The following is a 61,975-nucleotide window of genomic DNA, read 5'->3' as shown; positions in this document are numbered from 1 at the left end:
CAGCATGTATATTCATTGGTTCCAATTGATGGTGGATAGTATGTATTTACTGTGAAAAGGAGAAGTACAGTAACGCTAATACAGAAGTGTCTTGGCCGATGAACTGTGTCCAGTATATGAAGTGGAGTGCAGATGTATTATAACATTCATCCCGACGCTGTTCCTATGCTAGGTGGTCACCTACAACCAACAGATCTATTGACTTCAGTGAAAGCTTTAGAGGTGTCTTGGCTGCCTTATGGTGGAAAAGTAACTTAATCTGAAGGTAAACTACAAAGAGCTGTTTGTAAATCTGCTAATCTGTCCATACATTTGTACAGAACTCTGAAGAAAGAGGAGAAGTTGTAGCTTATGGGTTTTTTTCCTGCTTCTTCTGTCTGTCTTGGATTGTGCGAGTGGTCAAGAAAATAAGGGAAAACATTGCCTAGAACACTCCAATCTCTGTATTTAGGCCAGGAAAAAAGCTATTAAGCCACTAGTTAATGCCAGCATCTGCACCAATTCCCAAAAATCCCAAAATATAAGAGCTATTTTGGAGGTTAGTGCTGCCCATAATTACCCTTCTCTGCTTGTAAGGAAGCGTTGCACTGCTCAACGTCCATCTCAGCCTCTTCCAACTAATATCAGTTTCCTTCACTTTATGCTTTGGCTGACTGTTCTAAGGCCTGATTTTTAGAAATGCTGAGTACCCACAATGCTATTTAAAGTTAATAGGAGCACAGGCTTCTCAGTACAATTTAAAATCAAGCCTCTTGTGCTCAACAAGAGATTTTAGTTTAGCAGTCACAAGACTGTTAAAATGGTCAGTCTGAATTCTAGGTACCATGTGGAACTGATTTTTTTTCTTTACAAAGCATATTGCCAATACTTGATTGATTCCTGGGATGTTGAAGTATGTCCCATTATTTCTCTTGATTTTTATTAATTGTTACTACTCTCTTAGTTAATATACAGGTAGTGTAGAACACCTCACACATATGAATGAAGAGAATTCAGTTATAATAGATTTGCTTCTCTGTGATGTTTTATGGCAATAATCTTTTTTTTTTATTGAATGGCAAGGAATAAACTTCTTCTGACATGTTTAAGGGTTAGAATAAGAAAAAAACCAATGTTCCTTTACTGTTTTATTATCTTTACATATCTCTGGTGGATTTTTCAAGGTACTGAACTGTAGCGTTTTGGTCATGTAGGTCAAAGTCTTTTTTTAAACATGCTATAGCTCCCCCTGTTCTGTTGATGAGTGTTATGTTCCCCCCTTGAAATCAATAATCCTCTATTCTTGTCTATTGAAACTTTTATAGTAATCTAAGATTCAGTTAAAAATATATCCTCCTTGGATAAAAGGTACATCCTCTTTCATTCCCTGCCTTAATCAGTTTTGTTTGTTCACTCCCTTGATATTTTTGCTCACAATTGTGAGCTGAGAAGTCTGTTAGGGCTCCTGTAATAAGTACATCCAGTGGAAGATGGAAAGTGATCCACTGAATTCATTCAGTGACTTCTTGTTAGTCTTAAAACAAATATACTTCTTTGACATGAGTCTGGATTCTATGCGGAATTCTGATTCTCTGTGACTCACTTTGGACTGAAGCAGCAACGTAAGTAATTTGCTGTGTGCAGCCAGTAGTTCAGCGCCTGATTTTCAACTTGCAGATCAGCACTATCAGTATTCATGGCTGAAGAGAAAAGAATCACAATCAGTTGTATAATCGTTGTTACTCCAGGAGTTAGGAGTTACTCCTTTGGAGCTTATGTTTGGGTTTTCACTAAGCAGCAGATTGAAACCAGTTCAGGAACAGCAGGAATATTAGTATTCATTGTAGCAAGATGCCTTACCCAATTAGGAAAACCTTCACTCTTCCCTTCTTAAGGCAGCCTTCCTTTTATTTTAGAACACAGTAGAAACGTTATGTTATTAATTATATTTTACCAAATGAACTTCTCTTAAAGCTTAATTAAAACTGTGGGAGCTGAATTATACTGATTTAGTCTTGCAAACACAGCAGGATTAGAAGTTGTGGTGAGTAGCTTGTCACAGAATTGAAAATCTCTGTCCCTATTTGGTTCCATTAAGAATATTTGAGGAATTTGTGCATTGGGTTTGGTTCAGCTCTGTCTATACCACAATGGCCATGCAGCGTCGTCATTTCTAATTATGTATCCACTTAGACCTCTTTTACCCTCAGAGCTGATATTCCTAAATTGGGAGCAATTATCTGGCTGGCTGAGAGACCTGAGAAAACACGGAAAGAAATGAATTCTTACATCTTATCAAATGCCAGTATTCATTGTTAATTATCCCTATTTTCTGTGGTCAGATGCCTGCCTATCTTTCCCCCATGGCTAGTTACACTCTGGACTTAGCATGAGAGGATGATTGGAATTGCTGAGTGTGATTAAAAGGTCATGTCTGAATTATAGCAAAAATCCAATAAGCCAGACATAGTAAAGCTGGGGCATTTTACATACATCAGTTAAAATACATATTTTTGTCTCATTGTCTCGGAAAGAATGAGAAAGAGCAAGTTAAATCCAGACATCTGCAGAATGGCCATCAGGTGGCTCTAGGTCTCAGCAGTATCATGCACAGAGTTTTAATTCAGACATATTTTCATACCCCAGACTCTAAGTTCCGATTATCTGTATCGGTAAAAATGCAATTTTTCTGGTGCAGGACCAGCTATTATGTTTTACACTCACGGAATTACACTTGGAGCTTTGTTTATATACCTTTCTCATAATATGTAACTGGCAAACCTTTTATGCTCTATTGATATATATTTAAAACAGATTGCACAGATGTGGTGTTTTTATCTGCAGTGTTACTAACTCAGAAGAAAAGCTGAATGTTAAGCCTATTAAATGTTTCCTGACAATCATAAAACCCTACTTTGGAGATCATAAAAACCCTGTGGCAAAAAATCTGCCATCTGCTGGCCAAGGATAAATGTACTTGACGTGCTCTGGATAGAGCCTTTCGGCATGATTCCAGCAGTAGGAGAAAGCAGCAGATTTTCAGAGCTCTTCAGCAGCAGATCTGAAACAAGCCTGGTCAGTAGCTTTCTGACAGCATATTTTTCCATCAGAAAGTGCTGTTTTATTATAACTAAAATTTTCTGTGGGAACACGTCAAGGAGAAATTGAAATGTTCCGTTCTAAAAACAGCAGAATGTTCTGTTTCTAATTTTTTTTGACTGGATCACTGTAATTTTTATTCCAGAATGATTTTTTTTAAAAGTAATTATTCTTTTTTAATTATAAAAGCAAGAAGTCAAAATTGTCATCTTTGTATTAAACGTTAATGAAACCTCACATCATCACTATAGCACATGGTAAATTCAAGGCAGTCAAGAATCTAGGAATCTCGGTTTTTGTTATCCTGCTCTGACCACTTAGTGTATGTCTCACTACTTGTAGTCACATATGTATGTTCTGTAGGGAGAATATGTCAAGGGTGTGACTATCTTTTTATCCAGATGCGGGAGATCAGAGATAGGAAGAAATCTTCATTTTTCTTGTCTTTGTTTCTTTATTTTTTAATGTAATTTTGCATGAATTACTTACATTGCTACTGTAATTTAAAGAAAAACTGTTTTGAGCTTATGCTTCTTTTAAGAATACAGCGTATGCAAAGAATTCCTAGTTTTAGCCAAAATCACACCAACCAAGACTCAGAAAAAAGAAGAGAGGCAAACAATTAGAGGTAACTTTCAGGGCTTAGCTTTGCCTGTCTTTGTAAGTTTAGTACTTGTAATGTGCTAAGAAGAAAAGATAGACTTTGCATTTTACCCTGCAAGGAAAGGAATGAAAGAAAAAAGTACAGGATTTAATCAGTGATAGACCCAGGATTTACTATTTTTATGTATTTCCTTAAAATGGGACTCCAGCTGAGTTGCACGATTTCTTAAAGATTGGTGGCTGTTTTCAGAAAGAAAGCAAGGCAGTGCTTCTAATTATACATCACCCATCATGACAGATAATTATCTTATCTATCCATCTAAGTAATAAATACCTATATGGCGGTCAACTACACTGTGTTAAGAAAATGTTTAGACGCACATAACTAGGCTGAATTCATACTCACAGGGGCATTTTCGAATTTTGGGCTTCAAGACTTTTAGGATATCATTTTAATGCAGCTTTTCATGCAATTAGTAAAAAATGAAGAAAAAGAAGTTACATGTACAGTATCATAGCGATTCTCTCCCAGCGTGGGTTATGAGATGGGCTGAGTTCTTTTGATCAGGATGCGATCACCTCTCATGTGAGCTGGGGAAGTAATGGAGTGCAGAAGGTTGTTTACATCTATAGGAACCAGGCCCTGGAGAGGGGAATTGTCTCTGTGCTCTCAGGGAATGTTTAGATTCAGGAAGTATGAATTCCACTCTGTGACGTGTGGGAGACTGTCCTGTCAGGACTGGAGACACTCTCCTGCGCAGGCCTTCTGCAGAGGGTAAGAAGTTTTAATGTTCAGTTCACAATCGCCTTTTTTCCTGGACACCTGTTTTGCACTTTTTAAAGGTCTTGAATGAATGGCATAGAAACAGAAGAAAAGGGGCAAAACGAATTCAAGGCACCCAGATGGATTGTGGGTTACTTGCAGTATCATGCAATTAAATTTAGAGGCCAGGGATATAATTCGCTGCTGAAATTCAGCTCTGTGCTGTCATAAGTTATTATTTCAGAGCAGAAGCTGAAATGGCTGGAGAAGAGCAAGTGTACTAGCAGAAGTATAAGTGGACTTCAATATTTCATACTGATACCCTGAGAATTCCGCTGCTAAGCACTGTTTCAGAGTCTGTCTGGAGTAACACTATAGTGAACAGATGTTAAGTTCTCCCATATTCAGACCATTAGATTATTCCATTTTTCCTGCAGGCATTGTAAATCAAAAGCAAGAGGCACCCCATTATGTGCCATGAGACAGTTTTGTTGGCCTTTCTTTCCAAACACAAAGTATTTCTTTATTGCTGGATTGTGGTTTTTTTTTTTTTTCATAGAATCATAGTACAGTTTGGGTTGGAAGGGACCTTAAAGCCCACCCAGTTCCAACCCTCCTGCCGTGGGCAGGGACATCCCACTGGATCAGGCTGCCCAAGGCCCCATCCAGCCTGGCCTTGAACACTTCCAGGGATGGGGCAGCCACAACCTCCCTGGGCAACCTGTGCCAGGGCCTCACCACTCTCATGGTACAGGAATTCTTCCTTATGTCTAGTCCAAATCTGCCCCTCTCCAGTTTATACCCATTCCCCCTCATCCTATCACCACAAGCCTTTGTGAACAGTCCCTCCCCAGCTTTCCTGTAGCCCTTTCAGGTACTGGACGGTCGCTATAAGGTCTCCTTGGAGCCTTCTCTTCTCCAGGCTGAACAAGCCCAACTCTCTCAGCCTGTCCTCATAGGGAAGGTGGTCCAGCCATCTGATCATCCTTGTAGCCCTCCTCTGGACCTGTTCCAGCAACTCCATATCCTTCTTACCTTGAGGATTCCAGAACTGGACACAGTACTCCAGATGAGGTCTCACAAGAGAGGAATAGAGTCACCGAATCAATTCCCTCGGCCTGCCGGCCACGCTTCTTTTGATGCAGCCCGGGATACGGTTGGCCTTCTGGGCTGCAGGTGCATATTGCCGGCTCAGGTCGAGCTTCTCATCAACCACCACGCTCAAGTCCTTCTCCTCAGGGCTGCTCTTAATATTCAGCTGAATGAGTTATTGGATTCATACAGAGGGTAAACATATTTTAATTTGCCAGGAATATTTGGTGCTTTCTAGCTACTCAAACTTTGGTAGATACTCAGAAAAGAAAATTCAGTTCAATCTTTAATGATGCACAACCTGATAGTGGAAGAAGGCAGACAAATTTTAGGTAACCCAAGTATTTGCAATTTTGTCATCTGATCTGTAATATTTATGCATTTTTGCCACATGAAACTGTCAATCACAGTGCCTTTACTATGTAGTTAACATATAACTTACAGGGAATGATAAAACCATTTTATTTAGGATTCTCTCAGCTGTTCCTGTTATCTCATTCAACAGAACAGCCTGCTAGTGATAGACTGGTAGTAATAGTAGTCTATTCAAAGAAATTGACAGGTAAAACAGATTCCTTTGTTTTATTTTGTTCTTTAAATGATTCTGAATCATTGGTGCCATTGTGTGATTTACATCTTTGCAAATATATGCAAATACAGAGTATTGCCATATGGTCTAAGGTCCCCAATGTACTAGTGCTCTACTTGAGTATCTTAGCTAACAGAATAGGAGCCTTTGCCTCTTAACGTTTTATAAATTTCAAAAGACACCATTTTTATTATTTTTCTATGTATAATTTCTGAAAGCGATCTACAATGTTTGAATTATATTAAAGCATCTGAGAGGTCAAAGTCTTTGTTTTGGGAAGGTGTTGAGCTCTCTGTTGCTGGGTTGACATTTTCTTCTCTGGAAGGCAAGAGATCCTCATTTGTGAATTCTCTGGAAAAGCTAGGAGGAGCTGGAAGGTCCATAGTTTGTTTCCATGGTTTTCCAGGACATCTTGGGGGCGGAGATTCTGCACGATCTGTGAGCCCATTAAATAAAGATGTATCAGGAAGAATAAGCGCTTCTGCAGGTGTACTAGATTCTTTACTTGCAACCCCTGGGTTAACTAGCTCTGATGGTCTTTCAGCACTGAATAATGGGAAGGTTTCATTTTGATTAAAAACCCTTTCATCAGACTCCTCAGAAGATTTGAGGTTTGGATGTTTATGTTTACCATTTTTACTGTGTTTTTTATGCCCACACCTATGCCCTATTCTGTGCCCACAACCAACTTCATGCCTATGCCTTTTGTCAGACTCATGATCCTTTGTGTGTCCATGCCTGTGTTTATGCCCATGTTTATGCCTGTGTTTATGCTCAGGTTCACCTTCACTCTTTGGTTCCTGTCCACCGTCTTTTCTTGTTTCTTTGCCAGGCCTTTGACTTTCTTTTTCATTTTTATCAGAACATAAAATTTCTGGCTGTTGTAGTGCAGCAAAGCTTCGGAAAGGTGTGAATCCAGGAGGCCTCCGTACTAATACAGCCTACAAAACATTGCGATAATAGGCATATTTATTGGCATGAGCAAGAACAATAGCTTCAGATTTGGGAAATTCAGAGGTTGGCTCATTGTAATGGCACAGGAGTCATTTAGCTAAAAGATGTTATCAAAGTTTTAAAGTAAAGTAAATAATAAACTTTTCTATCTACAATAAGCTTGGAAACATAAATATCATCCTAAATAACTCTGAAGTATTTTAGCAGTTATATGTTAAAAGAACAATTTATGTATCACTGAAGTTCTGCCAGTTTAATATGGGAATTATACTATAGAGAGGAAAAAGTGTACTGGTTTTAATTCCTGAACAATACAGTTGATTTCTAGGACTATATGTCCCTGCACTTGTTAGTACTTTATACACTCTGATGTATGAAACCAATTTATGCTAAAGGCTAACACATCTTTGAGTTTTCTCAATATCAGAATATACAAAAAATCTGGGTCGTTTTATTATATGAAATATAACTACTTGCAATTATCAGAATTTAAAAACTTCTGATAATGAAAAGATTTCTATTTCATTTTGAAATTTTCAAACTTACCCACTTTCAGGGCTAGTTAATAGTGGAGCTGGGCAGGAAAGAAACTGAAAGGTCTTCCTGCAGAGACTGACAACTCGCAGCAGGAGATCTGGTACTTTACTGATATGAAAGATTCACAGATGGTTTTGAAATCTGTGGGGTTTAATTATTGCATTGCCAAATACATTTTTTACCCTATTTTTAAACCTAGTATGAATCGTAATTCAAGGGGAGCTGATGGAGCTTGATATTTAGAGCTTAACTGATAATGCAAAGGAGTAGTAAACAGGCAGAATATTTTCTTTGTCCTGTTGCCTTTGTGTTTCTCTAATCCCTGTGTTGTCCATTCACTACCTCACCTTGAGGCAAAAGTGACTTTGATATAACAAGTCGCTAAGGTTAGAGGGTGAGAGGGAACATAGTGTGACTGAGCTTGTTAAAAGAACTATGTGTTCCTTTATTTTTGGTACAAAATATGGGATAATTTTGAATGGATAAATAAATTGATTGCCTTTTTTCTGTGTTCTACCTATGATGTTCAGTAATGAAGAGAAATCATACCATTGACCGTTCTGTAGAGCAGTTAACTTGAGGAAGGATTTTATTCTCCCATGGGATCACATGAATACGTGCTTCACATGACAGTGCTGCCTGTTGACAAAAAAAATTGACACATTAAAGCAACAAAACATCAGACACAGAGGAAGAGAGTTGTGCATGAAAAAATCATAATTTTGTAATAATACTTTAAAACACAAATATATTTGGAACTTTACCCAAAAACTTATAAAAGCCATCTTGGTGATGGAGAGAGTCTTCTGCATTGGAATATCCTTTTTGAGGTTAGATTATGCTTACGAGAACAATATAATTCAACTGAATTAGAGTTTTATTCTTGAAAAACTGGATTTGTCATCTCCAGCACTTTTTGAGCACTAACTATTTAATCTTCATTACATTCCTAATATTGTTTGTCGATGGTATTTCTCCTACTAAAACCTGGGAAATGGAGACAGAGAAAAAGGCAATTTTTTTCTATTTGGTGCCTGCTACACTAACAGATTTTAAAACCTCACAGGTAAGTACTGTTCCTATGGTGGGAAAAGAGAGGGGAAATAAAGCCTTTCTTTCCCAGCCAGTTTCCTTGCCAATGGTTTCTAGCCCTATCAGCATGACTTTCTAGTGTATGGAGCACATTTTCCCAGCATCAACAGCGTGCACTCCAAAATTATCATTCCTTTGCATATTGGTATCACTCCAGTCTCATGTTTTCCTTAGCTGCAAGCCTATAGAGTCAGGAGTATTGCAGCTATTTTACTTCACAGCGGCCTCCTTCCCTCCTTTCTTTGATTCATTATTATTGGAGAAAGTTCCTTTTCCTTTGCAGTGATCACTGATCCTACAGCTGGAGTGACTTAGTTTAAGCTTCACGTTTTACCGCCATTGTAACTGGCTTAGGTTGCAAACAGTGAAAGGTGTCCTCCTTGTTGAAACTAAAGTGTACTGAAAGAGATAACGGCACTTGGGATGTGATTTTACTGAAGTGTTTACAATTTCTAGTACAAATGAGTTTGTCTGTTAGGAACATTACTGTTGGCAACAGCACCATTACTTACACTGTCTAACGTGGCTTCACAGTCTTCATTAAGTTGGTCAGACTCTGTCTTTGAGCAGTTTGTCTTCCGGATTGTAAATGTTAAATGGTAGTTTTGTCCTGCGACCACCTGAAAAATAAGTAAGAAGATTCTGTGATAAAGGCATTTTATTGCGAAGGGTTCACAAGAAAGATGTTTTGTTACAAGCTTCTGCTGTTTACATTCTACAGGTCTTGGCCACTGGGATAAGAACATTATTAATGTATTTGGCAGCAAACCTATCTGCTTCTAATCAACTTACTTACTCACTCCAGTTCCTAGTCTCAAAAATTCCAGCACTGAAACTGAAGGAAACAGAAAGGTCAGAATAATATCAGGCCCACAGTTTTAGCTTTCTTTTATTGGATGCCTGTAGTAATTTCATTAATAACAAATGAAATCATTAGAGACACCGCTGTAGAGAGCCAAATATGATGCAAGAAAAGTGGAATGTCAGTAAAATGAAGTGTGTCATGAACAGGCTCAGTTGAAAATGAGCATATTTGCCAAATGTATTAAGGAGAGAAACTGCATGGGTTCAAGAATGTGCCTGGTACGAGTTCACTTACTATTTTTTACAAAGCCCAAGATAATGTATCTTGCTGCAAAGACAGGAGGCAAAACATGAAATTCTGTCTGTCTTAAATCTATTTAAAAAATGTATGCCTGCTAATATCAATCATAATAGTAAAAGTGAGAAAGAAGAAAAATGTTTGAAAGAAATAAAAAGGTTTAAAAAAAGAAAAAGCACAGATCTTAGTAAGATAACATGAGCTATTTAGAAAAACTCTCGTGTACTTTTAGTGCCTTCTCCTGTGGTGTCCCTCATGCTCAGGAGAGGCTGTTGACAATGCATTTTCTGAACTACTTCACTGTCTTATTTTAAATTCTGCCCTAAACTCAGTGTTGACATGTTGGGGCATTAAACAAAGCAAGTGCAAATGCTGACCAATATTATCCTGTGATTTCTTGTTCTTCTTTATCCAGATTTATTTATCTGTATATCTGAAGTTACGCACAGCTGTTCTTTTGTGAACCTAGCTGGTGCATTATTAGCAGCAGAATCAGTATATAAATTAACAGATTTCTAAGGGAAATCGGGAAGCCCCATTTCTTGGAGCTTACAGCTGTTGCAGGGTGGACAGTGCCTAAAATAACAGAGTGTTGGTGTGGCGGATCGAGTGGGTAGTTTTTACTTCTCTGCTTTAAAAGTCTAAGGTACGTTACAAAGACTGGTAAGAAGTGGGGTAGGTATCCAGAAATCAGATATCCCAAGTAAACCTTCTTCCCATGCTTTTAAAATCATGTTATTTAAAGAAAAATTTAAAAAAATCAAGAGGTGAGAGACTTTTATATAAGTTATGAAGGCAAGCCAAGATGGATAAAATTTTGCAAGAAAAATTGCATGGATATTTCAGTTACTACGTGTATCAACACTTAGAGAAAAAGTAATATTTCAAACTTGAATGCAAAGTTTAGCTAACACTTAGCTCAGACCAGTAATACCACCATGTCTATTCCTCATCACTGGTATATCCCAACCTGAACTGTCGCTGTCTCGATTTCTCCGCTTTTATAGTAGAAATCATCGTTGCTCTCCGAATTATACTTCTCCATAGAAGCCTTCAGTAGTTCCTTCAGTTCTGGACTGTCTTTTGGGATAATCTTCAAACAACCAGTGAGAATGGCAGGATTTACCGATTCTTCAACTGAAAGAAACCAACAGATTTCAGATCTAAGGAACAAAAGATTTGGCAGAGATATAGGCTGGGAAAAAAACACTTATAAAGCCCTGTCTTGAGTCTTATCAAATGAAACCAAAATATCTGAGTTTTATATCATCAGCATTATCATATCTTGGTTATCTAAAAGAGCACTACCTCAGCATCTACTGCCACATTGGATGCTTAACCACCATTTTCTCACAGAAACAAGAATTTTGTGTACCAATTATGGGTAGCTAGCAACTAAAGAGAGGGAATATCCACATATATGGGAGGATCTGAATCAGGTGAAATGAGGTATGTCTTATTTGCCATGAATGAGTGTGTTGAAGAATCTAATTATAATTTCTTGAAGAAAAACAAGCCTGAATGGGTGAGAATACAGCACTTACTACATGGAGTAGTGCTGGACTCCCTGTTCTAAAGCTCTGGAGCTGTCATCATCTGTGTCCGCATAGACAGCTGGAGAAAAGAAGTAACCATTTGGGATTTGACTGCAAAAAGTTCTAAGTAATTTATTTATTGGGGGAAAAAATAAGCCACTAACACATCAAATGTAAATATAACCGCGGAATATGAAATGAACAATGAGAGTATCAGTAGGTGAATTACCCATTTTGGACAAAATCTTAAAGCCCCCAATTCCTTTGCATTTCAAAAGCATAGGTTGGAGCTCCTTGGAAACTTAGAAGTCACTACTTCTTTACACAACATGGTAGTAACTCACTTGTGATTGTGAAGGAATTAATTTTTGTAGGACAGTTATAGTCTTTGCTTTTGTATCTGTTAATCTCCAAATGAGAGTTAGCAACCAGCTCCATGCTATAGGAATAGGACATTTTACAAATGATGAAATATACATTTCATTTGTGTGTGAAATACTTGTCACAGAAGAGTTACTTTCTCTAGTTATTATCTGTTTTCATTTCTTGCAATTTTTTTTGTCTTCTTTTTTTTGTTATAGTGGTTAAAAAACATTGACAATAGCTGAACTTTTAAAATTGATAGTGCTTATTACATACCTGGAAGCTTGCACTGGCTTTGAATATCTACAATCTGCTCCTGAAGATTTTCATATGCTTTGGCCTCACATTTAGCTACACGCTGGAGTGAAAAACCCAAAACATCTACTTATTATTTAGAAATAATTAACAAGCTCACATCCTAATACCTTCATACTAACAGAATAAGTCAAGTATACTACTAATAATTCCTTCCTGTCTTCAATATACTGGGAGCAACAAGCCTGACAGACAATCTGCAGAGTCTATAAATGATCAGGGTTCAAAAGGACAACTCAGAGAAAATAAAACCATAAAAGAGAAGCTAAGTGAACTATTTATATGTGTTCATTACAGAAGGAAATGGGGAACTTTACAAACCAGAATCTTATTTTACGGAGAATTCACTGGAATGTCTGTCTCAAACTGTAAAGACCAATAAGATTATGCAATTAACAAATCAAACATTACTGGGTTTCTTGTATTTACTCAGGTGTCCTAAAGGAGCTATGGTAGATGACTTGCTTAAAATTGCCTTGATATATTGGGGCTGAAGAAAGCAGATGTTGATTCTGTTCTTTTTAAAGAAATGTTAGAGACCCATAAAACTGATGGCTGTACCATTCAAGTGACTGGAAATGGTAGTAAGGAGAGAAATGGGGTGCATGAATACATCGAGACTGAGGTTTTTGTTGTAAACACAAGTTGGATTTTGCAGATTTGTCAGCGTTCTTCAAAAACATCAACGAAAGTGGGTGAAGTTGATAAAGTATACAGAGATTTAAAAAAAGTACAGCCCTTTATCAAAGACTTTAAAGGAAACCGGTCAGCTGTAGAATAAGAAACCTGCTAAAATTCAGGATCGAGATCTTAGGGCTATGACAGATACTTAAAAGTGTCACCCATCAAGACATCTGCCTAACAGTGTTTTAGAAAAAATAATGTAAAAATAATGTCAAGGCTTCTTATTCAAGGTTAGAGCAGGTGATATCATGCCCTGAATACAGGGTGCAATTCTGGTCATCCCATTTCAAAATGAATAGTACAGAGCTGAATAAAGGTATGGAATGACTTTCATGGAATTTGGTCATTCCAAGGTATGGAATATTCTTGGAGTATCATATTTTTAGAATATCTGTCAATGATCTATTAACAGGGTTGCTTAACAGTTCAGGAGGTACATGATAAAGATCCGCTCCCACAAACAAAAGCAGTACTTGAAGGAAGTAGCATTCCCCTGTTATGTGCGTGGACAGAAGTTGCTGCCTCTCGGTGACAGGTTGGGAAACTCAGACTAAGCAGGTTAAGTAACTTGCTTAAGGTTTGAGGGCAAGTGTGGGTAATGGAGAGATTTGCTTCAATTAGTCTGATTCTCACTCTCCTGTTGTTTACCACAGTGTAGTCATTCTTTGCTTTTTTGATCAAAGCTTCTGAAACATTCTTGAGACATCCAAGGAGTAATTTCAAAAAAGGAGAGGCTCTTGAACGTAACACTCAACAGTGCAACTTCCACAACGGCTGAAACAGATGAGTCAGAACGCTTGTGGTTCCTCCCCTCCCATTTACCACCATTATTCATCATGACTCTACCTTGTATTTGCAGGCACATTTGTGTGATCCTGCAGTGAGCTGGTTCAGGGAGGCTGGTTGAAACAGCAACTCATTGGTTGTGGTACAGTTAATTCTCTTCCAGGTAGAGAAGCAGAGGAAGTACCCGCTTTTGCAGGACTATGTAGCTAGAGCATGTATGTTTGTTAATAAATTTCTTTTGAAGCTCTATTCTTTGGTATATGGCAGAGGTTAAGTAAGAATTCAGCTACTTATTTTTCTCCGGAAATATGTCTTAAGCTGGAAAAATGGTGCTAATTTTAATTATTGCCTTTTGGTTTATACCCGAGTAACTCCTTGAATATCTGGATAGGACCTTCCCAAGAGATTTATTATTTGGGTGAAACTGTTTAGATTCCATAGAGTAATCTCTCAAAATTTCAGTGATCATCTTAGTCACTAATTCAGGAGAAGGCATGGATGTTCTAGTTGCATAAACACACAGTTATCTATAAGCCTGGATTTAAACTTCATTCACAAAATGAAGCAAGACTATAAATATTTTCTTAAGTTAGATCTCAATGATTATTTGTTAATATGATATTTTCTTGATAAACAGATTTTGAAGATTACTTACACCACTAGGAATGACTTTGCACTCTGGAGTTAAGTCTTGAAACTGGTCTTTGGAGCAATTAGTCTCCTTGATTTCGTATTTAATTATGTAATTCCATCCAGCTACCACCTGGAACAGATATTTAGGAAACACATTATGTGAACCAATACAAACTTGGAAGTTAAACTATTAAATGCGATTGGCAAAGAAAGCAAAACTACTTTTGTAGTGCATTCCATCCATCAAGTCACTTTGCAGTCATTGAGCCATGGACTATTCATGGATAGAAAAAAAATCTTGTAAGTGTGATACAGAAAGTAAACTAAGTCATGCGATATTTTAAGTCCACTTTGTATTTGGATTCCACTTCTCCTGGCGAGCCTGAGCCTCATAATGCTTGGTTTCTTGCACTTTTCTCCCAAGTATCTGTTACTTATTACTCCCAGTGACAGGAAGCTGGTCTAGATAGATGACCACACTAATACAGCTTGGCAAGTTCTGTGTTCCTGACCGTGGGACATATTTAAACAGTATCTGAATAATGTAACTTTATACTGCTGGCATCATTTGTTACTGAGTGTCCTGCATTAATCATCTACCTATAATTGTCTCTGTCTTGGGCTTAACCTTCCCCTGTCTGCTGTTTTGTCCAGATTTGTGACCCTTCTTTTCATTTGCTCTCCAGGAAGCCTTTCAGTTTTCCTCACTGTAACTACTGCTTCTCACCCATGAAATCTCTCCGTGTCAGCATTGGGTCCGGTAGCATTGAATTAAAAAGGGGAAATAAGAATCAAACATGGGAACTTTCCATCTGAGATCAATTAAAGCGGAGGGCTCTGACTCGTCTCTGTTGGCCAGAAGTGACATGATGGTTCTCTTTCCAGTTTCTCTATTGCAGCCTGTCTGTGACATTTTGCCATGTGGCTTGAATGTTGTGCCAGCTTGTCTCTCAGCTAAGAGGATCATTGCCATCAGTAAATAGAAAGTAGACAGTCTGAATTAAATCATGGGTCAGCTTGTCATGAGACCAGAAGATGCTTTTTGGCTAAGTAAATACATACACACTCTAAGACAAAGGGCCTGTATTTGGTGTTGAGTTATATACCAGTTAAAAACTAAATAAAAAATTTTACTTTCTAGCAGCATCACACTAATCCATAGGAGAGCCTTTCACGCAAATAATTGTTACGTGGAATACCAGACAACATGGAATTTCTGTGACCTGAGCAATTATTTCTTGTAAAGCAGCTATTCCTGTGTGCAGCAATCTTTCAGCAAGTGACACGCTGGCTTTTTGGTTTTCTTATCCATTTTGCCTATATGGGGCTCACTCATCCTATAGCATATAGCAGCTGCTGACATATGGGTCTCATTGCATTGCAATAGCATAGATGCCTGCTGCTGTTTGAGAGGCTGTGGAGTGTTTGGGACATCTGTGCAGGCTGGCAGTTTTGGCACAGAACCTAGTAGAGATCCGCTCCTGCTGGAGTTTCACAGAGAAGCCAAGTGGAATATCCAAGAGCATCTGTGATGACACAAGATGCCCGTGTCAGCACTGAATGCAAATAAACTGGTGCTAAACACTGGTTAAATGCAACTGCAGATAAAGAAAAAAAATATGTTTAATATCAGTTTGTAAAGCTGACAGCTCTGAAAATCCAGTAGGTAATGGTTTATGATTCCTTATAAATGAAGGCAATTATTTACAGAGTCTAGTATGTTTTCATTATGAAATATAAACCACCTTAAGACCAGAAACATACATAAAACAACCAAGGTGCCTTGTTTGGGGTTTTTTGTGGTAAAATTTAGAGAAAAACCATGTACAAACCTGTCTTCTAGCTTCCTTTATTTCCACAAGCTTAAAAAGGATGGGTTCAGCACTGTGCCTGTTAAACTTTTCAACGGCTTGTTTCAGAATGTCTGACACTTCTAAACCATCACTCGATATAGGATGGAAGCATCCGAGACACATAGCCTGAGCAATTCTTATCTTTGGCGTAGCTGGAAAAGAAGCAAATCAAAATATATAGGGCTTCATGTGAAACAGCCTCAGGTTTTAATGTTTCCTATCTGGGAATGAGAGAAAAGTTTTGATGAGTAAGAACCTTTCCTGCTTTTAATCGGAGTCATCACCAAAACTCACATTTCAGTTTCAGGGCCTGCAAAGACATTCATTGTATAGAAACATGCTTTGGTGTGTGGTGCTAAGGGCCATCCATGACATTAGGACCCAGGCATGGTTTCAGCAGTGAACTTGATCCAAAGGAGTGAGTTCAGGAGTTATTGAACCTCTGAAACATCTTGTGTGTAGTTTTGACACCATTAAGGAAGGGTCATCCCTCATTCAGTCAGGGAAGAGCCAGTGGAGGCTACAACTAAGATATTCTTCAGGTCCTTCAGCTCACCCACTGTGCACAGCTGCTTACGATCCTCACCATGTTTCAGGATGGGAAATTTGACAGGAGTGTTTTGGCTCACCCATATGAACTGCTCTGACTGTGAGCTCCTTAGGGACTGTAGTGGAACTATTCTACTGCTGTGCTGTTTGAACTCCCCCTGCCAGTCGTTGTGGCTGCCAGTTACCACTTGGTGGTACCTTCCGGCTTAACCAACCAGATTGGCTGTGGATAGACAAGCTTGACGGGGATGCTCAAACTTCTGTTTTCTTCTACTAATCCTATTAACTCTCTTTCCTTTCTAGTAATCATGGATTGGATTTTCATAAATTAATTTTATAGTTCAGTACATAAATTAATTTCATGATTCAGTGAGCTTGAGAATGAAAGTGGGACAATATGTGGTCTCTGTGGAATTGAAGTAAAATTTCTGTGCCTGATCCTCAGCTGCCATAGACTGGCTTTAATGGAGTTATGCCAACTTGCCCCAGCCAGGAAACCAGTCCACGGCCGATATGATCAAACAGTTCCACCAAGAAGGCTGAACTGTGTAGTACCTAGCATGGTGGGGAAATCGCTCCCCAGTTAGGGTCTATTGTTTCAGTCTTTGTTTCAGTTCTTTGGATTTGATTTGGCTCCTCTGTGCACGTGGAAAATCTCAGTGTAAGCAACACTGTTTAGTCTTAGCTCTCAACGGGTACTTGAGCAAAGTCTGGCCCTTTGTATTTCTAGCATCACTTATTTTGACTCAGTAATGATAAATATATACCTATTACAGAAAAATGTGACCATGTTTTCAGGGAGTGAGATGATAAAACAACAGTACACCCAGTTCTAAGTTGACTATGATCTCAGCATTTTCATAAGTGCTGAACAAATGTGTATTCTTTTTTTCAGAATTACTGTAACTTGGTAATAAGAGATGAGCTGCTTAGGCTGAATACACGGTTCATTTAATTTACATATTTTATTTTTTTTTTAGCTTTCTGAGCCGAGATTCAAACACAATTTTCCCCTGCACTCTCCGTGGCATCCACACACCTTTTCCGGGCCGCTAGATGTCAACATTGCCCTACGAATATGTCTGAACTCAGCGGCGTTCATCCCGCAGCAGAGCACGGAGGTTGTGCTCACTGCAGTTCCTAGAAGGACACTGGCTGTAGGCATAGCCATTTAGGCTTTAAACAAGATAACTAGGAATAAAACCCGAAGATAAGTTGCCAAACCTCTCAGAACTCGTAGTAAATATTTCTGTAGTTCATATGCACTTAACTGCACCAAAGTTAATATCCTCCCTGCTACCAACGAGATGGATATTTTTAAAACCATCTTGGATATCTTACATAAACTCCAGGCACAGGCACATGGAGGTCTCAGTTGCAAAGCTTTAAAACCATGCAATCTCTTTCTAATAAAGGAAATTACGATGTGAACATAATAGTCACACATGAATATCTTATAGGCAAGAAATGTAGTACTGCTTATTGCTCAGATAGAAAAGATATTACAGTCTCTTACGCATTTACATCACTGCTAGATTTTTATTTTGTAGATGAAATTGTTTTTCTCTTTTATGTTTGGGGGTAAATATTTGTCTTGATAAACTGTAACAAAAATAATTTAGTACTTTTTACTTTGGAGAACATTATGGTACAACTTTGTCATATAACTTTTTTTTCTAATATTTTCTGGTACAATTTTATACTTGAAGTAGGAACAGAAAATTTAAGTGTAACAAGTTGTATCTAGTCTCTAAGTTACTGATATGCTTTTGGTCTTAAGCAAATTTATTTTAACTTGGTATAATTCCAGTGTTTGAAGAAACTACAGACACATGTGGCAGCTTCCACTACCCTGGAGAGAAACTGTCAGTGCTTCCCCGACTTAGACTATATATGTATAACAGTGAAGTGAAATTTTATCTTTAGCAAGTAGTTGCCTACAGAAGATTATTTATAAATGTTTGAATGGAATGATAAGGAGTTTCCTACCTTTAAAATTTCCTGGAAGTCTCAGTATTATATTTTTCGCATTCTTATGTGTCAACGTACATGTTAAATGCTGCCCCAAACAGTTACTTACCTGGAAAAATTTTGCAGTCTTGTGAAATGTTACTTGTTTTTTCAGCATCGTTCATGTAAACTCGGGCAGTGCATTCTCCTCTTTTCTGCAAGAACACACGACCACGTTTGTATTAAACTTGCTGAAGAAAAATATGGTGCTGTATGTTCCTGTGGCTATTGAACAAAGCTGACAGTTTCAAGTTGAGTTTAGGGAAGAAGTTCAAGTGTACATTTGCAGTAATGCCTAATTTGCTATTTTGTTACTGGAAAAGGAATGGTTTTGTTGATTTTGAGTAGAGTAGGTGATGAACTGAACAGATAATTCGAAAGATTGCTTTGTATCATGATTGATGCCTATTTATTAACTGTAATATTTACAGTCAGAATAACAGAAATGAACATAAAGTCTGTATAAATTGTGTATTTACCTAATTTCCTCTCTGACAGTACAAGATATGTAGCAATGACCATGGTATTCCACATTGATTCAAATGATACCATCTCCATGACTCCTTTCTTTGCATTGTCTACTGTGTGAAATAACAGTCACTGCCACTAGAAATGCGCAGTGTTCCTGCACACTGTGTGTGCCCAACGGTACCTCCTCTAGCTGCTCTTTAGGAGCACGAGCCAGACACGCTTTGCACTGCTAAGAACCCTCTGGTAAATTTTCTGCCATAGTGGATTCCACGTCAGTATTTTTGTTGGTGCAGATCTGAAGTCAATTTGGTTATGCAAGCTTCCGTTATGTATAATTAATAGAAAGTTCTACAGCCTTCACACTCACAGTATATCTTACGTTGAATTTATTGTGAGCCTTCATTTTGAAGTGCTAAATTGTTCACTTCTGTACATGCTCAGGATTATAGTGGTAAACTCATGATTATAATGGTTAACTACAGAGTGTTAAACATTTCTGTACTGTACTTTAGTCCTATAAGGTCTCAAAAGAAACACAGCTAAACACTTAAATTCTCTACTCTATTTTTCCGCAGGCAACCACAGTCCTGGTCATTATGCTGATGCTTCTGTACAGAGGACGTTTAAAGAGGACAGGTACTTACTGCTTCTGCAGGTACTTTGTAATCACAGTCTTGCCAGATTTTGTTTTCCTCAGTGGTACAAGTAGTTTCTTGTATTCGATATTTCACGTAGAATTGTGCGTCAGGACCTGCCTGGATAAAAATAACGTGCATGTCATCATTTGCATAGTAATAAATCAAGTGAAAAGATAAGAGCTTCAAAAGGTAAATACTGTCCATTTGTTACCTTATATTTTATAGTATGGTTTCAGATTAGCTGCTGGTCTCCACACAAAGTCTTCCAAATCTTGGTAGTTTAATAATTAACTTCTCTAATTATATTACTGAGCTCTTACCTACAATTACAATATGTTGACACAATAGATGTAATATGCTCAACTACCTTCATTTTAACTTGCGGTACCGAGGGTTTTAGGACCAGAAAGAAGTGATTAGGTTTTATGCTCATATTCGAGTGTACTCCAAACAAGCAAATCTGGGTTGCTGCTTAGATAGCATAATTACCAGCTTGAACTGTTCTCCTGTCTGACTCCCTCGCTCTCACTCTTGGCCTCCTCCCAGATCTGTCTACTTTCCTTCTGTACAACTCTATGGGAAGCCCCAAACCAGCAGCCCGTAGCCCCCAGGCAGCCTGGCAGTGCCCAGACTGGTAACAGGGTACTTAAGCTGCTTTGCCTACTGAGAGAAGGGGTCGAGGAGGGCATATGCTCTGGAGGCAGCCTTTGGCAGTGCCTGCTGTTTTCCTGTAGGCATTGGGCTGAGCTGCCCATGAGGGCAGCCTCAGGAATGCTGTAAGGTGAAACACAGGCAAAGAATTAAGCAAAGTTTGGCCTGGCTGGTGGAAATGTTTCTGATGCTGGTAAATCAGTAGAGGGCATTTTCTCCTTGCCGTAAACTGAGAAGTGAGCCTGTGCCTACAGGTAACATTAACACACTGCACGGTTTGTGTTTCATCCTTTAGAGGAGATACAAAGCCAGAATTGCTGACCTTTTACTGCTACTAAAAACACTCTGCCAGTGTGCCTTTTCAAATATCTGTTGCTGTACTTCAACATTGCTTATCCTCAAACAATACTGCTGGGGGAATTAAATGATAATTCTTGCCTTAGTGGTACCAAGAAAGTGAAGCTGAGCTGATGTGGGTGGAATAGACTGTATTTACACTGGTGTAGGTAAAAGCAGAATTATATATTGTGTTCTCTCAGTTCCTGTTGTGTATTGCTGCAACTACAGAGAGGTATATGGCCTGATGTAATGGCTGCAGGCTGTAAAACAGGATGAAAAGGCCTCTAAAAAGATAATAGACTTAATCCTCAACAGGTATAAATTGACACTTATGGAACTGCATCAGATTATACTGTCTGGATATGGACTACAGCAGAGCCAAATTCCATTCTCTTTTATAGTGTTCTAAACCTGCAGTAAATCAGCTTAGTGAGTAAATGAAATATGTGAGAAAAGACATTTTTTCCGTATTTGTTGTTGGTCAATTTCATTATTGTTATTATGAACAGCTATGTCTTTAACTGGGGCTGGTTCAGTCTTTCACCAGTCAGCTTTTATGTTTTATTACCTTATCAATAATGGATGTACATGAATATGTAATGACCAGTATTTTAATTAATGCATTCCAAATTGTGAGACTGGCGATGAGTAAAATCTATACTCTTTTCAGAAAAAGAATGTAGAATATCGGGAAATCTCTATTGCAGATTTCTTTTCTCTGTTTTTTTTACTTAACATCATAGTCAGATCAATGATTCAAAGTAACAATTGATTTCCACCTCAGATCATTTAAGAAAAGGAAAGATGGATATCTAGAGAAGGAAAGATGAATAATAATTGAAATAAATATGTATTCTTTAAAATTAAAACATTGTTCAAGATAAAATACCGAAATTAATGTATTTCCCTTGGGAACATTCAGCAAAAGGAAGGTTGTGTTACAGCTCTGACATGAGGACCTCTGCGTTTGGCTATTCATTTGTTTGGCGTTAGTTATAAAAAGGCTTTTCCAGATTTTAGTCTTTGTCACTACATGCTAAAATCTCCCCAGTCTGAAAACAGGAAAACCAGAGGGAAGTTGCCAAGAGACGTGGGTAGTTTGCTTTAAAGTGTTTGGAAATCCATGTCTCTGAGGTAAATTTCTATCTGGATGAAAGTGTCTTGTGATTTTGGAGTGCAAAACATTCTCTCTGACACCGGGTATCTTGTGTTTTACATCTGAAAATCCAATCCAGTAGAAAAAATGCTAATGTTGTTTTCAAGTAAAGTAATGCTTGTCATTATTATGGTAATATCATCTTTATATGCCTCTCGGAAGTAAATACTCTTTTGTTACATTACCTATACAGAAGGACTCCAGGCAAAGGATCATGTTTCATTCTTTTTCTTCTATAATTTTAGCTGTCACCCTGTTTGACTGAAATACCACCGAGTGCTTTTAGATAGATCTGTGACTCAGGACTAGTGTCAATCAAATAATTCACAAGCAATTTACTCAGAGTATTGTCAAATTGTATCAGGTCATTTTTTCTCATGTTTGGTACCAGTTCTTCCCAAATCAAAAGAATATTTAGAGTTTTTAGTAAGTGCATTTTTTTGCCGTTGGTCTGAAAACCTTATTGATGATGGAAAGGTGTAGAATTCCCAATAGGGAAAGGAAAAATACTGTATGGACTACTAAGACAAATTGTACTAGTGATAGAAATTTTCTGTTCTTTAGTCCTTGCATCAATAAGCAATTCACCAGCACACATAGTTCCATTTGTAAGAACACAGTATACATCCCTGCTTGTCATGGTAATGAGTATCTTACTGTGCAAGCCATTTCTTTGATTTTTTTAAAGCGTTTTTGGAAGACACTTTGCTATCATGCTTGCTCTTTTATGAACGAGATGGAGATAATCTGATTCAGGGCACATAAACAATTCCAACATTATTTTTTTTTTTTTTAAAAAAAAAGTCTACTTACAGTTCTCTTGGCTTCCATCACCATGTGTAGAGCAAATTGATTACCACTTTCTCTGTCACCATTGTATTTCTTCAATGCTGCATCGACAGCTTTAAAAACATCAGGGTCATCGCAGTCTGAAAACTCAAATGGAAGAGGGGTGGCTCTGATAGAGAAAAAACTACAGCAGAGCAATAGTACAATGAAAGGCTTCATAATTAGACAAAAAAAGGCTCCCTGAATTAGAAAGCTCGTTAAAAGCAAAATGGAAAAAGAATGCCTGACAAGGTTTTAGTCAACTCTTCTGTTTTTCAGGAGCAGTAGTTAAGTAAACAGAATGAGTGAGTTGCTGGGGTTGGTTGGTTCTCATCATACCCTGTTTATACTGCAAATAAACTTCTGAGTTTATCTAAATAAACTTTGTGTGGTCACCAGAATGACACTAAGGTTATCCACCTGCCATCAAGATAACAGGCTAAATGCCTGCAGCTGGGTTTAGACTAAGCAATATAGCCCCCGAGCGAGGGAGAAAGCAGTGTTTGTAGCTTTCTGGCTTCTTAATGTCTAAACAGCTCTTGAGAATGAATGTTAGAAGCCTTAACTAAAACACCCAAGAAGGTCACAGTAGCAATGAAGTTCTGGTTCTGGACAACAGCCCTGTAAGTGTTATAGTTCTGTTTAGCATTCAGACTGCAATAGTTCTGAGAAGTCAGAACGTGTTTGAAAGAAGTCTTTGAACGGGTGCATGTCATTGAATGCTGTGTAACTGTTCAGTAATGCTTGATAATCCTTATCCTTCCTGCTACTATTGGAAACGTTGAGCTTTGCTACCATGTGGAGACTGTCTTTGGACTGTGGATTAGTCAGTCTTCATAATGTTTTTTTACCTTTACAGCTAGGGAAAATAATGGCTAAGGACAAGGAATTAAATAACGTTGCTTGTTTCTGGCAGAGCCAGAGCTAGTGCTGGCTGGGAACATCTGCTGCTTGTCTCCAGTGTTGAGCACCAAATAGCTTTGAGTCTGTGAACACCTTGGGATTGTCTCAGCTCCAATGTTCCAGTTGTGTCTTGCTATAAGTTTTGGTTAAAGACAATGCGCTTTTGAGACTTTGTGGATAAACTATGCCTGAAATAAGGTTGTTGGTGCATGATTACACACTTTAAAAATCAGACAGCCTTCACTCTACTACACAAAATCCTTTCCCAATTTTGTTTCTTTTTCTTCAGTGTAGCCCTCACACTACGTTTTACTTTATGCCATCAAAAAGCTAATTTGTGGACCAAATTACTTTTTTTTTTGAGATTAATTCCCATGCTCTTGCTCATGAGAACTGTTGTGAGCTAACTTGCTGGGGTCTGTCTGAAGGGACTTTACCTTCTTGGGGGGGGGGCTAGAGTATGAAGAGACACCTGTATTATTTTTTCTACCTCCTCCCAACACAGCTTCCAGTGAGGAAGGTTCAGGGATAAAGAAAATATTCACATGAAAGAGTTATTACATGCATCTGCTTTTTTCCTCCCCTGAAGGTAATGATGAACTATATGAAAAGGGTTTTGTTTGGTTGTAGTATTTCTGGTATAACACCACCAGCAAGTGTAGCAGTGGAAGTCTGTGTGCAGGCCACCCTGCAGTGCTACAGTACACGTCATCCACCTTTCTAGATAAAGGTGGTAACCTGACCACCATTAAACAATGTGTGCTGGAGTACACCTCGTAGGTGTTTACTGGGCACCTCAACATTCATAGTAAGAAAAAAGACAAGCCTTCAGCAACTGTGTCAAGAAAAAAAAAGAAAGCTCTTGTATTTTTATTTTCTTTGAATCTTTAAAAGGCATGAATGTATTGCCATGGATCTTTTCTAATGGAAAGTGGTCCAATTTCCTTTAGGTCAGATTTCCTCAGAGAAGTACGTTATTAACTATGAATGATGAGAAAATGGAAGATTTTAGATTACAGTTTTCACTATTAGGGATTTTTCCTTTTTGTTAGAACTAAGGGAACATTGTTTGCTGGGGAGATTTGTATGCATTCACGTTATCTGAAGGACGTGGAATTTTGAGTCGTTTAGTTACAGTGGAGTCTGAGATAGCTGGGATCAAGAGGCAGGTTGAAATACTTATCTTAATCATTATTTATCAGTGCTTCCTCTCCCTAGAAATTGTATGTGTTTCCCCTTTTCTATGTGTTGTTTTCATTCATTGCACCACTGTCTGAGGTCATGTAGGAGAATTTTCTGCCATGGAGCTATGTGGAAATAAAGGCAAAATTTTTGTAAGAACAAGTTTGGGGTTTCCTGGGCATGACTTGGATTGTACAGAGTGATCTGGAAAATCCAGAGCTTCTGGCACCTCCTCTAGACTTGAGCCAGAGATGGGAATACCTTCACCAGTGCTGGAGGAGTGAGGGCCGCTTTGGGATAGCTCATGAAAGTTTAGAGTGGGAGGTGTGAGAGATTCCTGCTGATTTAGAACTGGAATGCGATAGACAGCTCCTGTTACTTGGAATGGGAAGTACTTTCCTAATATGCTTGTCTCGTTGCAGTGATAAGGAGGGTGATATGGTCCATGATGGGGAGGAGGATGGTGGTGATGTGGTCCGTGAGGAGGAGGACAGTGTGGTCCATGGTGGGGAGGAGGATGGTGGTGATGTGGTCCATGAGGAGGAGGACAGTGTGGCCCATGATGGGGAGGAGGATGGTGGTGATGTGGTCCATGAGGAGGAGGACAGTGTGGCCCGTGATGGGGAGGAGGATGGTGGTAATGTGGTCCATGAGGAGGAGGACAGTGTGGCCCGTGATGGGGAGGAGGATGGTGGTGATGTGGTCCATGAGGAGGAGGACAGTGTGGTCCATGATGGGGAGGAGGATGGTGGTGATGTGGTCCATGAGGAGGAGGACAGTGTGGTCCGTGATGGGGAGGAGGATGGTGGTGATGTGGTCCATGAGGAGGAGGACAGTGTGGTCCATGATGGGGACCAGGAGGAGGATTATATGGCTCTTCATGGGGAGGAGAAGCAGAAGGGGGGTGTTGTGTTTCCTCTTGTGAAGGAGGAAGATGATCTGGTTCATCATGCGGAAGAGGAGGATGGTGAGATGGTTCATGAGGAAGTGGAGGAGGATGATGGTGATGTGGCCCACAGTGGGGAGGAGGTGGAGGACAATGGTGTGGAAGGTGAAGGTTGTGGTGTGATCCTCTGTGAGGAGGAGCAGAAGGGGGATGTTGTGGTTCCTCCTTGGGAGGAGGGTGGTGGTGATGCGGCCCACAGTCAGGAGGAGGTGGAGGACAATGGTGTAGAGGGTGAAGATGGTAATGTGGTCCACCGTGGTGGGGAGGAACAGGTTCTTCATGGCTGTCTGGATGTTCTCCATTGATACTATGGTTATGCTCAGGGTCTTCAGATTTGGATTGAGAAGAGAATGGACACCTGTGCTTGGGATGATGCTTGGGATGATGTCTGTGACGATGTTTGTAACCACAATGATGATGAGGATGTCTATGTAGCTGTTCCAGATTTGAATATCTGCATCTTTTTCCACAGCCATGCTGTTGTTGATAAAAACACCAGAGAAGGAGGTATTAAGCCAGATATTAATAGGACAGAAGAAGGTGGTGAGAAAGGCAGAGGTGGGAGTTAGTAGGCTTGCATTTACAGTGCTGGGGATCAATAAGGAAAAGAAAAACAACTATGTTTTTTTCAAGATAGAAGAGGAGTATAGAGAGATAGAAGATAAGATGCCAAATTACTTGAAATCATCTGGAAATCCTACACCATAACAAAATGAAATGATATAACCAACTGAGCAAAAGTTGTGATGGATCAAAACAAAATAAAACCCACGCTGTAGTAGCTGTTGTTATATAAACTGGAATGCCGAAGATGACAAAGATCATCTCACCTCCTCTTGCTATATGAAGTGCCTTTGGATTTGTTTACCAATCTCTATTCACTTTAACTGAGGAATATGATCGGACTGAGAGGAGACGCCCTTGGAAGGTAGTATTAGGGACAGCTCAATTCTAATACATCCTCTGGTTGACCTAGCAGTCAAAAGCCAGTCTGGCCTTTCATGCTGCATCATACCCAGGCAGTAATGAAGGGATGTAAACACCTGTGGCAATCATCCGTCAGTCTGGGCTACCTGATGTTGCTGTAGCGTGCGTGAGGGTATAGCCAGAGACATTTCAGGAACGAGTACATACCCAGGGGTGGTAGATTTCACAGCTTATATCAGTTCCATCAGGTTCATCTGGATCACTAATAATTCTTGCCTTGCAGAATCCCACGTGCTAAGAAAAAGAAAAGTAAAAAACCCCAATGTGCATCTGTGTTCTTATGGTGGAGATAATAGCTACTGAAAGTTCAACATTTTTAGTTAGGCCACTTCCTTCAATAACTATGTATGTTTACGTAACTTAGAACTAGGTCTTAAGCTTTCTGACTGGTGATGCTTGGCAGTGATTATGCCATTTTTGAGTGTTCTTGACTGTTAAGACCACTTTACTGTGTGCATCTAAAGGGGTACTACTCTTCATCTCGCTTCTCTTTTGATGTCTGTAAGAAATTAGTTAGCTGCTGCTGTCTCCAAAATGAGTATCCCATGGGTGACTGATTTTTATTCCTTTTTTTTTTTTGCTTGTCAAACATCTGTTCAGATTGAGCTATTCTGAAAGTTTGCTCAAAGTCCTCTGAACCAGGCACTGTGCAGCAATGCTGTTTCAGACAGAGCTCAATGTAGAGCTTTCTTCCATCTTTATTTTTTGAAAAGTAATTTGTTGTAATCTTCTAGAATTACTTCCTTTAACATCCTGTTCGCTGTGACTTTCACTTGTTGTCCAGTCATTTTGTATGGAATTGCTCATGTGAGAGCACGGAACTCTGGTAAGGGGCTCTGTGTATGCTCTTTGGAGCAGGTGCTTTGCCATGATATATGTTTGGGCCATTAATGGCCTATTATTATCAGTTATTAGAAATGTTAACAGCATTTTGCACACATACTACAGTGGTGGCAGCACTGAGAACAGAATTCAATACCTCTAGGTATCTGGTTTGTGCTTCATTCTAGTGATAAATTTTGGCTTTGCTATACTTCATTCACAATGTTTTCTAGTCTTTTGGAGTATAAAGAGCCAGAATAAAAAATGGATGGAGATAAAACAAAAGTTTTACATGTTTTATTTTTCCCATATTTTTATTTCATTCCTTCATTTTAATTTCTGGGGAATAATTTATACTGAAATTATGATCTTGCCTGGTTGTTTATTTGGTATAGAGTATTATTGTAAAAGGAAGGTGGGGTGAGAGGAGAGTACTATGATAGTAATCCATATACAAGCCTGAATTGTTCCACTCTCTCTTTCTACGGCAGAATAAAAAGAATAATAATAATAAAGAAATAGCCCTGGGTTCACTGGGATGACATAATACGTGTATTTTCTTCAAGATCTGTGGTTCATGTTAGTGTAAAGTTTTTTATGAGAAAAGCACTAATCGTTTAGTAGAGAATGTCCACAATTTAAACATGAGACCCAGATCCAAACTGAAAAGCTCAGCTCTAGGACTGTAATATGCCAGATTCCAGTTACATTTAGATTTGAGAGTTCAGATTGGCTCCATATGGATTCAAAAGGAGCAGCTGTGAAATTAGGATCATGACTTAGACATGCTGGATTTGTAATTTTGAGTTTGGGTGTATGCTTGTAAGAAACACTTGGAAATACTGTGGGAAGATCTTCCTGGTGCCACCCATTGTATCAATTCTCATACTAAGACTTTACTTACAGCATGCCAGTCATCCAGAAAGTCACATTCCAGTGCCTGATCTTCTTGTTCTGCTGATTTGGAACAGTTGGTCTCTTTTATAGAGAATCCTAAAATGTGACCTTCACGGGAGGCAGTCTGAAACCAAGAGGTCAAACAAGAAGTAATACTTAAGTGTGTGTAAAAAACCCAGTCCTATCATTTTAAAAGCAACTGTACTTCATGTTGTTGTCCAAATCCCGTCTACCTCATGCTTTCATCACCTGTGATGATCAACTCTTCGTACATACATGCGTATTCAGTAAGGAAAATAGATCAGATCATTTACAACTTACTTGCCTCACGCCTTTCTGAATTACAGGAATGGTACTTTTATTTCTTTGTCTAGGATGTGTATGTTACAGAACTGGTTAGTGTTACAGCCTGCATTTTTAGGGAGTAGTGTACTTAGACTCCTCTCCCTAAATTGAACTGCTGCTCCTGTGAAAATACAGAGACTACTGGATGACAAGGTCCCCTTCTCCAGTGATGGGGGGCATAGTACTACAGTGCTGATGTTAATTTGGCATGGAATTCTGCCATTTGCTGTGAGATTGTTGCTTTCTCTGTTGTCAGTGGCATTATTCGTAAGGGCACCATTACTCCATAATAACACTGGAGACGGTCTTTGTGATCCTATTAGAATCCATAAGGAGCTGTTTCATTTTAGCTTCCAACTGTAGCAGTAGTTTATTTCAAGTCTGCATTTAAGGTGTCTATAGCAGGTGTGTGCTCACAAGTTTCACTAATTTAACTAGATTGGTTAAAAGTGGGTGCGTATGTTTTATAGTATATTTTTATCAAAATTCATGGTTTCTAAGAGTTACTATTGAAATCCAGTGGTACAATCTAAATTCTTTCTGCAGCTAAAGAGAGAGAAGAACAGAGACAAAGTATTTAGGGAGAAATCCATGAATCCAGGCAATGTGAAAGTAGCCATGAGCTAAATGGGACTAGGGATGTGTCTTGCATGGGACTAGAGTGTAAAACAAGTTTCTGAGCAATATTAAAAGCTGCAGGGAGGTAGGGTTGGGATGCTATAATTCAGACAGTTTCCAAGATCAACATGTATTACGACAGGGGCCATGGGACTTCATTACAAAGTTATCTGGAACTGATGTGTGTTGGCAGTCTGATCCTGTGCTGTTTAAGCGAAGGTCTCCAGTATCTACTAACAATAAATTGTGGTGATGTGAGTTATACTCCAAACCACCCAAAGGATAAATCTTCATGTCAACATCACTAAAAGATGTAGGAGTTATTTACCAGAGCCTGTAGCTCTTTAAGAAGCACAGGTACAAATTTACCTCTTGTCCTTCAGAGCTCTCAGTGGTGCTTTGCTCTTCAGCAGAATCAAAATGATGCTGAGCGTGTTCTACTTTGTGTTGTACCCATGTGCTAAATATTCTGAGGGCAAAAAATTATCTGATTTCAGATGACAGAATGCGTGACTGTGATGATGTACGTTCATGTGTGTCTTGAGGAACTCTGGTCAGTAGTAAATAAGCTCTTGCATGTTATGATTTGGTAGGAAAACAGGCATTCAAAATAAAAATATGCACGCAAAGAAGGCTCTGATATTTTGGATACCATCACACTGCCATAGCTTCTAACAGGTGAGAAATCCTTTTACATTCACATGCCTAAATTAAAGTTGATAATAATTCTTTGTAGAAGGCAGAACCTTGAATTTAAAGCAGATGATTTACGCTGAGAGGTGATAGCAATAGTTTGAATTCTGGTTTTGGAGCTGCTGACAAAATTTTGTTGTTTAGAAGTAATTCTAGGACAAAATGACACTTACCATCTTTAAAGCCTTTTCAACTTTGTCCACGTTGAAGTAGTTTGTGTGGTTACCCTCACTGTTGAATTTCTCCAGGGCCTTTGCAGCAATATTTTTATGTTGCTCAGTGACTTCTAAGACTTCAACTTTCACAGGACAATCTTTGCACTCTAACAGATCAGGAGGGACTGTGGAAACAGAGAATTTACTAATATTGTGATGGATACTAATACACTTGGGAGTGCATACTTGTGCCTTTAATGTGAACTCATAACGAGAAACTGAAATGCAAGCATTTCCTTGGAAGTGAAATACCTATCCCTCACTCCACAAATGCAGGCTTGTTCTGTAACATGAAAAAAAAACCCAAATCTGTGAAAATGAATATTCTTGCAAATCTTTTAGATCTGCCTTAGAACCTCACCACCCTAAATGGGCATTCTTTCAAAGTTTGCTTTTTTTTCTGATATTCATTATTATGTTTTGGTGGGCTGGAATGGTTATATCATCTGACATTAATAAAGACTGCTTTAGAAGAGTAGGGTAACCTTAATTCTATTACTCATTCTTAACATTCCATCTGAATTATCCAAAATATGAATTGCAAGCAGATGAATGAATCTGTTACAGTTACCATACTGTAGTGCACGGACTTGTAATTTGGTACTAAGGCTGATTTGAGGTATGCATTGCCTTACAACAGTGGATATTTTACCTGGACTTAATGTACAATTAAATCCATATAGCTGAGGTTTCTTCAGCAGCTGGCTTGTATATGTGATAATCTTACATTGCCCAAAGTCCTGAGAGGAAAAAAAAGAATACATGATTATGATGTTATTTTCATTGGATATAATTGGATGTAGGTGATCATAGAAGCTATGCCTTCTTTTAATGTACAGTACTTCTAAGGATAAAAGATGTGGTCGTTAATGGAATGTTTGATCCGGTACCACTCAAAATTTGTGTTCAGATAAAATGGGATCTCCCTCTACAACAGCTTTTTTTTTTAATTCTCAGTTTGCATGACTGCGCAGACATTAGAAAACTAAACCAGCCTTCTTAGTCATTCTAAGACATATTTACAGTAAGATAACACTAGCTAGCAGGGGAAGTTAGGATGCCAAAGATACTCAAGGTTACATAAACATTTATCAAAAAATGGGTGGACCTTTTTTCCCATCCTTTTCCCCATCTTAATAAGAAGAGTAGATGCCTTCTCTTCTCTCCTCATGGCCTCCCTGCTTTGTTCTGTGTGGTAGTATCACCACTTTCCTATTTATATGAAGTTTTGGACCGGTAGTTCCCATCCCAGACTGCATCATTGGACTACAATGATAAATGACAAGTGTTGCTACATATCATACAGTACATACTGTACTGACACTGACGATACTTCACAGTGTCATATTACAAATGCTATGACAGAAAACTGACAAAACATAACACTGGTATTTCTGGCTAATATACTGGTAACATGCTGAAACAATAATTTCTAGTATCTTTAGGTGTCGGCAAATTATTCTTAAAACACCAGTACTGCTACCAGCACTGGAATGCAGAGTATAGCTCCTTTGAGACAAGTAATTAAGTAAAGTTGCACTTATTTGAGAAACTGATCTTTTCCTAAACCTTTAGCCCATGTTTAACAACTCTAGAATTCAATAGATTTTGCTTTATAAGGAGCCATATTAAAGCCTAGTCCTCATTTAGAGATTTTATGACACAGAAATTTGCAGGCAGTTCAGATGAAGATCAAGTTAATACATTGTTGACATACAACTCTGCCTCAGTGCCATTACTTACCATGGAATAGGTGTCACTGTATTCACAAGACTCCCAGTGTCTTCTGGATAATACAGGACATTCGGTTTCTAGCACATCCAAAGTTAAGTAGAGGACTGTTGAATTTCCCTGGGAAAGAAGTGCAAATAAAAAAGAGCTTGTATACAAGAAGTTTGGTCTGAAAGAAACTTTTTCTGAAATAGATATGTTTAATCTTTAATGTAGCCTCCCCAGTTCACTGTTAAGGTTTTTCTGAGCTGACAAGCGTAGAAAGGGTTTAGGCTGGAAGGGAGCTTCGGAGGTCATCTTGTCCAGCCACTTGCTCAAGGCAAAGCTAACTTCAAAGTTAGATTCAACTGAGTTCTATATATCTCCAAGACAGATGTTCCACAACCTCTGTGGGCTGTTCTAGTCAGAATTTCCCTTCCAGCAACTTACAACTGTTGTCTCTTATCCTTTTCTTGAGAATCTGTGAGAAGAGTCTGTTGTTAAGCTAGCATCCATCAAGTAGGGAAAATGCCAGTGTTAAAATTTGCCATTTCCTCTTTCTGATTTCCACATAGAACATACTGGTCTGTTAGGAAATCAGTTGTCTGGGCAGCCAATTATATAGCTACATCCACTTCAAATGACTGTTGTGACCAGATACTCTTTCAGAACTTTACTTCCTGCTCGGTTTATCCAGGTGATGTAAAAAAGCTGTAATAATCCCTACAAAGTCAAAAGCCCTAGCTCTGAAATTCTTCTACTATGTTCTCTCTCCCGAGAAAGCAGGATGGAGAATCTGAATTTGAATTTGCCTGCCTGTGTAATGGGATGCAGTGTTAAGAATTATCAGTGGCCCACAGAAGCAGTTTTGTATTTTTCTGCAGGGAAATGAATCTCAGTTCGCATTTGGAATGGATAATTTAAACTGCATGCAACCCCTGTACGGACATTCAGAATTAATACAGACGTATTTTATTTTGTCGTTTAGGTAAAATTATGCAAAGCCCTTCACTGTGCCCAAGTTTTATCAGGTTTTAAGAAATTTCATCCATTCAGATTCCTTTTTCAGAGTGTTCCTGTATAGAAGAGACCTTGAGGAAAAAATTACTGCAGCCTAGTGTAATATTTTTATTAGTGGGGGTCCACCAGTGTCACATCAAACACTAGTTTTGCAGCATGTGTATATCATAACATTGCCTCTATTTTTAAATAGAGGGCTCAGTGATTTTCAGGGAGACACGTGTTGTTCAATGGCAGAGTTAGGAAAAGAATACAGTTGTCCAGGACACCCATCCTGCCCACTAGACATGTGATTATTCTCTGTTTAGGCATACTTAGTATTTGTTTTATTTTATAAGTTCTAATAATTTCAATCTGCTAGTCAACACATTAGTGAAATGCAGGCAGAGAAGAGAACAGAGACAGTGAAAGAGCCTATTTTTTTCTGATTTATATTTATGGAATTACATGGAACGTAAAGTTAAGATAGCAAGATAAATTTTGTAAGATCAGCTGTTCACCAGGATGTCACTAAAACTGACATGACTAAATACATTCTTTGTCTTCTAAACTTATAAAATGCTGAAGAAGCCAGTTCATCCCTGTCAAACATTTATTTTCTTCACCAGGATGCACTTGAACTCAATGGAGCCTAAAGGAGAACTTTGGGGAAACTAGGTGTCTACATCCAAATATGCAGTAGAAAATTCCGCTGTTCATCTGTTGGATAACTGTTGAGGAAAAAAAATTCTTATATAGTACCTTTTTGGTTGTTTTAGAGCATCTTGGGTACTAGAGTTCTGCACTGCACAAGCCCTGAACTGTTCTAGTTGTGAATATTTGAGTATCTTATACTTCTAGAACTCCCGTGTAAATGCAGCAGAGATCCAGCTGCTAGTAATGCCCCTGCTTAAATTCCTATGGGCGTTAATGTGATAGACTTGATGCATGCTATTGTATGGAGATAATAAAAATAACGTTCTGGTCTCTTTTAAAATATCTCTTTTTAATGTCAGCTTGGCAGCAGACCCAACGTAGCTTCTTGCACAAAAGTATGTATGATCAGTATGCAGGAGATTACACCTGGTGGCTTTGGGGCTGAGAAGGTATGGAGACCTTCCAGGGAGAATTCTTAAGCAGTAAGATAGATAGAAGGGTCTTTTCTGTTCTTGTAGACTCTGCGATAGTTATGGTCCTGGACTGCAAAGAAAGCAAGATTCACTAAGGGTAGAAAGTAGAACATAAACATAGTAGTCTGGTGGCTGCAGCATTCATCTGGAAGTGTGAATCCTCAGCTCTGGTCCCTATTGCAGGCTATAGTTTTATAGTTTATATAGGCAATAATTGGTTAAAATGTAGAAAAAAATTAAGATTTTTCTTTTTAGAAACACCTGTTTTTTTCTGATTAATCTAACAAATTTTGCATAGCTTGCTGCCTGGTGTGTGCCCTGCTCCACTTCACAGGGGCGATACACATGCATGGTAGCAGCATTCTTCAAGGATGGGAGACTTGGTTTTAAGTCTCTTAGTGCTGAAGAAGACTAATTGCTTCATAGATGAGCTCTTTATCTATGTGGCTATTGAATAAACCTCAGTAGTGTCACTTGCCAGATCCTTGTCTTTGAAAAGCAAAATAATCCATCAGCATGAATTGAAAGCATGCCTGGAGACCATTGGGAATTTGGGCTTTGGGTCGCTTTCTGAGCTTTTTCTTGTCCTAGCAGGCAGTCTCCAGCAGCTCCATCAAAAACTAACCTGTGTTTTCTGTGGCTGTACTGAGGTGTATAATACACTTCCTCAACAGTGTATGTGTGCCTGGATTCTAGTTTCATAGCCAAGCAGCTAAAAAGTAGCCAGGTATATTAGTAAATCTGCACGTCCTTATTGTCTTTTATGTACTAGTTAAAGGAATTTTGTATTCTATTGTTTTTTTTCTGCCACTGATTTTCTTTGGCATTTAGGCATTCATTGAGAAAGGCTTATATATCCTCTCTAGGAAACAGAAATAGAAATAGGAAGGAACTAGGAAATGACTGATGTGGAGTGTCTATCCAGCTCTTTCCTTGTTTTGCAGAGTGGCATTTTTGTGTCCTTTGGCTTCTTCTGCCTTTTTCCTGTCCCTCCAGTTAACCAATTATCTCCAAAATTAAAATATCAATAAAATATCAATCTTGCAGAATACATTGATCTAATTAATGTTAAACATTCACAGATTAAAGAAACCCTTTGAATATAAATTTTGAACATAGCATCTGTGACCTGACAACAGACAAACCAGATTAATTTCCGGTCTTGTATAAAGCTGTTCAGTGTGTCTGTTATGCTAACATCCTGTCAGCCAGGAGAATAGAGGATGTTCAGCATCATTCAAAATCAAGCTTATGTACAATAAATCATGCACAAATGGATACTGAGATAGTGTAAATCAGAGCTGATTCATTAAATTACGTCAGTTACTCTGTTAAAAGCAATAAACATAAGCTTTTAATGATTCTATATTAAAATCACAGTCATGTGTAAGTCAGCCTTTAAATTGATACTTACTGTATGCAGTTTATGTGCATCAGCAACACGGAATAAACCAAAAACATAGCCATCTCTGCGATGCCTGTTGACCAAATCCAGGGCCACTCCTGCATCTTTTTCAGTGGTATTGCAGTGTGCAGGAGTGATGGTTGTTTTGTTTTGGGCATTAGAGCACTGCAGTAGTGTTAAAAAAAAAGCTGAAGCTAGAAGCAGCATTTTGTTTGCAGTGTTAGGTCACTTCTGCCCATGCTCTGATAAAGCCAGTAGTCTGCTTTTAAATTGCAGTACCCCACCAAAGTTATAAATTAGTGCTAAAAAGCATGATTTTATATATATGTAAGTGTTGTGTCACAGGATAATTACCTTGACCCTAGATTAATGTTTGCAAACAGTGAGTAAATGATTATATAGTGATTGAGCAGATTTTGAGAAAAGTAGGGCATATAATACTCTCTGGACTACCATCAAAGGGACTGTATTTGAGATTCTTTAAGCAGGCATTGTGCAACAGTGTTTTGCTATGAAAACTGTTTAGCTTCTAACAGTGTGCTGCTGAGCCTGGCTTTAAGAAGATCCATTTTATGTTTGTAGGTGTTATGCAGTCTTGGGTTTGTGTTTACTGTAAAAACAGTTGAACTGAAAATATGCTGAAATATTTATGGTCAGGTAATGACTATATTCATAACCCTGTTTTTACAGATTCTTACCTAGCGGGGAACTAGTGAAAGGGTAACGAGGTCACTCAGATTTAGAAAAGGGATATAGGTCAAGGTGCACTTCCAAGCTGGTGGTCCGTAGCTTCTATCTAAGTACCTGCTACTCTTCTAGCTTAAATAAAATTAGACGAGACTTCTATTCAGCTTTACCTCATTTCAGGCTGGTACACAAAATGGGACCGCCTGGCTTAATACCGGTGTGTCCTAGGCACGGCACAAAGTGACATAAAGCTGCCTTTGCATTCTCATTGTGAGAAGTTTTGTCTGCTCTTTGGCTGTAGTGGCCTTTATAGACTACTTTAGATAATTGCTGGTAATTTTTGTGTGTTTATTAAAATAATTCAGTACATACTAAGATCCATACCTTTACAGGATATCCTCTGCTAGGCAGAAAGGAGATGTTGTCTCATCTTATTCAAAATCTTTTATTCAGGATAGTTTAAGATATTCTTAAAAGGCAGTAATCCCTTGTCAGGGAGTGGCTGAAGTTTAAATAGAAAATTCAACCTCTGAATAAGAAAATACAAAATTTCAATGTGGGCCCAAAATGACAAGGTCAGATTCAGATAAGAAATTTTCTAAATCCTGGTGGATGTGAAGGGCTGGATCAGCTTATCACAGAAAAGATGCTAGCTATATAAGTCACGTAGGCTCACATGTCTGACTTGAAAGTGTTTTTTTGACGTATTTTTGTGAGAAACATTGTGGGATCATCCTTAACCCTTACCTCAATTAATTAATCTTTATTTTAAAAATCCAGTTTTTAGCATGTCTGGTGTCTAAGAAATCACATTTTAAAATGTATAGAGCTGAAGCAGTGGCTTTCTTTTATAGTTAGTTCAGGGCACACATAACGTTTCCCTGCCGGTGGAAAAGCTAAATGGAGAATCTTGCAATATGGGAACCAGGGACACTCAAAACTCTTGGGAATTAGTTTAAAATGTATAAAAATAGCCTCGCAATGGGTAGTGAACTTCTGGAACCTTTTGCCACAGAAAGATGTGGAGAAAGACAGACATTATTAGCAAGGTCAGGAGTGGCTTAGAAAAGTTCATGAGCGGCAGATCCTTAAGTGGGTACTAGAGGGACTAAGCAAATAAGCACTCTTTTAAATCCCTGGTACAGTGATTCTGGGGAATGAATTAGAGAAAGGAGGCAGGTCTATGTTTCTCTTAACCACAATTGTCTTTTGTCACTGTGAGAGATGTATACTGGTCTAAACGAACCACCATTCTAATGCAGTAGGGCATTTCTTTTGTTTATGTTTCTATAATGGGTCATTATAACAATTCAGAGTTCCTTCTGGAAGATGAAAAAAAGGAGCTGAAATAAATGCTGTGTAAATAATCAGTCATTTGAAATGCATTTAATCAGATAAAAGTAAAATATACATCATTGCTGTGTTCTAAATCACACCCTCATTCATCAACGGTACTTACAATACCGTTTAATTTTTCAAATGGGCAGTCATATTGAAGAAAGGTATCAGATTAGGTAATTTATAACATCATTCTCTTAGTTGTCTATTGTTTGCAGATTGTTAGTTCTTTTTTTCTCCTTTTGTTCTGTGCTGTTTGTTGTGACACGGATCACTTTCTTGACAGTGGCTTATGTATTTTTTATGTATGAAATAGGAACACTATGAATAAAGAGCAGAAATTGTACAATACCTGCAAAATTAACTGCAGAAGTAAAAGCGAGATTCTGTTGCCACCGTAGAGTTTTGTCCTTGATTTCTTTGTAAAAGAAAGAATGGACTATTATTAAAGTACAGCATGGACAAGCATTGCAGGCACAGTCAGAGCAGTTAATTAAATATTGGTTGTACTTGAGTCAGTGTAATGGGTTTTTGTCATTTCTCATCCAGTTTAATATCTTTTCTTAATTCTTATTTTGGTTTTATATTTATTGCTTGTAAGTTTTGCGTGTTGTTTTAATGAAGCTATAAACAGATTGCTGGCAGGAATAGGAATGTTTATTCAAATGTGGCATTTCTCTTGACTAGCTTATCAAAAGCTTGTTTATCTCTATGAATTTTGCCAAGGCTTGACTTGCAACAGCAAGGAGTTGGTAATAGACATCCATACTAAAGCCCTCTCCAGAAATCTGGGAAAACACACCAAAAAGTGGCTTATCTTGCCCGCTTGAAAAACAGGGTATCAAATTCTTAACAAATAGAACATCATTCTTGGAGGAAAAGGAAAAGGGAGCTGACAAATAAAGGAGATAATAGGTAATAACCAATTACTCTTTTCCTAAAGTGAAGCCACAACTGTTACACAGAGTTCTCTGATTTCCTGGGAGTAAGACTGCTATCCTACCTGATTGTTCCCTGCCTTCTGCAGCCATGCTTCACTCAGGCTGGGATTATCAAATCGTACACCTCAAGTTATTCAGGTAGCAAGACCTTATCCATCTTGTGGCATGTGCTGCTCTGCAGCTGCTGTTGTTTCTGTATCGAAGCTAACAAAGACATATGTAACTCCAGTTGCTTATAGAATACTTGGCTAGATTCTCTTTGCTTTTTTTTTTAGCCTGTGGTACCTCATCGCTTCAGAACAGGGCAGCCTGATTTTACTACTTGATAGGAAAAAAAAGGTGTGCAGTGGTTGGGGTAGCATTGAACAGAAATTCCACAAAGTGTCATGGAAAAAATATGAAATGCTTCATGTCTTCATTCATGTCTCATACAAATGAGACACCTGTTGGGTGCTTTCTGAATTAAATGCAATGTCATACAAATTTGCTCTGGTTATGGTCTTCAAAGCAGCAGCTGCAGCTATAGGTTCCCCTCCCTGCATGCAGCTTTTTCTTTACCAGGCACCATTTTTTTTTACCAAACTTTTAGAAGCTTCATCACCTTGTTTATCAAATTTTGTTCAAACAGACCTTAAATTCAAAAGCTATTTGGAGGAGCCCAGCTGTCAAGTGAGCAGGTTGACAATGTAATTACAGAAGTCCCATTGCTCAGGAGGCCTCAAGAACTAATACAGGGAATAAAAAGGGTGTCAGTACTTCTTGTCTCATCCTCTGTATCTTTGGCTGCCATTTACTTTCTAGAAAAACACTCTAATTGTATGTTGATGACCTGTTTGTTGAGGTGCTTGAGAGGCTGAGGGAAAAGGTGAGGTTATGAACTTGGGTTAAGAACAGCATCAGAGGAATTTTGAAGGGAATAGACTTCTTCAGGGCTTGTGGCATTATACAGTTCTTAAAACTGAAATTTTAACTCATGATTACAAGTTGTAGCAGGTTAACATAAAGTATTGGCAACTGTTGTGATTGTATAGTACTCATGTTATCTAGTCAGAGATATCTTTAAAATCTATTTTTGAAATACAAACAATATACGTATATTCTGAATACAGCTATTTTACATGTATAATCTCAGAGATGCAGAAGAAAATGTTTAACCATGATGTATGTACTATGGGCCAGTTCTGAAGTCAGATAAATGAAACTTATTGTTATTATTTACAAAGCAAGGTTTTCATAAAATTCATCTTGAAAACTTTTGTGTGCCTTGCTTTTTAAAATCTATTTGATTGGCCAAAAATTGAGTGCAGGAAAAGGTTAGATGAAAAATATACACAAATGTGTAGTCATTGTGTGCATAAATAACAAAAATATCTTACTCTGTACCCTTTGAATGATACTGCCCACCCCTACTTTTTTTTTGCATTCATAATGCCTCACCTGTATTTGAAGATAAAGGCTAGATAATATCTGCTAAAAACATCAGCAGTTCCAGAGGGTCACTGACCATTGGTTATCTGTGCCTGAATAAAAAACCCTTTTCCACGTGCAACCGGAATGTTTGCTCAAATAAACATCAGACCAGGTTTTAGCTGGACGTTGCCCACATAGCAAGTTAATAATGGATGGTATAGTATCATAAGATCAATAAGTGTTGAAAAACTGTGAAATTAAATTGAAAAGTGAATTGAGAATTGTCTGCCAAAATCCTCCCACTTCTCATCTCCAGTGTGTCACTGGCCTGTTTGATGCTGGACAAGGAGAACCAGCACTTAATGGTTCACAGCCTTGGGAAGAGAAGAGAGCATTTGGGTGTGACTGCAGGTATTCTATACAGTGTGCGATTCTACTCAGTATGGCTGGAAGGTGAGAGACCAGGCTGGAAGATTGAGAGGTTTGGCACTATCTGGGCATGTGTTCAAGAGGATTTGCTGCAGTTCTGCATGACCAGGCTGTCACATAAAGTAAACATGCAGAGACCAGATGCGTGGTACCTGTAGCCTTATCCGTCTGTGTAGACACGTTGGAGGGAGAAAGCCACAGTGCTGTCCCATCACAGGTTGGCATAAAGCTGCTGAATCAGCAGCAGGGTTTGAAGTAATGATGACTGAACACCATCAGCTGTTAATTGTATCACGTGGGAGTGCTGGAGAATCCAGGTATGCCCTGAGGAGAAAGGAAATGCTGAACATCCTCGGTCCCCTGCTTGTACTTCAAGAACTGGACATTAGTTCCAGGAACCGATTATGGTAAACACCGGTGGTGTCCTAGATGACACCAATAGCTGGGTACAGAGGACTCTGCTTGGGCAGCTGCAGCAGATAAAGGAAATGCTCAGGAATCTGTACTATAGACACAGCTACAACTTAGATGAACACCCCTTCTGGTATTTATTTTTAAATCACAGAAGTCCTTGAATTTGAATCTGAGATCCAAGCTAGAGAAAGTATTGATTCAAATGGCGTTTCTGAACCTTGTCTGTGGAATAGGCTAAACAATATCCAAAGTGAATGTTCAGAACTGTGAATCTAGGCTTTCAGATCTTCTCTTTAACTTCCCCTATTTATGTTCAACTCAGTTCCATTTATCTTCACTTGCTGCTGTTGCTATTCAATTTACTATTTTAAGCAGCTGTAGTCAATAAAAAGAACTAATTGAAACGGGGGATTCTTTGCTGTGGCCAGCAGTTAATTAAGCTGATTTCTTCCCTGGTACTCCTTTTGGGGAAGAATCCAGTTGCATATGTTGGTATGTAGTGAAACTTCCCGAGGGGGGGAACAGGACGCAATTTGATGACTTGATAAAGAGGGAAATAGTGGCACAGCCTAGAGCTCACAATGCAATAAAAATTGGATAGGATTTGAATTTTGATTGTTGGAGAACTACCTGATTTTGAATTGTTTTCTACTCTAAAATGAATGAAACCGAAATATGTTGAAATTTCTCACCATGCAGAATTGAAATGGAACTATTTTCGGCTCAGCTGATATGCTGCACACATCAGTTATTGTCTTATTTTAATCTTTGAAGCTATTAAACTACTCCTTTATAGAAAATTTATGTTTTTAAGGGTTTTGCAGACTTCTTCACATTTGCAGTGAACTCCATACGGTATTTCAATATTATTTTGTCTCTACTCAAAATAAAATAATACTTTTGTTTATATTTTATTTATAGTAATAAAACAATACATTTTAATCAAATTTCATAATGCCAGCATACTTTAACAGCCATATTTTTTTGTTGAAAGATTTCGAATAGAGAAACTTCACAGCATCTCTAGGGATGATTCAGCAGCATGAAAGCTTCAGAAACAACAATATTTTATTAACTTTGTTTTGAACAAATGATTTTACAGATCTAGTGGCAACTCAAGAATGGCTCTGTGTTCTCGTATGAGTCCCATAATTATTGCAAACATCAGTGTACATCTGGCCACAAATGACATTTCTTTCCCATGTTCACTCTTCTTGTCTCCTCATTTATTTATATTTGTTATTGTCAGTACAGTTGCTATGTCTGGCTTCAGGAAAATTGATTTTTCTTAGCTACAGGCTGTAAAGCATCCCTGTGGTTTTTATTATAAGGCAGTTAATGTAACCCATCTCAAGAAAGAATTAGGCTGATTTTGTAAATCATATTTTTTTCATGCACAGCAGAGTCAGTAAAGCTTAAGAATTAGTCTGGGCTTGATTTTTCCACCAGCCAGAATTAGGTGCAGCGATTTCACACATGGGTAGCTTTTTCCACTTTCTTTAAGCAAGGGTATAAAGCACTAGGAAAACAATAACCTTTCTTGAGATCTTCCATGGGAAATAAAAAAACAGGCTAAGGTCTGCCCTGCTTGCCTCACTTAGGGTACCACAGGAGAGTCTCCGTGCCCTGCCAGCCTGGTTACCACACTCGGTTCTGTTTCACCGTCCCTTGGGGAGCAGCCATCCCTATACTGTGCCCTGACAGACTTTTGCTACTGACCATACTTTTTTTTCCTGATGCCTTTGGGCTGTCTCAGCCCTGTGAGTTCTGTTACCTCCACAGTTACCTTTCCTTCACGATCTTACTGATGGGAGGAATTCAAGAATTATAAGCCAAGTTCTGCTGCTGGAAAATGCCTCAGTTAAATTTCTTTTTCTAATGTGTTATTGCGCTTTCTTAAAACTGAGAACTCCAAAGAAGATGACTGTAATATACAATTTATTTAAAGATGTTGCGCAAATTGAAAGACATGGTTGACCTTGTGACCACTATTTTATTGCAGATAGTTGGGGGGATTGGATGCTGGCTAGACTTTAGTAGGCTTTTTAGGCAGCAAAGGCTGGAGGATGGAATTCACCTGCTTTGCTTGTCCTGGGCACGAGTCTGATAGAGAAAGTTCTTTGGGAAAAGGGAGAATAACTGGTCCAGTGACTGGTTTGGTCAAGTCTAGTTTGTCTGCTTTAGTCTTTTCTCCATCATGGCTGGGTGTAGATCCTGCAGCCTCAGATGGAACGGGCTTTCCATCTTTATGTTCATTTTGACTTTCTTGTAGGTCTGGGAAAGAGATGTCCTCAGTTGAAGGGGGTAAAATTTTAACCCAGCCCACTGCTTTTTCTAAGTGTGGAGAGAAAGGATTGGTTTCTGAAGGGAAAGCTTCTTGATGACTCTGGCTGGATTTTCCAGGTGTCTGATGAGCTTGCTGTTTCCCCTCTTCAGTGGCAGGATCCTAAATAAGAGGCAATAAGCATTACTTATATCACAGCTATTCCAAATTCTTTCAGAGATGAAGATCCTTCACAATAAGGATCTGCTGTAATTCTGGTCTGCAGAGACCAGCTGCAGAACAGAAGCTCAAAGACGGATAGAACTATTTCTTATGTCAGTGGAGATGAGTGCATGAAACTGGAGTAACTACACAGTTAACGCTCTTTGCATGCCCTTTTATTATTTACAGTTTCTTTCAGAACACTCTGAACGCATTCTGTATTATTAACTCTGGACTTATTGTATTGCCTTTGTATCCAACTAGCAGCAGGCTGTTTTATCATAAGAGATTTTTTTCCTAATCTGGCCTTATCACTTCCTTGAAGCTCATGTTTTTGTGAATAAGAAAACTTTAAAAAGGCTGGGCTTTCGAGAGCGCGGTTCTTGTTTTGTGTGACTTGTGCAATATTAAGATTAGATTAAGAAATACCTGCAGACTGTAGATTTCACAGGATATTGTGATGAACTGTTTGTGTTCCAAGTGACTGTTCACTACAGAGCCTTTACAGAAACCTATTTGCTGGAAGAAGAAAATGCAAGCATGTTATCACACTGTGGCACTGATACATGGCTCCTGTCTTGTAAAGTGATTATGAAAGACTGAATTGTTATAGCTTCTACATCTATGTGTAGGGATAAGCAGCTCAAGCAAACTTTTAGTTTTGGATTGGCAAGCTTACAAAGCTGGGCAGCATTTTGAAAGAGGCTTTATGTTTGCAAAGGAGGGTTAGGTAACACGATAGTAAAAGTAAGCTGGCTGCTTAGGGCCCAACTACAACAGCACGCTTAAGTGCTGCTGGAGCAGAATATCCCCCTGCAGCCAAGTTCTGTAATAGTACATATTATTTTTCAGGCAAAACCAATTTCACACCATACTAGTGAAAAAAAAGCATGAGAAAAATCTTATTTCTAATCACTGTTTTTACTGGGCTGTAGGTAAGATGGCTTGGATCTCAGTTAGGATGGGGCTTGAAATGTCTCTTGGCAGCATGCCTCTTTATCTTTTAGTTTGCTTTATAATGTTGTCTTTAGTTCTTGAATGTTTTCCTTAGCCGGCCTGATTGTAGTATGGATATACTCTTTAAGCATTGTTTGTGATTTATTGTCTAAGTCTGTTTACTTGGAAGAAATACTTAAGAATTATTCCACTGTGTAAGGTGAAGGCTACCCTACCTTTTTCTGGATGGTATTTTTTTCTATTTTCTTTGTTCATGGACTTCTACGTAAGAATTCAGAGCGCTTACTGAAATGGTTTCTCTATTCTAAAGCAGTTTGTACAATTGCAAGACAGTACAGAGCTGCAACCCATAAAAAGACACCTTTGGGCTTTGATTCTTGTCTGCAAAGAACCAAAGGAATAGGATAAGTATTCACAGAGGAATCATAGAATCTGAAAAATAGGTGTTTATATAAGGAAAAGTACTTACAGCTAGTTCTGATGAAAGTGGCTTGCACTTGGAGATGTCAGCGATAGTGTCATTTTTGGAGCAGGATGTCTCCTGAATTAAAAACTCTACAAAATGTGCTGGACCAGTGACCCACTGTTAATGATTGAGACAAGTGTCTGTTAGACCTTGTGCGTGTGTCAGGAAAAAGAGAGAATCTTACAGATCTTGAAACAGATTTTTGCTAAGTGACAAATGAGCAGGTTTATACTTGGGACATTACTGTTTGTTGTATTACAGGAGATTTTCTTTTTGCCAGTGTTGTTCTATTGGGTGGTTATTATAGTCGAAATGACTTTCCTTTTTTTTTTTAACAAGTTAACATCCACACAGAACTACATATCCAAAGACCTTGCTGATAATTTCTGGCTGTTTTAATGAACAGGATCACTTTTTCTATTTCTGAAATGTAATTACCTCAGGGTTGGAAAATGGGAGTGAGTAATACCTAACAGTTTGAGAAAAAGAGCTAAAACCACATTGTTATCTATACGTAATGAATTTTAGCAAAATAGATATTACTGTGGTAAACAAACAGGATTTAGCCAGGAGACCATTAACACTGTGTTAGTCTAAAATTAGTTTTAAACCATGTTTAAACTTATTCAGTAAATTACAGGCATATGTTGGAAGGTGTGACTGATTAAATACTTTGTATTAGGGAGTCACTAATTCTTTGTGGTGGTAGAAGAAAGCATTCACAATGAACCTTTTCTAAACTTTGGAACACAAATATGTCTTCAGTTTTGCATAAGGCTCTTTTGGCAATAAATGGAGTCAATATCTTGGATGGATGCAGCTCCTCATTTCCAGGGGAAATTCTGCATGGAAGCATTCTCTGTACTATACAGATACAAATTCTAAACAATCCGTAAGGCATAACAAATCATATGAAGTATAACAGGTGGATCCATAATTCTTGAGGGCTAAAGCAAGCCAGATAACCCTTGGCTTACCTGCATTGAAGCTCTTGTGACATTGAGGACAGAGAAATAATGAGTTTGTTCACTCTCTTCATTGAATTTGTCAAGGCTTTGAACAGCAGTCTCCAAATATTTGGGCTCAGCTGGACTGTCATCAACTGGGCAGTCAGGACATACTGACCAAATATATCTGGGCGGAACTTTTTATTCAAACAAAACAGTGTCATTAGAGAAAGCATAACCATAAAAGCACATTGATAGTGGAGGTCACTTTATATGCATCTAAACCCCCAACCCTATCCCCTTGTCCTCCAGCTCCCTGGAGTAACCATGTATGGTTTGATTCACACAAAGATTTTGAAACTTTATGAATTTGCAGGCCCATAAAAATGTTGTAGTGGAGACAGAGACACTGCAGAATAAGAGCCCGGTAACAGCGGGCTTGCTGTTTTTCCTTGCCTTTCACAAACCCACAAAACCCCTTTTTGGATCAGAACCTATAAGCCCATATTGAAGTCTTTTGGGGGGATTTCAGACATAAAAGCAGTTTCTACTGCACTGCTTTGAATTGCAGGACCACGCTGGACTTATGATCACTGACTTGATTAGGGCAGTTGAAAGCTAATGGAGATGCTGTGGTGCCATAATTACAGCAAAAATTTGAAGTAATGCTCTATGGCAAAGGGTGTTTTTCCAGTCCTATTTTAAAGTAAGTGTGTTACATAAAGGCTTACCTGGTTGTAAAATGCACTCATAAGTATTCAGATGAGCAATATTTCTTGCCTGATTAATGTAGATAACTGCTTTGCATTGACCATAAACCTGAACCAATATAAACGTTTAGAAACAATTAATTTTATGCTCTTTGCACTGATCAACTGTCACCTGGGCAGCGAGTGGTTAATTTTCTCCTTGCAGTCATGAAATTCTTTTTAAGAAGAAAGTTCTGATAATACTAAAATGGCAATAAGGCACATTTCTAAGTATCTCCTTTAGAAATAAAAGTCCAGATCTCCCGGTGTAATCCTGAGCTGTACAAGTGCAATGCTTCTCTGCAGGATGGTCAACTCAAGGCCACTCTCCTTACAGCTAAGAATTGTCCAAGTGCCCCAGAGTGCTTTCCCTGTTCAGGCCCCCACACTGGAAACTGGGTCTATGTTTAGAACCTGGAAAACTTGAACCTGGAGATCAGCTCAGACTGTCTGGATCCGACTGCCTATCTTCCACCTCCCCCTTTCTCCCTATGTCCATAGTAAGGAAGGAGAGTGGCAGGAAAGACCCTAAATCAGTTTTGTGGCACAGTAAGATCACCCTCGCACGCAAAGAAACTCTGATTCTGTGGCAGAAGAAAATATTGGCCTATGAATATCCACTGAGCCTCTGTTTTTAGATGTTGGATGTATATTCTCTCAGTGCTTCTTAAATCTTGCCACATGTGTGATCAATATTTAAGGCCTCTAGGATGTGCATTTCTTGACTTCATAGAAGCCATAGTGACCATATATTCTTTGCACTCTTTTCCTACTGAAAGTGCAGTGAGCAGAGTTCATTTATTTTTTTTCCAGTGTTTCATTTAAAAATGAAAACTGATTGACCTCAGAAGCAGCCCAAGACAATTTAATCATAACTTCATTTTTTCCTATGTGAAGCTTCTTTCTTGTCATTCTTCTTCAAGTTTTTTTTTTCACCTGTTCAGAATCATTTGTCAGTGGTAGCAACAGTCTTGGATCACTTTCTGTCTTTGCAGCCTATCTCGCTGAGCTTTCTTTTTTCTTCTCTTTCAGAATGATTTTTTTTTTCAAAGTTATCAGCATAAAAATGGAGTAAAACTAAACCAAAAATCACATGTTATATAAAAGTGAGTTTATTTTATTCCTTTCCTGATCGACTGTCTTTAAAATAGACCTTTACAAGGTTGCTATAAAAAGTAAACCATTTATTCTGAATACTGTCCTAGTATGGCTATTAGTTATATCTGCTTATTAGTTCTGGTCAAAAACTTTCTTTTAATTTTCATTATTTAAATAAATCTTACCAGTCTATAAACTGATTAGAAAGTACAGAGGAAAATTAGGTACAGGTGAAAAATTTGAGTTTGATTTCTTCTAAGCTCTTCTGCCTACTTAAAGTGCGTGTGTAGGGGTTTTGCTGTCATCAGTAGTACCAGAGTAACTCATCATACCCGAGATTAAATAAGAAAATAAAATCCTTACCGTTGTATGAGCAAATCTGGCCTTACAGTTCTTCCACAACTTTTTGCTGAGTACATGGCATTCAGTATCTACTACATCCAAAATGAGATAGAAGACAGAACCAGAGATCTCCTGAAAACAAACAAACAAAAAAGTCATGTCGCATAGTCATATCGCATATAGAACAAAGTGGGGACACATAAAAGGCAGAGATGGAGAAGCACAAAACATACAGGTGAGACACACAAATATCTTGAAAACTGAGCGTTCGGTGCAAATTATCAATGATGTTGAATCGAATGAGATTCGGGCCCTGATAGAACAGGCTTGGTCATGCATCTAGCCAGCTTTACTTAAAGAACAGCCTTTTAGAGTTAGTTTTATCATAATTTATTATTATATATTATTATTTATTTATATATAAATTATTATTTATTCAGAGCTCAGCAGATCTCTGAAAGTGTCATCATCCTTATTTTAATTTTCATTAAAAGACTGTTATTCAAAGGCCTTTTGATATCTGCTTAGTGTTGAATAAGAGCTTCTATCTTTTCTGCATGGCCAAAAAATTCCTTTTCTCAGAGCTGGTGATGCTAGGATTGCCACTGCAATGCATACTGGGGAGCATGGGAGCCAGAAGATATGCAGCAGGAGCACAGCATCCCCTTTGTGGCAGGGTGACCTGATGCAAGGGAAGGAAATGAAATATTTTGGCATGTTTTGTAATTTTAGTTAAGTGCCTGTCAGTGAATTTAATAATGAATATCTTGTATGAAAGACAGACTCTGTCCTACTTGCATGTAAGTTAACAGCAGATGGCTCATTAGTTTCAATTAGAGCAAAACTGAACTACAGGTTGCTTAAGGGCAGATTTGAATTTGAAGTAACTTTGAAAATGGTTTTATCCTGAGTATCAGTTAAAATATAGGAGGAAGCACCACTGACTGATAAAAAAAAAAAATCTTTTTTTTTGAGGGGAAAAGATGTTTGCATAAGGTTGTTACTGTCCATGAGTGTCCCTGACACAGCTGACTGCTACTTTTGTACTCAGTCCCAGCAGCAGCAAAAATGTGACAGTGGGCTTAGATTGTCTAGTGTGTTATTGCAGTGTTTTGAAACACCTTATTTACAGGATAAGCATATTAGATGGAAACAGAAAGAATAGAATTAAATTAAATTCCCAAATAAAGGAAGAGCAAAGTATGCCCTGAGGCAATAAGCGAAGTCTCTGGGGAATTAAGTGGCAGATCAAATCACAAACAAGGCCCAAAATTCTCCTGTGCTGAGACATACTTGGCACAGGTGATGGGACAAGCAGGGAGTTGGATGACGTGTTTTACACCATGTCTGTACCCACTGTGCTGCACTCTGTGGTGGTCGTAGGAGTGTTCTAATTATTGTCAGTAGAAAATACCCTAGGATGAAAGGGCTAAATACCTAACTCTATGACTGGTGATAGGGGTTCTGGGACAGCTTAGAGACATCCCATGTGGAAAAAAGTCTCAAGAGACCTGATCCAGTTGCTTCGTGGGCACATCAAAATAGGGAATATAATGCAAAGCACAGTGAAGTGTGCGTCTTTAGTCATGAGATCTCAGATTGCTGGAGGCCACAGAGTGTCTGCACAAATTATGTCCTTGTGGGAGCAGCAGGACATACTGTCATATCCTTGCCAGTGCAGATATTTAAACATCTGGCTGTGAAAAAATCATCTTCTAGGTAAGAGTATGGGAGGCGAGCAAGCATGGCAAGGAATGTTAGTAGCGTGCTCCCACAGTGCCTTATGTGTTGTAGGTGTTGTGCACTCATTTCAGGTTGTCCCTGGCTAGTGCCAGTGGATTCAGCTATTGTAACAAAATTAGTAATAAATTAAACGCACATAGAGAAATCAGAGACTTGAGGATATGACAGCGATATTCCATATGTATTTTCAGGGTAATTTTTGCACTTGAACTGGTTTCAGATTTCTTCTGGAGAATGAGTCATCACTCAGAGGTTTGTGAAGGAGCTCCCTGGTCCCAAGCTGGATGTGTTTACACCTGTTAGTGCTTACATCTTTTGTGCAAAACATGCGATGACTTAATAGACTTTGCACTCCAACTGCTCAAGGCAGTGGGAGGAAGGTGTAAAATGAAATTAAATCAGAGCAGTGGTGTTTCATACCAAATCTGAACTGATGCCTGGAGCTATTCCAGGGGCAGGCAGCAGAGAATCGTGCCTGAGCTTTCCTCTCTAATTGCCCACAGTAGTGATGCAACTGTTTCTAGTCATCTGTGCGTAAAGTTGATGTGGCCTCTGGAGTCTTGTGAATGTAACTTCACACTTGCCTTTTGAAATTTTTCTTAGCTTGACTAGTTATTGCTAAGGAACAGTGATAGACATAGGGCTCTTCGTGGTAGAAACGGGTACAGAACGAGAAGGCAACTTACCTGAGGATGTTCTCGGACACTGAAAATTCGGTAGAGACTGAGTATGTAGCCCTCTTTTTGGTCAGCATTGATCTGGCGAAGAGCCAGATCTGCAGCCTCCTCTACGGCAGTGTCATCACAGGTCGGGGAAAGCAATGCAGTCGATGCTTCTCTGGCAGGAGGAGAGGCAGCCCAGGAGCAAAGCGCCTGTATGCCAAAGAGCATTGAAACAAGTAAAAACATTCTGCTTAGAAAACCAGTGCAGCAGATCAGAATGGTAAATCAGTATGTAGGGGCTGAGACCTGTGTGAAATAGCTGAGTTTTGCAATGGAGCTGTTTCTTTTTATGAACTTGTGTCCTCTTTTTATTTCATACTGACCATCACCTTTAAACCTACAGCTGTAACAGCAAACATGAAGTCAATGATTACAAGGTTTTATGAAAGTGTTGTCGCTCCCTCTGAGACCAGAGAGCATTTTCTCCTTCTGGCTTTACATCCCAAATTTGGGCTTCACTGGGCAGATCGTATAACTTTGACTTCATCACAGGGGAGAAGACTATACACACAGAGGTGCTTTCTTAAAAGACAAGAGTTGCTTAAATAAACCTACATGCAGGTCAGCTCTGTTCTGTCAGTGACTCGGTTCTTCTCCCAAACAAGTCAATGGCGGGAACTGGATAAGGGCCACAAGGCTGACTTATTTTACATTTTGTATTTGTTACATGCTGATTGTAAACAAATATACTGTTTGTTATTGCAGTCACTTCGGTTGGGATAGAAAGCCTGATTAGGATTCATTCTCTGAGCATTTCTACTCAGTTGGATACCTGCAGATGAACGTTAGCCCCTAGCCCAGGCCAAGCCAGAAAGATGCAGTCCATGTCCAGAAAAACAGCCTGTGGATAAATGGCCTGCTCAAGCCATTAAATACACTTGGAGAACATGGTAACAAGGCAATGTAGAGAATTAGCAGCTTCGTTGTGTTGTCTGCCTTTAAGCAGAAATTTGCACTGTGTTTATTTGGGCCTTAACATTCCCTGTTAACAGTGGCATGGATGTCTTAAGTTTTGTTCTTGCCCCAAAGACTTCTGTTCTGTTGATGGGATGGTGCAAAATGAGTTGCTGTAAGAGGCCGGAAGAAATAGACATCAGTAAGTGTCCTAAATGTACCGGGGCTGTCAAAATGGTCCTAAGTTGTTGAAGGCTCCATTTCAGGATTTGTTCCCTCTCAATGCCTTGACTTCAGCCTTGACTTTTGTTGCCTAAAACTCTCAATTTATTCACACTTGCCAGGTATTTGATCCCCCCACTCTCTGATTTCCCTGACCTCTGGACATTTCCTATTTCATCCCATCTTCCAGCAACTTCTGACTTTGTTCTCACTGCTGCATTGTGCAGAGTACTTTGTGAACTTGCCAGCATTACGTGTTGCTTTTGTTGCCAAAGAGCAAGTATTATTTCCTTTTATCTCCTCCCATCTTAACATTTTGGCTGCACCTGGTTTCAGCCCCTGCCTGGCAATGCCTCGCTTTGTATTCCTGTGGGTTTAGAGGCAGGTATAGTTGCATATGAACTCTACCACTAATTGTAACATGCTGCTGCAATTTTATTGCCTGAGAACAAAACTTAATAATGAAGTAAGAACTATTGGAAGTTATATGCTGAGAGTGGAGGGGGAGAGAAAGGTGGCTCATAAGAAAGTTACGGACTGGGGCTGATTACACTGTCTTGGTGCCAAAGGGCTGAAGGGGAGTATCAAGGAGAAAGAACTCTTAAAGGAGAGAGAGCATATAGTGTAAACTGGAGGGTGAACTGCTGTTGTTAGATTTCTTGTATCCGGTGCCTTCCTCCTTTTGCCACTTCTTGCTCTTTTTTTAATTTTTTCTTTTTGCCTGTAAATTATTCTTTTTGTACTTTGAATCAAGGAAAAATGGCTGTAGGCCTGATGAACAAAGGAAACTGGTTCAGAGGGTCACTATTTTAATTATTTTAGCAGTGTTCTGCTTTCATTCCTTTTCAGCAACAATAAATAATGCAATGTTGCTAATGTGACTGGAGACTCAGACTTCCAGGGGGAGCCGTTCACTGACACAGCTGCTCCCCAAAAAGCATCACAGAGCACGTGCTGAGCTGTGCAGGTTCATTCATACCTTTGGCTTATCCCTTCACTGATGAATGTGGAGGTTGATTTGCCAGCTGAGAGACTGTACTGTGGTCACTACTGATTCTCAAGTGATTTGCTGGGTGTGATGAAAAATGGTCATGGAAAATTCTGCCTAGAGAAACTGTAGTTTGAAGTGACAGCAGTGTGCCTTGTGGCCAACCTGTCAGGAACTCTGTGCTAGAGGGCGGGAGATGGGGGAATAGCTGTACAAATAGCTGTTAGCTTGAAGATCTGGAGAAGTAACAAGTACCATTACTTGTAGAGTATCCCAGTGAAAGTCACTGATTTTTCTGCTTATGGGCTGTTCTGCAGTATTTCACCTTGAAGGATCTGAGAATCTGAGTCACCATTTCCCTGGCCCTTGTTTTATGTCATGGGAGTCTCTGTGATCACAGCTGTCCGCTGAGTTGGAGGGTACTGCCCCGGTACTGAGTGAAGAAACAAAAGTGCAAGTGAAGGACATAACCATCTCTATTTTATAACGCTGTAAAATTTGAAGTGGTTAAAATTTTATGTATTGTCACTTTTTTTTTAAACTGGTGGTACGAAGTATCACAACTGTTCAGCCTTAGCAGTGCTCAAAGCATGTTCATCTGGGAGGCAGCAGAACCTGTCCCAGGGAATGCCCACAGAAAGCTGGATGGGATTACACGTACAGCCAGGAAGACCTGCAGGAGCACTGGGGCTGAAACGTTTCTTAAAAGACTTTGCTGGCAGGAGTGGGAAGCTCAGATAGCAGGACAGGGGGGGCACATGGCTGCTAGACTGACACATCTCATGTGTCACCAGTTGTTTTGCAAACTCAGGGTGAGAGATAACGTGCGGACTGTATCCTGGAGGGAAGGGATACAACGGATGAATGTTGAGAAGCAGTGCCGTAGCCATAGTACAGGAACAGCAGAAGCAGCAATGCAGTCTTGCTCACATTGTTCCTTGTGCCTGGGAATGCTTCCCCTGTGGCTGCAGGATAATAACTTCTTTTCTTTTCCTTAGAGTACATGGCATTTCTATGGAGATGGGTGCCAGTTAGTACTGGCTGTGTTGCTGCCTCTTATAATGGAGAATTGTTATATCCCTGACTCTATTCTTTGTACTTTTCCTCCCACTGGAAAGGAAAAAAAAAAAATTCTCTGTTGAAGTAGCTGACCACAGAACATGGACTCGGCTGGGAAATCTGAGCATGTCTGGCCAAAGCAGCACATGAAGCACATGTGCTTTAGCAAAACAGGATTTGAAAAAGCTAAAAAACACTGTCAGTCAGTGATTCATACCTGATGAAAATATGCCGTATTTCAGGGAAGGAGACGTTTGTATTTTACGTATTGCCATTTTGTAGCACTCACTGCACACAGGATCTATTGCTAAGGACTGAATCTGCTGCTAAGGTCTAGGTCAAAAATATACGGCCATACTGGGAGAAGACACTGTAAGTGCCTCAAAGCAGTCTCGCAAAATGGGTCCTTAAGAGGGCAAGAATTAAGGAGAAAGAAGATGAGGTGCAGCAACTGACTTGAATGCACAGGGTAATTCTGCTTTTTTTTTTTTCCTCCCTATTTTAGGAAACAATGGAGTAGTTATGCCAGGTTTAGAGTATGTCTGTGAAGTGTGGAGGTTGCAGACATTCTGCTACATATCCTTGCTTTGTGTGGTTGGAAAAGGCAACAAGAAAATGTAGCATTTCTGGAGTTCAGAGATCCCATGTGTGGGAATCCCATTTATAAACATATGGTTTCTACCACCAGATAGAGAATTTTCTAAGCCTAGAAAATGTTGTTTCTTCTATAACTTAGTGCCCGCTTCGCTATATACAAGAGAATTTGTATGGTTTAGTTAAGGTGGTTCCTAGTTTTAAAAATACAAAAGCTAAGAAATGCAACTTCTCTAGGCGAGCTAAAAACTCGGTCTCATGTATCTGATGTCACAGTAATGAAGTCATGATAGCCATTTCATTTTATCCTGTACTGTGTCTCATGCAGTGGGATGGGAGAACCACCTACCTTATCACTTCAAGAAATTTCTACAGCAATTTTTAAATTTAGCAGTTTTTAAACAAATGTAGTCGCTGAGTTACAGAGGAGCAAAAAAATCACTGAGCAATTGACTGGCTGTAGCTTGTGCAATTGCCTGCAACACAATTCCTGAAAGAACTCCACGTATTCTTGAAACGTGAGAGCTGCTGGCTTCATGGGGAGAGCTTGTTGGCAGTGTGTTGCCATCATGTGAGACTATGGCTTATAGTCTGGGCTGATTTCCATTTTTCTTTCCCCTCCACACACCCAGATGAAGCACCGGTGCCAGTGCCTATGGCTTTTCCCTTCCCTATTGTCACAGCAGAGCAGAACACTTCTGTATAGTAGCCTGTTGCACTGTCACAAAGAACAAATGTTAGTTGTGTTGCTTACTGAATACTGGAAGGCTGTAACTAAGAGAACAGAATAGGTTATTTGAAACGGTTCAGAAATGACATGTGTTCTGCAGCTTTTGCTGCCTGCATGATAATTGTCTTGTAGCAAGTGCTGTTCCTGGTTAAAGATTCATGACTGTCTTTGAGAATGCTCCCCCGGGCCTGCAGAATTTCAGTCGGGCTGGCAGTAAAGATCCTTCTGGCCTCTGTCACTTATTACTTCTCTACCTAGAATAGACTTTGCCTCTAACACGTGTCAGAAATTCAGGGAAGATTTGACTGCTAGGAAAATGGTAAATTGCAATCCCTGTCTGGGTCCTATTATATGAGATACATGTCTGTCGTGTATTTATATTCCCGTGAATTGGTATTCCCTCATATACACACAGGCTATGCAGTACCCCACAATCATATTGCACTTGAGTGTCTGCTGGAAAACAAAGCATACACGTATGTTTGACTGGAAGGATTGATGCTTTCAGCCTGCACATCAATGAATGCATCCTGATTTCTTTATTCTTTTCGTAGGCATGGATGCTCTTATGGCATGTCCAAAAGTATTGAGATACTTCTGGTGAATATTAAAAGTAGGTACATGCTAGGAAACAGCACAGGCGGAAGGGAAAAGTACGCTTTTTCCTGCCACTTCTTTAGTGTAATTGGTGTGTGATCAAAGGAAAGGACTGACCTGATTTTGCACAGTGCTCAGCACCCACACAGCCCAGTGAAGCTGATGAGAAGTATAGGAGCTTACTGTTTGGGAAATCAAACCCAGAATATGACTCATTATGCTGCGAAGGAGAAACTTGACCACTAAATTATAATATATATGCATAGAAGATACAAAAGCATTTCTATTGAACATTTTATTGTGAAGTAGCCTTTTGGGTGGTGTTTCTATCACAAAGCTACAGCTGTTTTATAGCTCTTACAACAGTTTAATTGAAACAATATTTTCTGTACTTTAACAAGAGCATCCTTCTATATAGAGAAAACAATTGCTATATGCTGTAATCACCTATATTTTGAAGCAAGACTGCAAAATCCTGGCCACGGTTCTGCCCTCTGGAGGGTAAAACTCATTTGGGCTCAGAGTCAAGTGTTCTCACCTATTTGCACTTGATGTTGTGGTGTGTGTGTTGCTGCTGCTGCTGCACACTGATCCTTCGCTTAGCTGTAGTGCCATCTCTGTAACACAGCCTATATCTTGAAATGGCGAATCTTCCCAGGGCATGGAGGAGGAGGAGGCACAAAGCCAACTGGGTGAGGCACTTTGTCATGCTGAGCAACATCTGCAACTGCTCTCTTTGCTACAGATTTTGCTGAGAGTGCGGAAGTAGGAAATTCTGAAGAGCTGGATTCGGATGCGAAAGGGTTGTTGTGGGAAAGCCTGAGGTTATGATTTATGAAGCCTTGTACAACACTGGGTGACAGTCCTGCTGATGTATCATGACCTGGGTGAGAGTAGGTAACTCCAGGCTGGAAAAGAATAACAGTTGGTGTTTGTGTTCAGTGACTTCAGGCTTATTATATATAGGTCATGGGTATCTTACTAGGTACCCTGCTCCTAACTAGATAAAGGCCTCTAACTGAGGCACAAAAATGTTCCTGATCATCACAGAAGTTTGATTTGCATTTGAACACAGGCACAGGAGCACATTTTTTTTATATCCAGTGCATCATTAGCAGCAGATTCTGTGCTATATGAACTTCCAGGGCCACCAGTGCAGCTGATAAAACATGTAAGCCCAGCTGTCATATTCTTTCATTCATACACCTCCTAGTCAGCTAATTACTATTGTATTACCAAGAGCTTCAGTCTGTAAGAACTAAACCACCACCTAGCCCTCCTGAGTATGCATAGAAGCTAAAATACCTGGAGAGCTCTCAGGTCGAGTGTATGTAGGCTTCCCTACTCTTGCTATAGCAGAGCAGGTCAGGGTCCCTACATTCAGTCACATCTAAGGAGTGCTAGCAAAAAAAAAATCCCACTGATTTAATCTACTGCAGTGGCTCATTTATGTTTTACATCTATCCGCCCCATTCCTCTAGCTGAGCAGAGTTTGGGTTCCTTTGCCCTACCAGACATGTGAAGCTCCAGATGTTTAGGAGGACAAACTGTGTCAGGCAAGGATGACAGAGGTGACATAATCCCTGACACAGAAATCCACAGGATAATCAGGAGCTACCTTACCTGGGTTTTAGGATACAGAGATAAACTCAAGTTATCACCTATACCTAATGCAGCCCGCTGTGAAAGAGGTGAACTCGGGGTGATTGCTTCTAACAGTATGGGTAGGCTAGAATATTCTGGAAAGGAAAGTAACATCTGGAGTTGGTACCTGATGTCCGTAGAGCTGGCAGCCCACTTTGAGTTCCTGTGAGGGACGTGTTACCATTGTTGCTGTGCAGAACCCAAAATTCTGGCAAAGCAGAACATAGTGAAGAAAAAGTCATGATAAAACAGCGGAGACCTGCATCATAATTTTTAATTTCAGTACATTTAGAAATAGCTACGTTTTCTCATGTTTTATCTGAGTAGTGGAATGCTTGCTTTTTAGTCCATTGGACTCCATGTCCAAAATGCTAACTGCATAATCAGCAGATAGGTGAAACTCCTGTATTCTTCTAGAGTAAGATCCTTTGTTTGTGTGGACATGAGGAAGGGAAAGGGAATCTAAGTAAAAGATTCCCACCCACTAAATCTGCCTAGGACTCCATTCCATCAGAAATAAAAGAAAAATTTTAGCATGATAAAGTATATAATATAGTTCTCAAGAGCTTGCATATCAAATCCAAGTACACTGTCAGCACTTAAATTGTAGGAAGGTAAAAAGGTCTGCTGTTTTATTATGTGTTTGTGTACTGTCCAGTACAAAGAAGCCTGATTTTCTCAGGTGTAAGAAGAGTAAACAATAATCCTGATTCTTTTGGTTTAAAATATTGAGTGTTAAGGGCAATTTTGTCCTCAAGCCTTTTTGAAATATATTCAAATGCATGAGGACTCAATCCAGATACCTCTGGTAAAGGTGTGATGTAGCTTTTAGGAATTGTATATTGGAAAGCTTATCAAGGTGGTGTACGACTGTTGCACTTTCATCTTCACGAAGATCTATTGCAGCACAAGGGCAAGCGCATCACAGCATGCTGCTTTTCTACCTCTGAGTTGGGGAGATCAGGACTGATGTGCTGGCATACTTACAGACTGATCGTCAGGCAGCAGTTGACAAGCCTCCACATTAACTTTAGCATCTTCTGCTGAGCAGTTCGTGGCAGCCACAGCAAACTCAACAGAGACAACATGCGCTGGTTCATACTGACAAAACAGGAAAATTGTTTAAATGGCTTTGCACTGTGAAACTGCAGAGCTACTGAGAAAAGATAAAAGGCAAACGTTGTGGCTTCTAGCTCTGCATCTCCCATTGAATCCAAAGGGAATCCTGTGGCTGAAATGACACAAAATGCTTGGGAAATCAAGAGCAATTCAGCAGGACAATTTAAAGCAAGCTAAATCTGTTTGCAAACATAACTAGGAAGCACTGCACAATTACTGCAGAAGAAATATTCAATTTGTACGGAAAGCTCACCATAGTTCTAGCATTTACCTGTATGTTGGCTCTTCCAATCTCAAGGAGTCTGAGGTAAGCATCAGCAGTTTTGCTGTTGTGGTCATTGAGTGCAGTTGTAACAGCTTCTAATACCTCAGTGTTATTCAGACTTGTCAGCAGTGGACAGTCAGGGCAGGCCTGGAGGACATCTTCACTTGAGTCTGCAGGAGGAACCAAACAGATTGTGTTTCAATCAGATTGCAGGTTATTTTGAAAAGCCTTATAGGGTTAACCAGTCACACAAAACACTGTTCCATGATCTGTCCCAAACTGTAGTGGCAGGAATTTTTGCAGTACAGACTAGAGATGGCAGTATTTCATGCAACTTTTCCCATTTGAATATTTCTGAAAGCAAAAGTACTATGAACTTCAACAGCACATTTTGAATGTTCTTACTCAGGTTTTAATAGATTCTCTTTCTGGCAAGCTATCCATGGCACCAATGAAAAGATGTCTCAGCTCATACAACTAATGTTGGGAAAAAAATGAAGATATTTTAATTTATTGGAATTGTGTTTGCATGAGTGCATTGTTTCATTCTCTCACCAGTTTTTTAAGTAGTACCAAAGAGATCTCATACAGAGCAAAGGATCTCGTACAGAGCATGCAGAATAGAGACTCCAGTTTCCCATGGCAGTATTGAGAATGCTGGGTTTAGTAAATACGCTGTAGATGGCAAAAGGTCTCTGAAGATCAACATGCTCTAGTAAATTCAGACCAACAAGAAATCAAATTCTTGAGGCTAAACTCCTGAGTGAAAAGCCTCGGTACCATCAATCTCTAGGTGAAATCTGGGAATTGCTCCCCAGGTCATTTTATAGTATCTTGTCATGGTTATGAGGAGGAAAAAGAGAAGAGGGGAGTGGGAGGCAGAGGGTTGTGGAATTGCTTTCAAAACAGATGGGTTTAAAAAGCCCTTTAACTGTCTTCCTTTCTGCCATATTTATGCATAGCACTTGCCAGCAGTTTAACATCAGAAAAGGTAGTGAACTGTAACCACTGCCATAATAATAATTCAGTCTCTAGATTCAAACCTAAAGAACAAAGTCCTTACCTGCATGTGAGTGGCATTTACTAGCAAGTACAGAGAACTTTCCATCCAACTTCTGCAGTTTGACATCACAGTCACCCTCAACTGCCTAGAGAGAGATATCAAATATCAAAGGGTTACACCATTCAGATAAATAAGAATTTCTGAAAAGGGCAATTATTACTAAATTCAACAGAACAGATCCTGGCTGAGTGTTCCTGGCAAAATCAGTCTGATTGCAAAGGTGCTTCTAGGCGTGTCCTGGTGTCTGTGATTTTTGTAAAAGGGAGACCAGAGCTGCAAAATTTGGTTCCAAGTCTGGTTCTCAGAAGTATTAAAAGTACCCGGCTAGCCAGAATATGGACATTTGGCTCAGGTTCTTGTCTCATGAAGAGTAAAGAATATGAATACTTATGAATTAAGACCTTCTGCAGAGCTGTTTGATAGCATTCTCACTAATCTCAGCTGGTCAGTGGCCATGGTAACAGAGTGTGCTGGCTTGTGTCAGCTGGCTCATAGGACACGTAGTCCAGCAGGAGAGATGTCAGAGGCAAAGCTGGAGTCACTGGGAAGAGGGAGCAGTCAAGGTTACCTCCCCCAAGATGGAAAATGGGATCTGAGCCCTGCTAAATACAGGGGTGGATCATCATTCACTCATTCATTCAGTCATGAGCTCTGTGAATTGGGCCCCATTCTAGAAACAGCAGGCTTAAGCTGTCAATTGTTCACTCTGTTTTCTGCTTAAAAACCAGAGCTGCCTGTACTCATACAGTGCTTCCCCTGCTTTGGTTAGGGAAAGCTTTTTGCAGTTGGATTGCACTTGCATAAGAACCTACTCTTTGAGGCCAGTAAATTCCAGCTGACCATTACTTTGAAGACAGAGGCTGTCTGAAGGGAATAGCTCTCCTGTAGTTTTGACTGGGTCTAGGTGGCTGGACTTGACAGAATTTCCCCCATTAATACCCCACATGTAAACAAAGGAAGGTTGTGTTTCTGCAGATTCACAACTTGCCCTGTCTGCAGCTTGACACAAGGCAGTTATACGTGGGGCTGACCACAGAGGGCTGAATCTGGAGCCCCTGAGCAAGGCTCCATGGCATCCATGAACTGCATGTGGGACATTACGCTGACAGTGACCTGTCTTTTTGACATAACAGGACATGAAAGAAATTTGGGAGTGAAATCCTTCATGACATGAAGGCAACAAAATCAACTAGAGGTTACAAGTGATTGGGTGGTTATAGGCTGTTACAGTGATATAACATTCGCTTGGAAATCTAACTGATAATAGCCCGGCCTCTAGCATCAACATACTTGAACCTTTGGGCCGAGCTATTTAGATACTCACATGTTGTGTGAAGCTCCTTACTGTACAGTTTGCAAGAGGTGTAGGGCTGAGAATGGAGCACGTGGTCTCTAGTAAGTCAAGTTCAAGAAAAATTATGTCATTATTCAGCCCCTGGAAGAAAAAGGAAAAAAAAAAAAACCACAACAAAACAACAAACCAGGAATTGTAGTAATTACTGCACAACCATCACCAGATTTCTTCTCTGTGCTTGCGCTGTGGGCTCTTCTTACCTAACTGTCATTGAGTAGCTCCAGGTATACACTAGTGTAACTGAATAAGCCCTTATTATTTAAGTTCATAAAAAACAGGGCCCATTTTTTTAGCCAGTGTAAGTCAAGATAGTCACACTGATTATTTTTTTTTTTTTCCCACCTAGGGAACTGGTCCACAGATTTTGTGATGCCCAGCCTTTATGTAGGGGGTCATTTTTCTTAAGTTAACTTGACTATATTTTGTTAGGTAGTTTTAAAAAAATCAACAGCTGGCTTTGTTGATGAAAAAGTTGTGTTTCTGTAACCAGACACCGCATAAACACTGTTGCACATTGGCCTGTCCCATTTGGTCCATTGGAATTACATTGAATTGCACCAGCTAAGTTCCAGCCACAGTACTCAGGTTGGTTATGGACTGCAAGATCTTTTATGGTTGTTCTTGAACCTTTGCAGCTATAGAGTAAAACATGTGGGTGGAAGACTAGGAATGAGGTTCCCTAACTCCAGGACTGACTCTGAGGTTTGAGTCATGAATGATTCCGTTATAAACCAATGGAGTCATTTTAGTGTAACAGTATTATATATGGGAAAAGCACTGCCCCCAGTGTGTTTGTGTGGATAACTGTGGGTGCACTTCTAATTTCCTTAATGTCTGTTTTAATCTCTTGTAAATGACATTGGTATCCCCTTTCTTGTAACAAGTAGAAAACAGGCGTGGAGTTTCATTCATGTAAATATTTGGGATTATTACCAATGTTTTGAAAGAATCAAAGGTTCTGAATGAGTGTATACATTATATTCATGGCCAGCTCTATAGCCATTCTAGATGACTACAACAACGTCAATAGATCTTAGTGAAAATGAGACTACAAGCAACAGTTACTTCCATTCAGCTTCCTTGTCAGCTCAATGGGATATTAGGTAAATTTAATGCCTACTACACAATCACTAATAGCGTAGAGTTATGAAAAGTATGCATTTAGCCAATAAATAATTACTTGCATCACGACGCTTATTCTCACAGTTTTTCTCCGGATTAGCTACTGGGCTCATAAATCAGCAC

At 39.2% G+C, this 61,975-nt stretch overlaps 4 protein-coding genes across 5 annotated transcripts in view; all 4 read right to left on the bottom strand.

The window, feature by feature from the left end:
- Positions 1–6,103: 6,103 nt before the first annotated feature.
- Positions 6,104–22,945, bottom strand: KNG1 (kininogen 1). 2 transcript variants are annotated; one of them, XM_054074169.1, is made up of 11 exons: positions 22,607–22,938; positions 19,654–19,764; positions 18,609–18,693; positions 15,959–16,131; positions 14,149–14,256; positions 11,985–12,066; positions 10,781–10,947; positions 9,221–9,328; positions 8,166–8,255; positions 6,910–7,066; positions 6,104–6,561 (listed from the first exon to the last, which is right to left on the bottom strand). In XM_054074169.1, the coding sequence occupies exons 1-11, from the start codon at positions 22,799–22,801 to the stop codon at positions 6,362–6,364; spliced, it is 1,476 nt and encodes a 491-aa protein (XP_053930144.1). In that variant the 5' UTR covers positions 22,802–22,938; the 3' UTR covers positions 6,104–6,361. The 2 variants fall into 2 exon arrangements, with proteins under 2 accessions (XP_053930144.1, XP_009557610.2); XM_009559315.2 differs by having other exon boundaries at positions 6,104–7,066; positions 22,607–22,945.
- A 1,444-nt stretch (positions 22,946–24,389) lies between these two features.
- On the bottom strand, positions 24,390–35,743 carry HRG (histidine rich glycoprotein). The gene is made up of 7 exons (XM_054074168.1): positions 35,483–35,743; positions 31,973–32,080; positions 30,882–30,969; positions 30,188–30,354; positions 28,366–28,482; positions 26,787–26,873; positions 24,390–26,129 (listed from the first exon to the last, which is right to left on the bottom strand). Exons 1-7 carry the CDS (start codon positions 35,678–35,680, stop codon positions 24,804–24,806), a joined length of 2,091 nt encoding a protein of 696 aa, XP_053930143.1. The 5' UTR covers positions 35,681–35,743; the 3' UTR covers positions 24,390–24,803.
- Positions 35,744–41,654: 5,911 nt separating this feature from the next.
- On the bottom strand, positions 41,655–50,491 carry FETUB (fetuin B). Its single transcript, XM_009559313.2, has 7 exons — positions 50,166–50,491; positions 47,758–47,868; positions 46,279–46,366; positions 45,578–45,744; positions 44,604–44,717; positions 43,607–43,696; positions 41,655–43,138 (listed from the first exon to the last, which is right to left on the bottom strand). Exons 1-7 carry the CDS (start codon positions 50,385–50,387, stop codon positions 42,719–42,721), a joined length of 1,212 nt encoding a protein of 403 aa, XP_009557608.2. The 5' UTR covers positions 50,388–50,491; the 3' UTR covers positions 41,655–42,718.
- A 5,074-nt stretch (positions 50,492–55,565) lies between these two features.
- The window catches only part of AHSG (alpha 2-HS glycoprotein), a 7,004-nt gene continuing 594 nt past the window's right edge, over positions 55,566–61,975 (bottom strand). Inside the window, exons 2-7 of the mRNA XM_009559267.2 lie at positions 60,701–60,811; positions 59,377–59,461; positions 58,320–58,483; positions 57,917–58,030; positions 57,057–57,137; positions 55,566–56,193 (exon numbers count right to left, since the gene is read on the bottom strand). Of these exons, the coding sequence (XP_009557562.1) occupies positions 55,915–56,193; positions 57,057–57,137; positions 57,917–58,030; positions 58,320–58,483; positions 59,377–59,461; positions 60,701–60,811 (834 nt within the window). The 3' untranslated portion in view covers positions 55,566–55,914. The remainder of the gene's footprint in view (positions 56,194–57,056; positions 57,138–57,916; positions 58,031–58,319; positions 58,484–59,376; positions 59,462–60,700; positions 60,812–61,975) is intronic.

This window comes from Cuculus canorus, chromosome 9 (genome assembly GCF_017976375.1).
Source record: "Cuculus canorus isolate bCucCan1 chromosome 9, bCucCan1.pri, whole genome shotgun sequence".
Lineage (NCBI taxonomy): Eukaryota > Metazoa > Chordata > Aves > Cuculiformes > Cuculidae > Cuculus > Cuculus canorus.
Note: the sequence above shows the minus strand (reverse complement) of the source record. Positions and strands in the feature narration are given on the sequence as shown.

Bases quoted from the DNA above. Each gene is read 5' to 3' on its own strand.
- KNG1 (XM_009559315.2), bottom strand. From the start codon at position 22,801: ATGAAGCCTTTCATTGTACTATTGCTCTGCTGTAGTTTTTTCTCTATC. The intron at 19,765-22,606 runs GTAAGTAGACTT...ATTTTTATCCAG, and splicing joins TGATGGAAGCCAAGAGAACT to GCAGGTCCTGACGCACAATT. The intron at 8,256-9,220 runs GTAAGTAATGGT...TTTTGTCAACAG, and splicing joins GTGAAGCCACGTTAGACAGT to GCAGCACTGTCATGTGAAGC.
- HRG (XM_054074168.1), bottom strand. From the start codon at position 35,680: ATGCTGCTTCTAGCTTCAGCTTTTTTTTTAACACTACTGCAGTGCTCT. The intron at 30,970-31,972 runs GTAAGTAATGGC...TTTTCCTCTCAG, and splicing joins ACAGTGACACCTATTCCATG to GACTTTGGGCAATGTAAGAT. The intron at 26,130-26,786 runs GTATGTACTCGT...TATCAACAACAG, and splicing joins GTGAAATCTACCACCCCTGG to CATGGCTGTGGAAAAAGATG.
- FETUB (XM_009559313.2), bottom strand. From the start codon at position 50,387: ATGTTTTTACTTGTTTCAATGCTCTTTGGCATACAGGCGCTTTGCTCC. The intron at 46,367-47,757 runs GTAAGGATTTTA...ATATTGGTTCAG, and splicing joins CCAGATTTGCTCATACAACG to GTTTATGGTCAATGCAAAGC. The intron at 43,697-44,603 runs GTAAGTACTTTT...TTCTTCTTCCAG, and splicing joins CACTTTCATCAGAACTAGCT to CAAATAGGTTTCTGTAAAGG.